The 51,780-nt window shown below is 44.6% G+C and overlaps 2 protein-coding genes across 2 annotated transcripts; both read right to left on the reverse strand.

Moving 5' to 3' along the window:
• Positions 1 to 3,643: 3,643 nt before the first annotated feature.
• B2M (beta-2-microglobulin) lies at positions 3,644 to 9,286 on the reverse strand. Its single transcript, XM_068964070.1, has 4 exons — positions 9,190 to 9,286; positions 5,681 to 5,956; positions 5,128 to 5,155; positions 3,644 to 4,133 (listed from the first exon to the last, which is right to left on the reverse strand). The coding sequence occupies exons 1-3, from the start codon at positions 9,254 to 9,256 to the stop codon at positions 5,142 to 5,144; spliced, it is 357 nt and encodes a 118-aa protein (XP_068820171.1). The 5' UTR covers positions 9,257 to 9,286; the 3' UTR covers positions 3,644 to 4,133; positions 5,128 to 5,141.
• Positions 9,287 to 24,375: 15,089 nt separating this feature from the next.
• On the reverse strand, positions 24,376 to 31,144 carry LOC138095650 (beta-2-microglobulin-like). The gene is made up of 4 exons (XM_068991614.1): positions 31,053 to 31,144; positions 27,542 to 27,817; positions 26,990 to 27,017; positions 24,376 to 26,024 (listed from the first exon to the last, which is right to left on the reverse strand). Exons 1-3 carry the CDS (start codon positions 31,117 to 31,119, stop codon positions 27,004 to 27,006), a joined length of 357 nt encoding a protein of 118 aa, XP_068847715.1. The 5' UTR covers positions 31,120 to 31,144; the 3' UTR covers positions 24,376 to 26,024; positions 26,990 to 27,003.
• Positions 31,145 to 51,780: the final 20,636 nt, after the last annotated feature.

Consider the following 51,780-nt stretch of genomic DNA (forward strand, 5'->3'; position numbering starts at 1 on the left):
ACCCTCAGCGACCCCATGGACTGCAGCCTCCTGGGCTCCTCTGTCCGTGGGAGTCTCCAGGCAAGAACACTGGAGCGGGCTGCCATTTCCTTCTCCATAAGAGAAATTACAAAGGTTTATAATACTTTCTTTATTTTCATTACTTGATGATGTGTGTGTTATGTGTGTTGTCGCTCAGTTGTGTCCGACCCTCAGCGACCCCATGGACTGCAGCCTCCTGGGCTCCTCTGTCCGTGGGAGTCTCCAGGCAAGAACACTGGAGCGGGCTGCCACGCCCACCTCCAGGGCGCCTCCCGACCCAGGGCTCGAGCTTGAGTCTCATGTCTCCCGCCCCCCAGTGCAGGCAGGCTCTTTACCACTAGCGCCACCTGATAGGGGGAAGTTTTAAAACAGTTATAAAATAAATTTCCTGAAAGAAAAAAATTTATATATCAATTAGCAAAACAATTCTTCAAATAATCAGTTTGCTCCAAACTGAGCGACAGCTTCCTTGGGCCCTTTCACCAGCATAGCCTGGAGTGAGACCAGTTCTCTGCTTGGGAGAATGTGGGCAATATTGATAGGTCCTACCCTCCTTCTATCTGGCCAGGCCATGGTAGGTGGTGGTTGGCTCAGCTGCCACATCTCCATGTTGAGAAGAGCAAGGCACAGGCCTCACTGTTGGCCACGGTAAACAGCAGGAGGGGAACACCACTGCTCAGAGTCTGAGCCTGCAGTTTCCCCTTCTAATCCCCAACTCCCATCCCTCCCCCAAATCCCTCCCCACTCCCCCCAGTACATATGGTTTCTGAAAAACACCAGCTGACACTAATGAAAATGACTTGCTTTCTCTTTATTTACCCTCATCCATACCTTGAATGGGCTTCCCTGGTGGCTCAGAGGTTAAAGCATCTGCCCGCAATGCGGGGGACCGGGGTTCGATCCCTGGGTCAGGAAGATCCCCTGGAGAAGGAAATGGCAACCCACTCCAGGATTCTTGCCTGGAGAATCCCATGGATGGAGGAGCCTGGTGGGCTACAGTCCACGGGGTCGCAGAGTCTGACACAACTGAGCAACTTCACTTTCACGTTCATGCCCTGAATAACAATTCAGAGCAGGGCATTACTTACCAGACCGGCTTTGGTTTATGATACAAATATAAAATGCATGTACTTGTATATAAAGGCTTACAATATATATTTTCTAGAAACTGCTTTTCTGCTTCAGCCATAGAACATGCGTATTCTTCCAAGTCAGAATATAAGATCTAATTCTTTATTACTTTTTAATTTGCAACTGCAGTTATATTTAATAAGCTTAATTAAGCTCCAGTATTTATCCTCTTTGATCAATCTCTTCTTCTGAAATGGGAGACTAAAGCATGCTCCAAAGTGTCATTACATTGAAACATCAGCCAGCAAAGCAGCTTTTCACAAAATAGTTGTTGAGTGACATGGAACAAAAAAGTCTTTATGATGTAACTCAATGGGTTTCAACCTTGGCTGTACATAAGAACTATGTAAAAATTTAAGCAAGTACTGTGAAAACTTACATCCACAATAACCTGCACATGCTGTTTATAGCAGCTTCATCCATAATTACCCAAATTTGGAACAAACCAAAATGTTCTTCAGTAGATGAGAGGATAGACTGTGGTGCATCCAGACAATGTAATATTACTCAAAGCTTCAAGATGAGCTATAAAGTCATTTTCAAAAGACATGGAGGAACTTTCAATGCATATAACTACATGGAAAAAGTCAGTATGAAAAAGCTGCATATTGCATGATTCTGGATATAACATTTTAGATAAGGATAAACTATGGAGACAGTGAAAAAAAGATCAGTGATTTCCAGGGGTGGCAGAAATTAATAGGTAGAGCACATAGTTTTGGGCAGTATAATGATTGATACATGTTATGATATTGGGTTGGCCAAAAAGTTCATTTGGGTTATACCTATGCAACAAAACACCAAGAACAACCTTAAATTATGAACCTTGTTGATTGTGATGTGTTACTGTAGGTTCATCAGTTTTAACAAATGTACCACTCTGGTGGGGGATGTTGATGGTGGGGGAGGCTATGCATGTGTGGGTGCGAGGTATATGGGAAATATCTGCACTTTCCCCTCAGTGCTGCTGAGATCCTAAAACTGCTGTAAAAAAATAAGGCTTTAACTAAAAAAAAAAAAAAACAACAATAATACTGGTATGTGGGCTCCATACGTACAGATTGTGATTTAGTTGGTCTGAATTGGTGCTTGGGAAGGTGGTGGGTTTTAATAGGCTTTAATTTCTAGAGCTGGTACTTTTTAAGTTCCATAGGTGATTCTTGAAGGAAAATTACATGGCTCAAAATAGCCAGGAATTAAAACTCCCCTCCAGGTCCTCCCCACCATCCTATGCAAAACAACTGTCTCACCCAAAGAAAAAAATGGACATTAAGGCTGATTACACCCAGCCTCTGGCCGATCTCCAAAATTCCTTGCCCCAGCCATTTAAGAGAAAACTACTCTGAACAACCTTGAGGAAGAACAGGCCCCCTAAGGGACAGTAGCTTTCCACATATATGCCTACATATACATACTTTTTTCTTGGGTTAAGGCAGCAGCTCACTAATCTGACTGCTGCCCCCTCTCGCCTCATTAAAGGTGATGTGTTCCTGTAAAGTGCCGCCCTTGTTCTTTTTCCAAACCCCACCTTCTCTAACTCCCTTACCCTACAACCCTCATGTGCATCCAGGGTGCACATTTCATCTCTGCACCACTGTTTGTCATACCTCTAGACATCTCACCATTTTACCTCCTTAACTCAGGCCCCATTTAACAACTGGAAGAACCACTACCCAGTAAAACTCAGCACAAACAAATGGCTTCTGTAACACTTACCTAAAGTTTGTGGTTTTGCATATTGAAAGTTAGTCAGTCAGTCAGATAGATAAATATTAGAGAAAAGGGAACCCTAGTACATAGTTGATAAGAATGTAAATTAGCGATCGCTATGGAAAACAATATGGGAGTTCCTTAAGAAATAAAAACAGAACTACTGTACAATCTACCTGAAGTTTTTATTCCCTGAACACATTCTCCTCTCACCCAGTTCTTCGGTTGTAACTGTGCTATCTGCTCATCAGGATGTATTTTAACTATTTAAGTGCATGTCTCCACCTCCACTAAGGCAATTTGAGAGCAGTGTTGAGTTTTATTCACCTTGTCAGAACCTAGCACTAACTCAAATTCACGGTCAAGTTTTTAAAAATGCACCAACCTGATCATCAAGTATAAACTATGCCTCATTTATGCCTTATGAGGTTTCTAAGTCTAGTATTTTTCATTGGGATATATCGCTTGCTAAAAACTCCTCCAGATACTTTTGCTCCTTCTGAGAGTCTGCACATTCCTCATTCCTTAGCCCAGGGAACAGAATTCTGGTTAAAAGACAGAAGCCAGATCTCCCAGACCACAGACCCTCTACTTATTTAACTTCTTAGGGAGGCTTTCCCTCATCTGTAAAATCCAAATTGCTGATGCTCCTTCCACTGTGAGCAGCCCTACACATCAGGAATTTATGTTCTTCTCCAAACAACATCTGAAGACCACTTCCCTGTCTGAATGAAGGCAGTAGAAGAGGAGCTAAAAATAAACACCATACACATCAAGTTTTACCACATTTTAATTAGTAAAACAAAATAAAATGAAAACAGGCATAGCCATGTCTCAACAGAAGAAGTAAATATCATTTTATATGACAAAATGCCATCCACCATAACACATTTCCAATAATTCTGACAAATATCTGTCACAACATTTTGCAAAATTCTAAGGAAAATTACAAATTGTGGATTTACTCTAAACATGCATAGCTAGCTGATTACAATTTGTGTGCAAAACACCCTGACCAAGATGTAGATGTTGAACATCAGAGTTCTTCCCTCCACACCTCTAAGATGCTGGCATAGCACCTCCACTGCAGCGTACTGCCAACACAGACCAAACTACAGGGAAAGGCAGGCACAATGAACAATTAAAAGATGTTTGTGGTAACATCAATGTAATTTCTAATTTATGTGCACAAAGCATAAAAGTGTATCAGTATTAAAAAGCAAGAAAACAGAATTTGGAATTAGTCCAACCCAGATGAGGCATCATCAGACCTGGGGGAAAAAAAAAAGAGTTATTACCAAATACATTTATTTAATTAGATTACAGATAGCACCACCAAACTTATCTAACTTGTGCTGTATATAAATCATTCTTGGTAACAGTAGTAGCTGCAGGAGATTTTCCAAATGAATTAAAAGAGCATAACCTACTAGCTTATCCCACTGGTCCACTAACAACATTAAAGAAAAGGATACTGGTATTAGAGTTCACATCCTAACTGCACCTCTTAGTAACTGTGTGACGCTGGGCAGGTCAGTCAAACTCTCTGATGCTCTCGCAAATTAACTTCCCTGTCCTACAGTGCAACAGGAAACGTGAATAGGTTTTCCATGCCAAGATACACTGAGTAATACAATTTCCCAGAAAAGCTGGATTATCTGCCTCTGGCCTCCACCTGAAGGGGCAGAGAAGTCCAATCCCTCCCTGTTCCATGCTGCTAGAGTTAGGTGTTAGAGCTGCAATACATCTGTTACAGTGTCTTTACACTGAGTTACAACAGTCTTGTTTCCACTTCTCTCCTCTATTGGACTGGGAGCTTTGAGACCCAACTACAGTGCCCAGACACTTAGGAATGGTGTCTCTGCAGAACCACGTCACTCTTCTCTTCGGGCTATTTAGCAAAGAGCTGCCACGCAAAGGGAGGGACAGTTCACCCTTGAAGGCCCAGAGGAGCCCAACATGGAAATGGCAGAAGAGCAAACACTTGCAGGTGCTGCCTCTGCCTGTAACCCCACACCTGCAGCTCCTCTGTCCTCCCTTTAGAGGGTTAGTGATGCTGGGAAAGTCACACCCAGGACCACGGCCTTCCTCATCTCCCCCGCTCCCAGGGGCAGGGAATGGGACCCCATGGGAATCTTCTCTGCCTGCTGAATTGTTACCCTGATTAATGTCTTCCAGACCGTGAGGCTTATCATATTAGAGGTGTCTGTAATGGTCCCCAGGATACTGATATTACAATAGGGTTTCTTAAGGTTAGAAACCCACCTTGATGGTGCTGCTTAGAGGTCTCGATCTGTGGAAAAGAACATGGAGAAAGAAAACAGTTAAGTTTGACTTCTGAAATGCTGCTTACTACAAAAGTCTAAAATTGTTATGAACAAAGATGGCAGAAGAGCCTGTGAGGAAAAACCTAGACGTTTCCTACCAGCCGGAGATCCCAAGCCATCCAGAGAGCTGGAGGAGGCCAGGGTTGGAGGGCCCTACCGTAGCAGGACTTGCACTCAAGGCCCGTGCCTTCCGGAGACCCTCTTTGGTCCTGGGTGTGCCCGAGGCTGCCAGGAGAGCCGAGGAGGCCACAGGGAAGAAGCCTTGGGAGTGCCTGCGCACGTGCCGCTGCTCCCTGCTCTCACTGCAGGGAAGCCACTGTCTCAGCGACCACACTGTGCCCAGCTCTCTCAGAGGGTGCCACTACGCAGAGCTTTAGTAACACTCCCTGATAATCCCAGGATGCAGATGTCTTTATATCAAAGCAGCTTTATGCCGTGGCTGTGCTCAAGATACAACTGTCAGTGGTTAACCAAAGAACTTGACAACTTACCCCACTTAACTATCTTGGGTTGTGTTAAAGTAACGTGATTCACTCGGCAGCTGTACTGATCCTTGCTGTTGGGAGTGAACTCAGCGTGGGACAGAAGGTAGAAAGACCAGTCCTTGCTGAAAGACAGGTCTGACTGCTCCGATTTAATCTTCTCCCCGTTCTTCAGCAAATCGATTTCAATCTGGGGTGGATGGAACCCATACACATAGCAGTTCAGGTAATTTGGCTTTCCATCTTCTGGCGGGTGTCTTGAGTATACCTGGACCTCTGGAATACCTGAGGAGTGGCCGGGAAAGACACATGAAATTGCAGAGTATTCCACTTGGGGCTCCTTTGGTCTGAAGCTAGATCAGGCACCAAATGTTTACATTGGATCCTCCATTTCTCCCAATTCCTCTTTCCCTCGGGCCAAATGACCTTCCATTTTTGCAAAAGGCCACCTCCAGGTTGTGGGAAACGCCATGACTTAGTATCTCTCCCACATAATCCCCTACACAGGCCTTTCAGGCTTTTCCTGGCAGATTTCTGGCAACATCTTTTTCTGTCAACGGACACTATGCTGTATCTTTTAAGAACTGTGTGTGGAGGCTCTCAAGAGGCTTCACGGCTCCTCAGCACATAGAATCTGTATCGCTCAAGAGTCTACATGATTTGGCCCCAGCCTACTGATCGGGCTTCATTTCTCACTTCACACACCCTCCAGAGTGGCCACATCAAAAGACTCCCATATTATACCCTGTTTCAGCCCCGCCAGTTATTTTCCTCACATTTGCTTCCTTCTTCCTGGTCTCCTGTCTAGATGCACACCCACCAGACTTCTCAGCAGGTGCCTAGTGCAGAGCCCTGCACAGCGCAGCTGCCTGGCAAACGGCAGGTGTAATCATCAGTACCTCCTCGCTCAGGTTCCTAACAGAGTCCACCCACAGTGTATTTCCACAGAACACAAGCTGTTCACCATGTCTAGAGTTTACGTGACAGACCTCTATCTGAACGTGTACCTGATTCATGAGCCAGATAAGAGAGAAGCAAAAGGGAAACACCGACAGGAGCTGGAAACACCTTAGATGAGCTGGGTGAGAACAACAGGGAAGAGTGAGGACTGCGGCAAATGGGAAAGATCAGACTCTCCATTAGGACCAAGAGGCGTAATGCATGTGACGGTGGGAGCTGCATTTTTAATGAGCACGGTCAAGTGACTTCCACATCTGCCAGGCTGAGAATATCACACATTGCTACAGGACAGGTGGATTCCAAAATGAGACGCACGTTTAGACCCTCCATGAGGATGTGGAAGAAAGTATTATAAGCTCTGTATCTACATTTTCTAAGTGAACTGTTAATGCTACTAAACGTACAGACTGATATAAATATATGTATATAATCCACTTAGATACAAATGCACTCAGGGGACATGATTACAAAGGTCAGTTCATCCTCTATGTCCAGGAGGCGCAGAGGAGGAGGAGTCCAGGCCACTGTGACTGGATATATCTCTGTAGAATCTTCCAATCATCAAAGAAAAGGTCCCTAGTCCCACTAAGAGCTAGACTGGAAATACTATGAAGCCCTGGTATTTTTCCAACGTTCAAAGTGAAGATAAATCAGAAACCTCTATTTACACCTCTATTTACCTCTATTTAAACCTTTATTTACATTTGAGCTTCTATTAAGTGACAGTTAAGTTGCTCAGTCATGTCCGACTCCTTGCGACCCCATGGACTATAGAGTCCATGGAATTCTCCAGGCCAGAATACTGGAGTGGGTAGCCTTTCTCTTCTCCAGGGGATCTTTCCAACCCAGGGATCGAACCCAGGTCTCCCCCATTGCAGGTGGATCTAATAACTAGACCCTAATACATCCAACAGCACAGGTTCATCCCACCTGGAATCCTCCCTTTGAGGGAGCTAGGCAGGTTTCTGCCGGGGGGTGGGTTTGCAAGGGTATCACAATAGTGATTTCCAAAAGAAGGAGGTGTACTCGACAGGTCTGGGTTTGAATCTGGCTTCGGCCACTTACTGCTTCTGCATTTTGGGGAAGAGTTATTTTCGCTTCTGTAGTTTAACTGAAAATTTATGCCCAGACTGAAATAAAACCTACACAGGGTAAGAGCAGAAAATAGATTCCCCCTCCCAAAGTGAATCACACAGGTTTTTTGTATGTCTTCTAGAAATCCCCTGTGTATTTTCCAGGCATGTATTCTCTCGGAAATTTTCTAATGAACATACTTTTTAATATCTGCTTGTTATTTTTTGAAAGAATTCTATGGCCACAACAAAATATCAATAGTGATAACACAGACATCATGTGTTTTTTTGGCAAATACATTTTAAATTCCATTCTCACATGAAAGAGAAATCTGAGCTTCAGTGTATTTAGAAGGTATCTGAACACAGTGTCCCTGACAACCTGGGTAAGTGTGTTGATTATTCAGCCCTAGTTTTACAACCTTTCCGACTGATAAACCTTCACTTACTCAAAACTGAAAGTAGAGACACTTAATATTGGAAAGAACCAGGCAAGGAGCCAAAGGAGGAAGCCCTTTGTGAACAAAGGTCACAGAGGCCCACGGCTGCCCAGCTTGCTCCCTAGAATCTCACCCCAGAAGACTGTGAAAAACGTACCAGTGGCTGCCCAAGGGGCGCACCACCGGGCCAAAGGCTCTACTGTCTGCCACTGATCCCCTGGCGGCATTAACTTGTTTCAGCTTGTCAGCCTCCATTTCCTCATTTGTGACACCCTGATGATAGGCACCGTATTTACATCGCAGACCCCTTTCACAATTAAATGTCACAGCACACGGAGCAGGACAGACAGCTGTCAACGGGGACCTCTATGATTGTTATTAAAAGCGAAGCGTAAGGAGAACAAGAGAATTAACGACCAGCACTGGTTTGTTAAACCTCAAGGCATTCCACGAAAGTCTCCGAAAATTCCTCGTTCTGGTTTGGTCCCTTATTTGGGGAAAAGGACAGAGGGGCAGAGGAACCTGCGCGGCTCCTGCTGGAAGCTCCAGGCCCTCAGGATGCCAGCTGGCCGACATACCCTGGCGGCGACTCCCCCAAAGCCCACGCGTTGTCTCCACCCGTTCGCAGCCCCCAACCCTGCCCTCTGGGGCCCGCCAGCCCGCCCGCAACACGAGATGCCCGGGGGCAGCCAGAGCCCCGCGAAGCAGCGGAAGAGAATCCCTCCCCCACCTCGCCCGCCCTGAACCACATCCGCACCCAGGAACTCCGTCCCGACCCGCGCGGTACCGTCCGGCCGAGCCAGGGGCTCCCTCCCCACATCCCGGGGAAGCTGGCGACCTGAGGTCGCACCCTCTCCCCACTCCCCACTCCCCGCGCACCCCGCCGCTTCCACTGCCCGAGACGAAGGCGGCTGCGCCTCCACCGAGCTGGGATGGAACACTTGGGAGCGGGAGCGGGGTGGACAGTTAGTGCCCAAGGTGCCAAGTGGGTGTGATCGGGACAGGACGGGCTGGCGGAAGAGGGGAGAGAGGAGAGGACACTCACGCTGGATGGCGTCCAGTCCAGACAGCGACAGCAGCCCGAGAAGGACCAAGGCCGCGAAGCCAGCCATCCTTGCGGCAGCTGCGCGGCTGGCGGAGTGAGCGGCCGGGTGCCGCGCTCGCCTTTATACTCCGCATTCAGGCAGCCAATCGGAAGCCTGCCCGCCGGGCCGTCACAAGTCTCCGAGCGAACTAGGCCAGGGCAGGTTAGAAACAGGCTTCCCCGTTTTCAGTTTCATTTTCTGGTAAGTCTCATGATGCTTAGGAAGGCAGGGTTGGGCTCGGTGCGTTCGCTGCCTGTACATCAGCGCCCTCTTATCTGGGGTGCGCGCCCAAGCTTGGGGCGCGACCCGCTCACCCTAGAACTTCAGTGTGGACGGACCCTCGCTTTTCGGAACAGCACCGGAAAGGCTAAGGGACTCGCGTACCTTGCATGCCACAGCCGGTGAGGAGCCTGGCACCTGGTTTTCAGTCGGGAAAACTGAAGCATAGAACTGTTCAGGCTAAGGACAGAGGCCGAACGGTACTGGGCAGAATCAGAACTCGGTTCGCAATTCCAGCCCAGAAATACATTGCACGTCCTCTGGATTCCCTGGGCAAGAAAAGTTTCCAGGAACCTCGAGGCGTCATGGTGCCAGCTCGGAGAACCATCTGGCAGGGAGGAGGACCTTCCTGCTTCCTGAATATTTTCCAAAATGGAAAGGCATTTCGGAACGTCTGTGCCAAGAAAGTCTGGTCCGTATCCTGCCGTTGTAATTTAAGTAATTGATGGTTTGTGGAGAAATGACCACTGATAGTAAAAACTCTTATAAAAGCAGTAACTGCCTAGAGCATTAGAGTATCTACCGCCTCGAGGAACTTTACTCCCTGCGACTTAGCACACTAGAATGGTGGTTGGCAGGGACTAGGTACTTGATGAACCGAATGAGTGAGTGTACAGATGAGTGGCTGCTTAAACTCTTGAAGGAAGGAACGGCTGAACATGTGAGGGAATACGTGAATAAACCCTAGGATGTAGAAATTACCTCGTTATATTTTTAGGGATAGGAAAACAAAGGCTGAGGTTACAGACTGGCCTGATAATGACGTCATTTGTGCTTCAGACACTCGGAAGATAGAGGACTGGACAATTTTAGTATGAATTTGGGTTGCTTCTTCTGTGGACTCAAAGAAGTTAGACCTATAGATTCTAAGAGGGTGTCAGTGTTACAAAGACTCGTTAAGAAAACTCCTTCACCATAGATAACATAAAAAGGAGCTGACGTTACCTGGTGTGAGTCCAAGGATCATTTCTGGAGTGGAATACCCGGAAGAGGAAGTGAACCTGGGGGCCGAGAGTGGCAGAGGTCTTGGAAAGCACCCTGGTGTGCAGTTGAAGGGAGTTTGGTGGTGCTTCCCCAGAGAGCCCAAGAAATGTCATCTGGATTCCTTTCCCCTACTTTTAGACCTTTCAGTAATCCCTGCTGTGGAGCTTGAGTCGACACTAAAGACAGCAGGTTACTCTCCACAGACCTAATGAAGGGGATGTGCACAGAGAGAGCCCCAGGGAGCACATAGTGGGTGTTCTGTGATGACTAAGAGTCTACTACGATTATTGATGCTCTTTACCTACTTTTTCTACCAGCTCTCTCTATGGCTCTCTTGAAATAAGAGAATAATTGTCAGATATAATGTCATGAGGAAAGACAGTCCTTCCCCTCCCGTTTGTTTGTTTGTTGTTAACTCATTTAAGGCTCTTAAGGCCTGTAAAGTTATGACCAATCTAGACAGCGTATTAAAAAGCAGACATTACTTTGCCAACAAAGGTCCATCTAGCCAAAGCTATGGTTTTTCCAATAGTCATGTATGCATGTGAAAGTTGGACTAGAAAGAAAGCTGAGCGCCAAAGAATTGATGCTTTTGAGCTGTGGTGTTGGAGAAGACTCTTAAGAGTCCCTTGGACAGCAAGGAGATCCAACGAGTCCATCCTAAAGGAAATCAGTGCTGAATATTCATTGGAAGAACTGATGCTGAAGCTGAAACTCCAATACTTTGGCCACCTGATGCAAAGAACTAACTCATTTGAAAAGACCCTGATGCTGGGAAAGATTGAAGGTGGGAGGAGCAGGGGACGACAGAGGGTGAGATGGTTGGATGGCATCACCGACTCAATGGGCATGTGTTTGAGTAAACTCTGGGAGTTGGTGATGGACAGGGAAGCCTGGCAAACTGCAGTCCATGGGGTGGCAAAGAGTCGGACAGGACTGAGCAACTGAACTGAACTGAAGGCCTGTAATGTTGGTGTTGAATTATTTTCTACTGCCCTGGGGATATAGGAAGAAGGAGAGCTAGTGGAAACTTCTATAGTCCTTGTTTACCACATCACAGACAAATACTGTACTACTTAAAATTCTTACAAGATAGAATCTGATCTATTCCCTAAGAAAGTCTGTTTTAAAAACGCTTTTTTAAAAAGCAATGAAGACAGAGAAAAGTGCATTTTTAAATTTCTTCCTTTATATTCTCTTACGAGAGCAAACTTCTGGAAATCTACACACATGGCCTTTTGATAGTGTTATCTCCCATGAGTAGGATGAATGATGGAAATGGTGTTTTTGGCCCTAATGACTTTCCTAAAAAACTTTTTCCAGTGTTTATTCACAGTTGTAAATATTTCCAGAATGTGGAATAAATGGAACTTCATACTCCTCTGTTGGTAATGTAAAATGGTGCATCTACTTTGAAAAATAGATTAAGTTTTTTAAACTTAATCATACACTGGCCATATGACCCAACCACTCCACTCTAGGTGTTTACCCAAGAGAAAATGAAAGTGTATGTTGATACAAGGACTTGTGCAAAACTGTTAAAAGCACCTACATTACTAACAATCAGAAATTGGAAAAAAGCCAAAGTTCCATCAACAGGCAAATGGATAAACAAATTATGGCAGCTATCGGAGAAGGCAATGGCAACCCACTCCAGTACTCTTGCCTGGAAAATCCCATGAACGGAGGAGCCTGGTGGGCTGCAGTCCATGGGGTCGCTAAGAGTCGGGCACGACTGAGCGACTTCACTTTCACTTTTCACTTTCATACATTGGAGAAGGAAATGGCAACCCACTCCAGTGTTCTTGCCTGGAGAATCCCAGGGACGGTGGAGCTGCCGTCTATGGGGTCACACAGAGTCGGACACGACTGAAGCGACTTAGCAGCAGCAGCAGCAGCATCCATACAATGAAACACTATCAGCAATAAACAACACATGAGTTACTGGCACACACCATACCACGGATGAAGTAATTAGGCTGCAAGAAAAAAGAGACAATAGATGAGGCTTCCCAGGTTTCATTAGTGGTAAGAACACCCCTGCCCGTGCAGGAGACATAAGAGACGTGGGTTTGATCACTGGGTTGGGAAGATTCCACTGGAGGAGGGCATGGCAACCCACTCCAGTATTCTTGCCTGGAGAACCCCATGGACAGAGGAGCCTGGGGGGCTATGATCCTTAGGGCTGAAATAATTAGGCTGAAAGAGGAAAAGTGAGATAGTGAAAGAGTAAATGTGCATGATTCTTTGCATTTAGATTCTAGGAAAGGCAGACTCGTCTGTGTAACAGAAGCAGATGGTTGGTGTCCAGGGTCGGAAGGTGCTTTGGGAGCTTAAGGACACTTTGGGTGGGTGATGGATATGTCATTATCTTGAGTATGATGATGGTTTCTCAGGTGTACACATACTGTTCAGTTCGGTTCAGTCACTCAGTCGTGTCTGACTCTTTGCAACCCCATGAATCACAGCACACCAGGCCTCCCTGTCCATCGCCAACTCCCGGAGTTTACTCAAATTCATGTCAATCGACTCGGTGATGCCATCCAGCCATTTCATCCTCTATCGTCCCCTTCTCCTCCTGTCCCCAATCCCTCCCAGCATTGAGTCTTTTGCAATGAGTCAACTCTTCGCATGAGGTAGCCAAAGTATTGGAGTTTCAGCTTTGGCATCAGTCCTTCCAATGAACACCCAGGACTGATCTCCTTTAGAATGGACAGGTTGGATCTCCTTGCAGCACATATTGTAGAACTTATTAAAGCATATACTCTAAGTCCAATTTATCATGTATCAATCATACCTCAATAATCTTTAAAATATAATCTGGACTTGCCTGGAGGACCAGCATTTTAAGAATCCTCCTGCCAACACAGGGGACACAGGTTCAATCCCTGGCCCAGGAAGATTGTGCAAGCTTCGGGTCACAACTACTGAAGTGGGCATGCTCTAGAGACCATGCTCCACAACAAGAGAAGCCACCGCAATGAGAAGCCCACTCCTCAGAACTGTAGAGTAATCCTGCTCACAGCAAGTAGAGAGAGCCTGCATGCAGCAGCTAAGACCCAGCAGAGCCGAAAATAGTTAATGAAGAATTATAACCTAAAAGCATAGGTGCCAGTATCTTTGTTAAGCCAAAGAAGAATGAAGTCCCTGAACAGAAGAAACAAAGGGTATTGACGTGGGGAGAAAATAGGGACAGGTTGAAGCTCAGGTGAGTCGGGTTGCACCTTAAGAGCTCTCAGTCAGCACTTCTCTGAAGCGGGCTCATCAAGCAGCCGGAACACCCAGGCCCCCTGGAAGGAGAGGAACAAGCGCAGGCAGGACTCTTGCGGGTGTCGTGTCGCTCACCAGAGTGCGGTTCACGCATCACAACATCAGCTCCGTTTCTAGGAGCTCGTAGGAATGCAGACCCTCGGGGCCATCCTAGACCTAGTAAGTCAGAGGTGATTCATCAACACGTTAAAGTTTGGGAGGCTGCTGATCCAACAACATGACAGTCCAGAAGGTAGGTCTTTCTTCCTGTTACAGAGGAAGAGACAGTTTCAGAGAATTAAGACGCTTGTCCATGTTCACTCTGAGCTATGATTCAAGTGCTGACTGACTGACTGACTGACTGAAGTCACTCAGTCGTGTCCGACTCTGCGACCCCATGGACTGTAGCCTACCAGGCTCCTCTGTCTTCGGGATTCTCCAGGCAATAGTACTGGAGTGGATTGCCATTTCCTTCTCCAGGGGATCTTCCCCACTCAGGGCTCAAACCCAGGTCTCCCGCATTGTAGACAGGCGCTTTACCATCTGAGCCACCAGTGCTAGCCCATGTGATTTGAAAGGCTTCATAATATCCACTTGAATACCACTTCTGAGAAAGGGTTCACAGGAAATGTTTCACTGGGTGGCTTGGATCGGGGCAAGAATTCAAAGCCTACGAGTGATGCAGGGAAGCAGGCACTATTAACACCATGTGCAGTGGTTTGGGGTCTTTTTTTAAATTCACATTTATTTTTTTCTGCCATAGAGAAAAAGTATTATATGCATATGATAGAAAATCGGAACAATCTAAAAACTATAAAGAAAAAACCACAGTGATTCTGCACATCAGAGTATCGTTAATCGGCTTAATGAGCTTGAAGATGGCTGCCTGCTCAAAAGAATATCTATACGTGTATAACTGAATCACTTTGCTGTACAGCAAAGGTTGGCACAACATTGTAAATAAACTCTACTTCAATATAAAAAAATAAAAGTCCATCCTGGTTAGATCTGTTTGGGGGCTGGAAATCCTCAGTCTTTTGTGTTAAATTCTCTTAGGTAGTTAGAATAGGAGACAGGAGTCCAAAATGGCGCTGGCTAAAAGACAAGGAAGGGGAAAGCCCTTGAAAATAGAACACAGGACGGTCACAGGAAGGTCAGGAGCCAGGCAGAACAAACGGCACCCCTGGCCGGCCCGAGTTACAGAGGGCGGGCCCGGGGCAGGGAAGGACGGATAAAAAGAGGAGCCAGAGCGGCTCTCTCTCCCTCCCGCACGCTGGCACCTTCCCGCACTCTCTTCCCTTCACGTCTCTGGGTCGGCATGCCCTCACGCCTCGAGGATGGATTCCCTTCCTATTTTCTAAATAAAATAGAGCTGTAACACTGATTTGCCTAAGAGCTATAACACGGTCTGTCCAAGACCCGACAGCTGTGACACGCGGAGGGCTTTAATGTCCATCACTCCAAATCTTTGTTGTGACAAGACAGAACCGAGGAGGATACACTCACCTGATAATTCCATTGAATGAGTGAGTGTTGCGTGAGTGTTGCGTGAGTGTTGCTGTGTCCGACCCCATGGACTGTAGCTCACCAGGGTCCTCTGTTCACGGAATTCTCCAGGCAAGAATACTGGAGTGTGTTGCTATGCCCTCCTGCAGGGGATCTTCCCAACCCAGGGATCGACCTGGGTCTCCCACATTGCAGGCAGAATCTTTACTTGTCTGAGCCATTAAATACAGGCTATGTCAGTTGAGTGCAGGCTTGTGGCAAATGTAAATACTGTAAGGATAAAGCAGAAGACTCTAGCCTGCCAGCCAGGAGATACCAACCTAGAGTTCCAGTCAGCACAGTAATTAACTTATTAGCAGCCACCTAAGGTGTTCATTCTGACTGAATTCTCAGGTTTGTGCTGTTATATAACAGGCAACAGATCCAAAGAAAATGGGACACAGAGGGGAGTGTTGTTTCCTGAGAGTTAGAAGCCATGCCAAGGACTGGAAAAACCTGGCAAGATCCCGGGAAGCCTAGGACTGTTATCACTAATTGAGGGAGAGTTACCTGGGCGGACTACAGTTGAGACAGAGGAAGGATCTGGTTGCTGAGGAATCTCTGCCCACAGGCTTGTGTGTAACCACCACACTCTTCCAAATGCCAATGTGATCTCATTGGAAAATCATACCGACTGGGTATAAAATAAATTAAGCAGTACAGAACTAAACTGTAGTAACCACAGTGTTGCAAGTACTGAATACTTCTTATTTTTAATTACAATTCCAATACACGATGGATGTCTGCTGCCAAAATGCAATCGCTCAGAGGTCTTCTGAATGAAAGTGAGAGTTGCCCTCCTGTGTCTGCTCCTCTCTCGCGCCTCCCCACAGGAGACAGTTTAGCTTCGTGCCTTCCCTTCATTTGCATGCATGCTGAGTTGTGTGTGACTCTTTGCAACCCTATGGACTGTGGCCCACCAGGCGTCTCTGTCCATGGGATTCTCCAGGCAAGAATACTGGCGTGGGTTGCCATTTCCTCCTCCAGGGGATCTTCCTGACCTAGGGATCTAACCCGTGTGTCTTACACCTCCTGCATTGCCAGGCAGGTTAGGGTTAGGGTTAGGGTTAGGGTTAGGGTTAGTCAACTAGGAAGCCCACCCCTTCCTAGATATATTGAAATATTGTATATAGTTTAGGAGGTGAGGAATTTTTAAGTTATAACTACAGAGTTTGCTCTTATTAGGTGTTCAGAACTCAGTGTCTACTAAAAGCATAAATGGAGTTAGAGTTAGCCTCAGTCCTCAACTTGGATGTAGAGTAAGGTTAGGTAAATGCTGAAGCCAAGACGCCCTGTCACCGTGGGGGCACGGGACAACCCCAGGAGCCAAGGCTTAGGCACCATCCCTGCGGACCACTGCACCAGTGACTAAGCTACTGGCACAGCCTCCTTTCTTGGGTGTTTTCCCTTCATAGGCCCTTGGGTCTGCATCTCAAAACCTACCCCAAACTGCAGAATCTCAACTTGGATTTTTTGATCCTGCCTGGGATTCCATGCAGCACTCTCAAAAATTAAGAATCTCCTGCAAATGTCCTTTTTCCCTTTCGGCAAATTCCTCTAAGCCCCACCTTTCCACTTCCAAGCTTGCTTGACTGACACCTGCCTCTGACAAATCAGAGTGTGTGGTCCTTTCTGGCCACCCCCTCCTATGCTGAACCTGCATCAGATTCTTTCCTCTCTACTTTCTGGTTTCTTGGACTTTTCTAAACCCTTCTCCTCAAACAGGACTGTGAAGAACCCAGGAAGAATTGTTTAGTAACCAATCAGAAATTTAAAACAAACAGGGAAAAAAATGCCAGAGATGTATACACAAGAGCCATCAAACACACAGTAGGGCCAGTGCAGGTGCGAGGGAGGGGCCGGTGGATAGGAGTTTGATGAGGCTGCAATCATTCCCCTTATTTCATTACTTATTTTCGTTGTTATCTATTATGGTTTAACTGTAGATCAATTTGCCACAAATGGTTTGCTAAAAGATAACTTTTCATTTATCAAATTAGCCAAAAATCTGTCTAATGACCAATGACTACAAAACTGAGGTGGGACTTCCCCCTCTGCCCTTCGTGGGGGGGTGGGTCAGAGAGAATTCATTCAGCATTTATTGGGAACAATGGAGATTCTGCAAAATTAGGACATTCTATAAATATTTACTGAACTTGCTGACTTCTAGTTCATAATATATCAGATATTTTCCAGATCTTTCTATAGAGAACTGCCTACTTGTCATGAACAATAATAGACATTTCTGTGGTTGGGAGAATAATGCCTCCCCCATACCCCAAAAAAGATGTTTATAGCCTAATTCCTGGAACCTCTCAATACGTTACCTTACATAGCATAAGGGGCTTTGCAGGTGTGATCAAGGTTAGGGACCTTGAGATGAGGAGACTATCAGAGATGGTTTGGATAGGCTCAGTGTAACCACAGAGGTCGTCAAGGCAGAGAAATGTATTCCCCTGACGGTGGTCAGAGGGAGTTGCGACTACAGAGGCATGCTCAGAGAGCTGCAGCATGCTGGCTTTGCAGGTGAAAAAGGGGCCATGTGTCAAGGAATGTGAGCAACCTCTAGAAGCGGTGAAAGGTAAGCACATGGAATGTTCTGTACTCTCCAGCAAGAAAAGCAGCCCTGCTGAATTTTAAGCCCAGGAGATTTGTGTTGGACTTCTGACTTAAAGAACTGTAGGATGACAGATTGTATTGTTTTAAGCCATCAGGTTTATGGTAGTTTATAACAGCAGCAAGGAAAAAAACACAAACAAAGAAACATTCATGTGGCTCCAGAATCATACAGTTTCGGGCATTTGTTGCCAAGAGCCTGTCTCAGTGTAAACATTTGCCTTTTCTGTGTTGTCTTTACGTGTTAGTTACCTAGATCTAGCCACACGGCGCATCTGGGGTCCTCTCCTTGTGAGGGAGGGCTTTCAGCAGCCCAGCAGCTGAGGGGAGGAGCTTTGCTGGGCCCCAGCTTGGTCAGGAGCCTTGGTCCTCTCCTCCTGCCATGGCCCCAGCTGAGCTGAGGCAGCCCCGGGGATGTGGGCCCAGCTGGCACTGCCATTTCTGTTCAGCTCCTCCAGCGTGCACCCACTGAGGCAAACCACTCCTGCTCTCCCAGTGGTTGCCGTGCTGAACAGGGACTGAGAGTAAGAGCAGCAGCCCTTTAGTCTCCGGGACGACGGTGCCCGAAGCTGTGGCTTCTCTCTTCTTGGCTCGGCCCCAGCCTGTCCATCAGGCCTCGGTGTTCACAGCAGCCAGTCAGGTGCTACCCGCCTCTACTGTCACCTTGCTAGGTGCTGGGTGCTGGGCTGGTCTGGGGAAAATTTCTTTCCTCAAAGAGTTCAGGCATTCTGGTTCATATACCTTTGATAGATTGTGAATTCCAGAAAAGCAACCTATTTCACATAGAGGGTTCAAAGAGCCTGTGAAGTACTTCGGTGCCAAGAAAAAGAATGTGGGCTTAACCTTTGGACCATGATGCCAGTGCCAGCAGAGCTGGGACTTTGTTTTTGTTTTTTCCTTGTGGTTTCTTTACAGCATTTTCTGTTTGGTATTTTAAGTAACTTTTCCACTTACCTTATTTTTTCAAATTATAAAGTTCATATCACTTATGAAAAGTTCACACAACATAGGTAAAAATAAAGATAAAAATGTAAATCACCTGTTAAAACTACCATCAAAAAATATCCACTTCTAATTAACTGATGTTTGTTCCCAAACTCTGTGTATTCATATACAGGTTCAGTTCAGTTCAGTCGCTCAGTCATGTCCGAATCTTCGTGACCCCATGAATCGCAGCACGCCTGGCCTCCCTGTCTATCACCAGTTCCCAGAGTCAACCCAAACCTATGTCGATCGAGTCAATGATGCCATACAGCCATCTCATCCTCTGTCGTCCCCTTCTCCTCCTGCCCCCAATCTTTCCCAGCATTAAGGTCTTTTCCAATGAGTCAACTCTTTGCATGAGGTGGCCAAAGTATTGGAGTTTCAGCTTCAACATCAGTCCTTCCAATGAACACCCAGGACTGATCTCCTTTAGAATGGACTGGTTGGATCTCCTTGCAGTTCAAGGGACTCTCAAGAGTCTTCTCCAACACCACAGTTCAAAAGCATCAGTTCTTCGGCACTCAGCTTTCTTCAGTCCAACTCTCACATCCATACATGACCACTGGAAAAACCAAAGCCTTGACTAGATGGACCTTTGTTGGCAAAGTAATGTCTCTGCTTTTCAATATGCTATCTAGGTTGGTCATAACTTTCCTTCCAAGGAGCAAGCATCTTTTAATTTCATGGCTGCAATCACCATCTGCAGTGATTTTGGAACCCAGAAAAATAAAGTCTGACACTGTTTCCACTGTTTCCCCATCTATTTGCCATGAAGTGATGGGGCCAGATGCCATGATCTTCCTTCTCTGAATGTTGAGCTTTAAGCCAACTTTTTCACTCTCCTCCTTCACTTTCATCAAGAGGCTTTTTAGTTCCTTTTCACTTTCTGCCATAAGGGTGGTGTCATCTGCATATCTGAGGTTATTGAGATTTCTCCCGGCAATCTTGATTCCAGCTTTTGCCTCTTCCAGCCCAGCGTTTCTCATGAAGTACTCTTCATATAAGTTAAATAAGCAGAGGGACAATATACAGCCGTGACGTACTCCTTTTCCTATTTGGAACCAGTCTGTTGTTCCATGTCCAGTTCTAACTGTTGCTTCCTGGTCTGCATATACAGGTTACAAAGGTGTAATTATTCTGCTCGTATTTCTTTGCAGTAGCTGTTTTATTTAATGATGTATCAGCTTCTCTGATGACTCAGTGGATGAAGAATCTGCCTGCAGTACGGGAGACACAGAAAGATGAGGGTTTGATCCTTGGGCCGGGAAGATCCCCTGGAGGAGGAAATGGCAACCCAGTCCAGTATTCTTGCTGGAAAAATCCCATGGACAGAGGAGCCTGGCAGGCTATAGTCCATGGGATTACAAAGAGTTGAACGTGACTGAGGTCACACACACACACATGCACACACACACACATGCACACACACACACACACACACATGCACAGCATGTCTGTAAGCTCTGTGTAGTTTTTTCATATTTTCATAGCATTTTATTACATGCATATTCCATATTTTTATCAAATCCTGTATTGGAACATTGCCAATTTTTCCCTATTTTAACTCATCCTGCACACTATGAAATTGCCTTTTGGAGTCCAGGCTACACCACATTACTAAATTAGAAAGGGTGTTCACCTCCCCACAGACTCCGACAAGCTGATTATTATCACTGAAACATTTCATCTCCTTGTTTTATTTTTAAAAAGCAGTTATGTTGAAGAGTTTTCACGTGTTTAGTTGTTATTTGCGTTTCTTGTTCTGTAAATTTCCTGTTCATAGTCTCCAGTCACTGGGGACAGATACTGCCTAATGTAGCAGAGAAGGAGTTTATTTAAGGAACACCGCTAGGCAAAATGTTATCAACTTCTGATGAAGGACACACAGAAGTTAATTCTATCATCCTCTCCACCTTTTGTGCTGAAACTTTTCAAAATAAAACGTGAGGAGGAAGGTGGTTCTGAGGAGGCGAAGGCCCACAAGGGTTCAGAAAGTGACTGCGACCCACCCTGCATCTCTCAACTTCTCAGACCATCCTCCCAGCTCTGAGGAAAACTGACACCACAGTCTGGAAATTCTCAGCCAACTTAGATGAGCTCCCCTTGTCCAGCTCAACAGGATGGGTGAGCCAAGCTCAGCCCTCCTGTAGAGTAATTGTCACCTCAGTAGAGGTCAACTACCACATTTCAGGTGAAGCGGGAAAGGATATTGACTTCCATCTTTCCTCACCCGGAAGAAAAACCTGAGTTTTTGAACAGAGAAAATCAAGTGGAGTACGCAGTGTAGACACTAAGGTTGGTACCTATACATTCAGCACCATTTCCGAAAGGTGACTTTCCCTGGACTAATTCAGATAATTAACCATAATAATTAACTCCAGTGACAAACCTAGACAGGGTGTTGAAAAGCAGAGACACTACTCTGCCGACGACGGTCTGTGTAGTCGAGGCTCTGGTCTTGCAGTGGTCATGGTACAGAAGTGAGGACTGGACCATGAAGAAGGCAGAGCACCATAGGGCTGATGCCTGGAGACTGGTGCTGGAGAAGACTCCTGAGAGCCCTTTGGACAGCAGGACCTTGTCAAACCAGTCAATCTCAAGGAAGATCAACCCTGAATATTGACTGGAAGGACTGATGCTGAAGCTGAAGCTCCAGTATTTTGGTCATCTGATGAGAACAGATGACTCATTGGAAAAGTCTCTGATGCTGGGAAAGATCAAGGGCAGAAGGAGAAGAGGGCATCAGGGGATGAGATGGCTGGACGGCATCACCAATGCAATGAACATGAATTTGGGCAAACTCTGGGAGACGGTGAAGGACAGGGAAGCCTGGCATGCTGCAGTCCGTGAGGTCGCAAAGTCAGACATGACTGGGCGACTGAACAACAGCAACAACCACCCTAATAACATCGGGGGGAAGGGCCAAGGAGGGGATTTACTGCAAGCGCAGATGAGTTACACACAAACCGAAAGACATCCTGGGACCATCACCAGGACCAAATCAGGGTTAAGCAAATATAGTCACATCCATATTCTGCTTACAGCATCTAAAGCTCATGATAGAAATACGATGATGGTCTAGTTGCTGAGTTATATCCAACTCTTTTCAACCCCATGGATTGTAGCCCACCAGGCTCCTCTGTCCATGGGATTTCTCAGGCAAGAATTCTGGAGTGGGTTGCCATTCCCTTCTCTATATTTCATTCTTTTTAATGGCTGAGTAATATTTCACTGTGTATATGTAATGTGTACTTAGTTGCTCAATCATGTTCAACTCTTTGAACCCCATGGACAGGCTCCGTTGTCCATGGGGGTTCTCCAGGCAAGAATACTGGAGTGGGTTGCCGTGCCCTCTTGCAGGGGATCTTCCCAACCCAAGGATCGAACCCAGGTCTCCCACATTGCAGGCGGATGGATTCTTTACCATCTGAGCCACCAGGGAAGCCCACATATGTACTATCTCTTCTTTATCCATTCATCTGCTGATGGACATTTAGGTCGCTTCCTTTTCTTAGCTATTGTAAATAACACTGCAACAATTATTTATCTTACTTGCTCCATGTAAACATATATATAAATAATGCTATTTGCTTTGGGGCACTGCTTAATTTTGTATACAATGGAATCACTATATATATTTTGGGGGACCTTGCTGGATTTTCTTCACTAACATTTTTTGTTGTGATCCATCCATGTTCATTTTTATAATGACATTTGGACAGTTCTTTCATTTTCAACCTGAATAGCATTCCATTGTCTGAATATACCTTTTGTATCCAGCTTTAGGTTGTTTCCCGTTGTTTGCCATTAGAAAGAGTGTTGCAGTAAACAGTTTTTTACACCTACTGCAGTGCCTGTGCGAGAGTTTCCGCATGTTGGTAGTAGAAATGCTGGGTCATAGGGCGTGTGCATATTTAATTCTACTACACAATACTCTCGTTTTCCAAAGTTGTTTTATCCATTTATGCTCTCACCAGCAACGTAGTGAGTTCTCTTTGGGGCATGTTTTTCCCAACACTTGGCATACCCGGTCTTAAAGCTTGTATCCTTCTGATGGTATGATGGGCTGTAATTTGCATTGTGCACACACTTACTCCGCTAATTGAGTATATATAACACTGTATTGTAGTGTGATATATTCCAGATACAAATCCTTTGCTTTAGGTATGGCAAATATATTCAAATCTGTGACTTGACTTTTTACTTTTTTATGGAGTCTAATTTTATTGTAGTTCTAAATCATGAGATTAATCAGTCTTTAGCTATATGCATGTAATTTGTGACTTCTATGTTGAGGTCTGAAAATGGTCTTTTTTTCCTGTTTAAAATTTTTGTTTGGCATTTAGCTCTTTTTCTGATGGGACTTACACTTGTGCACAGTGTGAGGTGGTGGTTGTTGAGTCATTAAGTCGTGTCTGACTCTTCGACGCCATTGGACTGTAGCCCGCCAGGTTCCGCCGTCCACGGAATTCTCCAGGAACGAATACTGGAGCGGGTTGCCATTTCCTTCTCCAGGGGATCTTCCCAACCCAGGAATCCAGCCCACGTCTCCTGCATTGACAGGCAGGCTCTTTACCGCTGAGCCATAGAGAAGCCCATAGTGTGAGGTAGGGACTTATTTTTCCGCCACATATTGATAGCCATTTGTCTCAGCACCCTATTTTTTCAAAACCCCTTCCTTTTACGATTGATCTGAAATGTCGTGTGTATCAAGTTTCCGTGTATTCACAAGTTTGTTTCTGGGCTCTATTCTGTTCGTTGGTCTTGATCCATCCCGAGTCATTTCCATTCTGTTTTAATTATAAATCTCTCACCTTATTATTCTTCAGGAGCGTCTTTATCTTTCTCCCTCCGTTAGCCCTCTTCCATATTTTAGGATCAACTTGTCAAGTGTCATGGAAACCTATTAAAATTTTTAAAATAACCACAGTAGATCTATATATCCGGTTGGGAAAAAATTATGTCTTTCGGGTATTTAATCTTCCTATCCATACCTTACTCTCTCATTTTTTGTCATTCTTTCAATAAAACATTATAACTTTTCCATTAAAAGCTTGACATCTTTTGTTAGCTTTATATTGGCATGTGCATTTAAACACTATTTGAATATATATAGCATTATCTATTTTATATATAGTTAAATGCTATGTCTGTTGCTATCATAAATTGCTCTTTTGTCCATGGGATTCTCCAGACAATACTGGAGTGGGTTGCTGTGCCCTGCTCCAGGGGATCTTCCTGACACGGGGATCGAACACATCTCTTAAGTCTCTTGCACTGGCAGGCAGGTTCTTTACCACTAGCGCCACCTGGGAAGCCCATTTATATATATTTAAGTACTATGTCTATTGCTATTATAAATTATATATTTTTAATTTACTTTGTTACCAGTACAAAGAAATGCATTATGTTTTTGTCCAGCAAATTTATTATTAGGATTAATAAGAGAATTTATCTTATTGACATTTCTATATAATCTATATATAGCATCAAAGTAATACAATCTTGTTTCTTCTCTTCAAATATTCTTTTTACTTTTTTTCATTGTCTTCATTTGCTGCTGGGACCTCTAGTATAACATCACTCGAAAGGCATGGTGGGCGTCTTAATTTTTTAAGGATTTACTTATTTGGCTGCTCTGGTACTTAGCTACAGCATGTGGGATCTTAGCTGAGGCATACAAATTCCCACTCGCAGCACTGAGAGCACAGAGCCTCAGCCACTGGGCCACGGTGGAACTTCAGGAAAGACCCTTATTTCTGATTTTACCTGTAAAATACCTATAATATCTTTCTATTAATGAGTGCATGTGTCTGCTTATGTATATTAAGAAAACTTCTATAAGTCTAAGTAAATTTGCCTTTTTCCCCAGCTATGAGTTTTTAATGATAAATTCACTGAGTATTGAAAATTAACTGAATGCTTATTGTGAATCTTTGAGATACTATAAATCTCCTTCAGTCTGTCATAAACCACATTAATTTTATTTTTATTGTGAAATATAAGATTTCTTTAAAATGAGCAGAATGTATGTACATTTAACAAAAAATTACAAAGCAAAATCTGTTGTAACTACCATCCATGTCAAACCTGAATCATCACTACCACTCCATAAGCTCCTATGCCATCTTCTAGCTGGGTATTAAATATTCAGCCTATGTTCTTTCTGAGGACAGCCCCAAAATATATTGTACATATTTAAATTACCAAAAATTTGTAACTTTACCCTTCAGGGTAAAAAGTCCATCAAATACTTTAACACTGTTTACTCTTTCTATACTTAGGTTATTGTTGTGTTTTATTTTTCTAACCACTTTAGAAACCACTACTATTTTATATTTAGATTACAAAATTGATACATTTCCATTACTCTCCCTTTTCTCTCACATTTTGGGCCTTCCCTCTGCCTCAAATGTATCATCTAGAATCTTAGTGAGGATCTGACAGGTGCTGCAATCTTCGTTATCTAATAATGTTTATCATGCGGTCATTTTCTTTAAAGATTTTTATTGAATACAGAATTTTAGATAGCAAGTCGTTTCATCACATTCATGACGACTTTCTGCTATGTTCTGGATCCCACTGGCATTGAGAAATCAGCTGTTGTTCCTTTGAGAAGCTGAACGCAATGTTTTACCATTGCTTTAAATAGCAAAACAAAATATATAGCGAAACGAGGCTCAGCCAAGTCTCTAACAGGAATAGGAGACACCACATAACTCTTAAATGGCAAAATGCTCCATCCACAAGCTCCAGAATTCTAACAATTAACAAATTTCCATATTTCTAAAAATTATCTTCCCAAAATTTTCCCAAAATTGTAAACAAAGTTACAAAATTGGAGGCTCACTTTAATGTGCATAAGTATCTATTGCCCAGTTTTGTATGAGAAGACACCCAGATGCTGATGTTAAATCTGCAATTGCCTTTCCCACCTCCACGATGCCAGCGCCTCCACCACAGACACCTGCCTAGACAGGTCAAACATGGACACGTGCACCCAAGGTAAGATTATAAAGAAAGTATTTCTGGTAACATGAATACGACTTCTTGTTATGTTCATAAAGCAGAAAAGCATAGCAGTATTAAAGAGCAAGGAAAGAGAATCTGGAATTAGACCAAATGAAGACTCTTCAATCTGAAAAAAAAAGAGAAAAGGAATAATAATAAATACATTTATTTTAGATCACAGATAGCACCACCAAACTTATCTAACTTTCCCTGTATAAATCTCTGTTGATAAAACTGCAGATGATTTTGCAAACCTTTTAGTTTACCCCGCTGGTTCTCCTACAACCATAGAGAAGAGAGTGCTGGTATTAGAATCATATCCTTGCTCTAACACTTAGTAACTGTGTGACGCTGGGCAGGTCAGTCAAACTCTCTGATGCTCTCGCAAATTAACTTCCCTGTCCTACAGTGCAACAGGAAACGTGAATAGGTTTTCCATGCCAAGATACACTGAGTAATACAATTTCCCAGAAAAGCTGGATTATCTGCCTCTGGCCTCCACCTGAAGGGGCAGAGAAGTCCAATCCCTCCCTGTTCCATGCTGCTAGAGTTAGGTGTTAGAGCTGCAATACATCTGTTACAGTGTCTTCACACTGGGTTACAACAATCTTGTTTCCACTTCTCTCCTCTATTGGACTGGGAGCTTTGAGACCCAACTACAGTGCCCAGACACTTAGGAATGGTGTCTCTGCAGAACCACGTCACTCTTCTCTTCGGGCTATTTAGCAAAGAGCTGCCACGCAAAGGGAGGGACAGTTCACCCTTGAAGGCCCAGAGGAGCCCAACATGGAAATGGCAGAAGAGCAAACACTTGCAGGTGCTGCCTCTGCCTGTAACCCCACACCTGCAGCTCCTCTGTCCTCCCTTTAGAGGGTTAGTGATGCTGGGAAAGTCACACCCAGGACCACGGCCTTCCTCATCTCCCCCGCTCCCAGGGGCAGGGAATGGGACCCCATGGGAATCTTCTCTGCCTGCTGAATTGTTACCCTGATTAATGTCTTCCAGACCGTGAGGCTTATCATATTAGAGGTGTCTGTAATGGTCCCCAGGATACTGATATTACAATAGGGTTTCTTAAGGTTAGAAACCCACCTTGATGGTGCTGCTTAGAGGTCTCGATCTGTGGAAAAGAACATGGAGAAAGAAAACAGTTAAGTTTGACTTCTGAAATGCTGCTTACTACAAAAGTCTAAAATTGTTATGAACAAAGATGGCAGAAGAGCCTGTGAGGAAAAACCTAGACGTTTCCTACCAGCCGGAGATCCCAAGCCATCCAGAGAGCTGGAGGAGGCCAGGGTTGGAGGGCCCTACCGTAGCAGGGCTTGCACTCAAGGCCCGTGCCTTCCGGAGACCCTCTTTGGTCCTGGGTGTGCCCGAGGCTGCCAGGAGAGCCGAGGAGGCCACAGGGAAGAAGCCTTGGGAGTGCCTGCACACGTGCCGCTGCTCCCTGCTCTCACTGCAGGGAAGCCACTGTCTCAGCGACCACACTGTGCCCAGCTCTCTCAGAGGGTGCCACTACGCAGAGCTTTAGTAACACTCCCTGATAATCCCAGGATGCAGATGTCTTTATATCAAAGCAGCTTTATGCCGTGGCTGTGCTCAGATACAACTGTCAGTGGTTAACCAAAGAACTTGACAACTTACCCCACTTAACTATCTTGGGTTGTGTTAAAGTAACGTGATTCACTCGGCAACTGTACTGATCCTTGCTGTTGGGAGTGAACTCAGCGTGGGACAGAAGGTAGAAAGACCAGTCCTTGCTGAAAGACAGGTCTGACTGCTCCGATTTAATCTTCTCCCCGTTCTTCAGCAAATCGATTTCAATCTGGGGTGGATGGAACCCATACACATAGCAGTTCAGGTAATTTGGCTTTCCATCTTCTGGCGGGTGTCTTGAGTATACCTGGACCTCTGGAATACCTGAGGAGTGGCCGGGAAAGACACATGAAATTGCAGAGTATTCCACTTGGGGCTCCTTTGGTCTGAAGCTAGATCAGGCACCAAATGTTTACATTGGATCCTCCATTTCTCCCAATTCCTCTTTCCCTCGGGCCAAATGACCTTCCATTTTTGCAAAAGGCCACCTCCAGGTTGTGGGAAACGCCATGACTTAGTATCTCTCCCACATAATCCCCTACACAGGCCTTTCAGGCTTTTCCTGGCAGATTTCTGGCAACATCTTTTTCTGTCAACGGACACTATGCTGTATCTTTTAAGAACTGTGTGTGGAGGCTCTCAAGAGGCTTCACGGCTCCTCAGCACATAGAATCTGTATCGCTCAAGAGTCTACATGATTTGGCCCCAGCCTACTGATCGGGCTTCATTTCTCACTTCACACACCCTCCAGAGTGGCCACATCAAAAGACTCCCATATTATACCCTGTTTCAGCCCCGCCAGTTATTTTCCTCACATTTGCTTCCTTCTTCCTGGTCTCCTGTCTAGATGCACACCCACCAGACTTCTCAGCAGGTGCCTAGTGCAGAGCCCTGCACAGCGCAGCTGCCTGGCAAACGGCAGGTGTAATCATCAGTACCTCCTCGCTCAGGTTCCTAACAGAGTCCACCCACAGTGTATTTCCACAGAACACAAGCTGTTCACCATGTCTAGAGTTTACGTGACAGACCTCTATCTGAACGTGTACCTGATTCATGAGCCAGACAAGAGAGAAGCAAAAGGGAAACACCGACAGGAGCTGGAAACACCTTAGATGAGCTGGGTGAGAACAACAGGGAAGAGTGAGGACTGCGGCAAATGGGAAAGATCAGACTCTCCATTAGGACCAAGAGGCGTAATGCATGTGACGGTGGGAGCTGCATTTTTAATGAGCACGGTCAAGTGACTTCCACATCTGCCAGGCTGAGAATATCACACATTGCTACAGGACAGGTGGATTCCAAAATGAGACGCACGTTTAGACCCTCCATGAGGATGTGGAAGAAAGTATTATAAGCTCTGTATCTACATTTTCTAAGTGAACTGTTAATGCTACTAAACGTACAGACTGATATAAATATATGTATATAATCCACTTAGATACAAATGCACTCAGGGGACATGATTACAAAGGTCAGTTCATCCTCTATGTCCAGGAGGCGCAGAGGAGGAGGAGTCCAGGCCACTGTGACTGGATATATCTCTGTAGAATCTTCCAATCATCAAAGAAAAGGTCCCTAGTCCCACTAAGAGCTAGACTGGAAATACTATGAAGCCCTGGTATTTTTCCAACGTTCAAAGTGAAGATAAATCAGAAACCTCTATTTACACCTCTATTTACCTCTATTTAAACCTTTATTTACATTTGAGCTTCTATTAAGTGACAGTTAAGTTGCTCAGTCATGTCCGACTCCTTGCGACCCCATGGACTATAGAGTCCATGGAATTCTCCAGGCCAGAATACTGGAGTGGGTAGCCTTTCTCTTCTCCAGGGGATCTTTCCAACCCAGGGATCGAACCCAGGTCTCCCCCATTGCAGGTGGATCTAATAACTAGACCCTAATACATCCAACAGCACAGGTTCATCCCACCTGGAATCCTCCCTTTGAGGGAGCTAGGCAGGTTTGTGCCGGGGGGTGGGTTTGCAAGGGTATCACAATAGTGATTTCCAAAAGAAGGAGGTGTACTCGACAGGTCTGGGTTTGAATCTGGCTTCGGCCACTTACTGCTTCTGCATTTTGGGGAAGAGTTATTTTCGCTTCTGTAGTTTAACTGAAAATTTATGCCCAGACTGAAATAAAACCTACACAGGGAAAGAGCAGAAAATAGATTCCCCCTCCCAAAGTGAATCACACAGGTTTTTTGTATGTCTTCTAGAAATCCCCTGTGTATTTTCCAGGCATGTATTCTCTCGGAAATTTTCTAATGAACATACTTTTTAATATCTGCTTGTTATTTTTTGAAAGAATTCTATGGCCACAACAAAATATCAATAGTGATAATACAGACATCATGTGGTTTTTTGGCAAATACATTTTAAATTCCATTCTCACATGAAAGAGAAATCTGAGCTTCAGTGTATTTAGAAGGTATCTGAACACAGTGTCCCTGACAACCTGGGTAAGTGTGTTGATTATTCAGCCCTAGTTTTACAACCTTTCTGACTGATAAACCTTCACTTACTCAAAACTGAAAGTAGAGAGACACTTCATATTGGAAAGAACCAGGCAAGAAGCCAAAGGAGGAAGCCCTTTGTGAACAAAGGTCACAGAGGCCCACGGCTGCCCAGCTTGCTCCCTAGAATCTCACCCCAGAAGACTGTGAAAAACGTACCAGTGACTGCCCAAGGGGCGCACCACCGGGCCAAAGGCTCTACTGTCTGCCACTGATCCCCTGGCGGCATTAACTTGTTTCAACTTGTCAGCCTCCATTTCCTCATTTGTGACACCCTGATGATAGGCACCGTATTTACATCGCAGACCCCTTTCACAATTAAATGTCACAGCACACGGAGCAGGACAGACAGCTGTCAACGGGGACCTCTATGATTGTTATTAAAAGCGAAGCGTAAGGAGAACAAGAGAATTAACGACCAGCACTGGTTTGTTAAACCTCAAGGCATTCCACGAAAGTCTCCGAAAATTCCTCGTTCTGGTTTGGTCCCTTATTTGGGGAAAAGGACAGAGGGGCAGATGAACCTGCCCGGCTCCTGCTGGAAGCTCCAGGCCCTCAGGATGCCAGCTGGCCGACATACCCTGGCGGCGACTCCCCCAAAGCCCACGCGTTGTCTCCACCCGTTCGCAGCCCCCAACCCTGCCCTCTGGGGCCCGCCAGCCCGCCCGCAACACGAGATGCCCGGGGGCAGCCAGAGCCCCGCGAAGCAGCGGAAGAGAATCCCTCCCCCACCTCGCCCGCCCTGAACCACATCCGCACCCAGGAACTCCGTCCCGACCCGCGCGGTACCGTCCGGCCGAGCCAGGGGCTCCCTCCCCACATCCCGGGGAAGCTGGCGACCTGAGGTCGCACCCTCTCCCCACTCCCCACTCCCCGCGCACCCCGCCGCTTCCACTGCCCGAGACGAAGGCGGCTGCGCCTCCACCGAGCTGGGATGGAACACTTGGGAGCGGGAGCGGGGTGGACAGTTAGTGCCCAAGGTGCCAAGTGGGTGTGATCGGGACAGGACGGGCTGGCGGAAGAGGGGAGAGAGGAGAGGACACTCACGCTGGATGGCGTCCAGTCCAGACAGCGACAGCAGCCCGAGAAGGACCAAGACCGCGAAGCCAGCCATCCTTGCGGCAGCTGCGCGGGTGGCGGAGTGAGCGGCCGGGTGCGGCGCTCGCCTTTATACTCCGCATTCAGGCAGCCAATCGGAAGCCTGCCCGCCGGGCCGTCACAAGTCTCCGAGCGAACTAGGCCAGGGCAGGTTAGAAACAGGCTTCCCCGTTTTCAGTTTCATTTTCTAGTAAGTCTCATGATGCTTAGGAAGGCAGGGTTGGGCTCGGTGCGTTCGCTGCCTGTACATCAGCGCCCTCTTATCTGGGGTGCGCGCCCAAGCTTGGGGCGCGACCCGCTCACCCTAGAACTTCAGTGTGGACGGACCCTCGCTTTTCGGAACAGCACCGGAAAGGCTAAGGGACTCGCGTACCTTGCATGCCACAGCCGGTGAGGAGCCTGGCACCTGGTTTTCAGTCGGGAAAACTGAAGCATAGAACTGTTCAGGCTAAGGACAGAGGCCGAACGGTACTGGGCAGAATCAGAACTCGGTTCGCAATTCCAGCCCAGAAATACATTGCACGTCCTCTGGATTCCCTGGGCAAGAAAAGTTTCCAGGAACCTCGAGGCGTCATGGTGCCAGCTCGGAGAACCATCTGGCAGGGAGGAGGACCTTCCTGCTTCCTGAATATTTTCCAAAATGGAAAGGCATTTCGGAACGTCTGTGCCAAGAAACTCTGGTCCGTATCCTGCCGTTGTAATTTAAGTAATCGATGGTTTGTGGAGAAATGACCACTGATAGTAAAAACTCTTATAAAAGCAGTAACTGCCTAGAGCATTAGAGTATCTACCGCCTCGAGGAACTTTACTCCCTGCGACTTAGCACACTAGAATGGTGGTTGGCAGGGACTAGGTACTTGATGAACCGAATGAGTGAGTGTACAGATGAGTGGCTGCTTAAACTCTTGAAGGAAGGAACGGCTGAACATGTGAGGGAATACGTGAATAAACCCTAGGATGTAGAAATTACCTCGTTATATTTTTAGGGATAGGAAAACAAAGGCTGAGGTTACAGACTGGCCTGATATTGACGTCATTTGTGCTTCAGACACTCGGAAGATAGAGGACTGGACAATTTTAGTATGAATTTGGGTTGCTTCTTCTGTGGACTCAAAGAAGTTAGACCTATAGATTCTAAGAGGGTGTCAGTGTTACAAAGACTCGTTAAGAAAACTCCTTCTCTATAGATAACAGAAAAAGGAGCTGACGTTACCTGGTGGCTGAGTCCAAGGATCATTTCTGGAGTGGAATACCCGGAAGAGGAAGTGAACCTGGGGGCCGAGAGTGGCAGAGGTCTTGGAAAGCACCCTGGTGTGCAGTTGAAGGGAGTTTGGTGGTGCTTCCCCAGAGAGCCCAAGAAATGTCATCTGGATTCCTTTCCCCTACTTTTAGACCTTTCAGTAATCCCTGCTGTGGAGCTTGAGTCGACACTAAAGAAAGCAGGTTACTCTCCACAGACCTAATGAAGGGGATGTGCACAGAGAGAGCCCCAGGGAGCACATAGTGGGTGTTCTGTGATGACTAAGAGTCTACTACGATTATTGATGCTCTTTGCCTACTTTTTCTACCAGCTCTCTCTATGGCTCTCTTGAAATAAGAGAATAATTGTCAGATATAATGTCATGAGGAAAGACAGTCCTTCCCCTCCCGTTTGTTTGTTTGTTGTTAACTCATTTAAGGCTCTTAAGGCCTGTAAAGTTATGACCAATCTAGACAGCATATTAAAAAGCAGACATTACTTTGCCAACAAAGGTCCATTTAGTCAAAGCTATGGTTTTTCCAATAGTCATGTATGGATGTGAAAGTTGGACTAGAAAGAAAGCTGAGCGCCAAAGAATTGATGCTTTTGAGCTGTGGTGTTGGAGAAGACTCTTAAGAGTCCCTTGGACAGCAAGGAGATCCAACGAGTCCATCCTAAAGGAAATCAGTGCTGAATATTCATTGGAAGAACTGATGCTGAAGCTGAAACTCCAATACTTTGGCCACCTGATGCAAAGAACTGACTCATTTGAAAAGACCCTGATGCTGGGAAAGATTGAAGGCGGGAGGAGAAGGTGGCGACAGAGGATGAGATGGTTGGATGGCATCACCGACTCAATGGGCATGAGTTTGAGTAAACTCTGTTAGTTGGTGATGGACAGGGAAGCCTGGCAAACTGCAGTCCATGGGGTGGCAAAGAGTCGGACAGGACTGAGCAACTGAACTGAACTGAAGGCCTGTAATGTTGGTGTTGAATTATTTTCTACTGCCCTGGGGGTATAGGAAGAAGGAGAGCTAGTGGAAACTTCTATAGTCCTTGTTTACCACATCACAGACAAATACTGTACTACTTAAAATTCTTACAAGATAGAATCTGATCTATTCCCTAAGAAAGTCTGTTTTAAAAACGCTTTTTTAAAAAGCAATGAAGACAGAGAAAAGTGCATTTTTAAATTTCTTCCTTTATATTCTCTTACGAGAGCAAACTTCTGGAAATCTACACACATGGCCTTTTGATAGTGTTATCTCCCATGAGTAGGATGAATGATGGAAATGGTGTTTTTGGCCCTAATGACTTTCCTAAAAAACTTTTTCCAGTGTTTATTCACAGTTGTAAATATTTCCAGAATGTGGAATAAATGGAACTTCATACTCCTCTGTTGGTAATGTAAAATGGTGCATCTACTTTGAAAAATAGATTAAGTTTTTTAAACTTAATCATACACTGGCCATATGACCCAACCACTCCACTCTAGGTGTTTACCCAAGAGAAAATGAAAGTGTATGTTGATACAAGGACTTGTGCAAAACTGTTAAAAGCACCTACATTACTAACAATCAGAAATTGGAAAAAAGCCAAAGTTCCATCAACAGGCAAATGGATAAACAAATTATGGCAGCTATCAGAGAAGGCAATGGCAACCCACTCCAGTACTCTTGCCTGGAAAATCCCATGGACAGAGGAGCCTTGTATTTTTGAGAGTCTAACATCTACTCTAGATTTTTAATCTTTGCTTTTGGGTTTTTGTTATCAATTTTGTACCTTTAAGAATCCAATCTTCAGTACCCATTTTTTACTTAGGAGTGTGATTATTCGCTTGATTGCTCTGTCCCCCTTTCTGACTCTCCTTTTTCTCCCCAGGCCACCTCTATCTCCTCCCTCCCCCTTCTCTTCTCTACCCAACTCTGTGAATCTTTCTGGGTGCTCCGGGCTGTGGAGAACACTTAGGGAACTGATTACTGGCTAGATCTGTCTCTCTGCTTTGACTCCGCCTCTTCTCCTCCTGGTCGCCTCCATCTCCTTCCTCCCTCTTCTCTTCTCTGTGTTACTCCATGAACCTCTCTGAGTGTTCCAGGCTGTGGAGAGCACATAGGGAAGTGATTACTTCCTAGATTGCTCTCTCCCCTTTTGATTCCCCCCTCTTTTCCTCCTGGTCGCCTCTATCTCCCTCCTCCCTCTTCTCTTCTCCATGTAACTCTGTGAACCTCTCTGGGTGTGGAGAATCTTTTCACCATTAACCTAGATGTTTTATCAGAAGTGCTGTATGGATAGAGAAGTCTTGAGACTACTGTAAGAATAAGACTGAAAGCCAGAGGCAGGAGGCTTAAATCCAAAACTTGGGAACTCCAGAGAACTCCTGACTCCAGGGAACATCAATGGACAAGAGCTCATCCAAAAGCCCCCACACCTACACTGAGCCGACTCCACCCAAGAGCCAACAAGTTCCACAGCAAGACATACCAAGATAATTCTTCAACAACGCAGGAACATAACCCTGAGCATTAAAATATGGGTACCCAAAAGTCACACCAAACCCACAGACACCTCAAAACTCACTACTGGACACCTAATTGCACTCCAGAGAGAGGAGATCCAGCTCCACCCACCAGAACACTGACGCAAGCTTCCCTAACCAGGAAACCTTGACAAGCCGCCCATCCAGCCCCACCCACAGCGAGGAACCTCCACAACAAAGAGGAACCACAAACTACCAGCATACCGAAAGGCTACCCCAAACACAGCAATCTAAACAAGATGAAAAGGCAGAGAAATATTCAGCAGGCAAAGGAACATGATAAATGCCCACCAAGCCAAACAAAAGAGGAGGAGATAGGGAGTCTACCTGAAAACGAATTCAGAATAATGACAGTAAAAATGATCCAAAATCTTGAAAACAAAATGGAGTTCCAGATAAATAGTCTAGAGACAAGGATTGAGAAGATGCAAGAAAAGTTTAACAAGACCTAGAAGAAATAAAAAAGAGCCAATCAATAATGAATAATGCAATAACTGAGATCAAAGACACTCTGGAGTGAACCGACAGTTGAATAACTGAGGCAGTTATAACTGAGGGAGAAGATAGGATAAGTGAGGTGGAAGATAGAACGGTGGAAATAAATGAAGCAGTTGTGGGGAGAGAAGTAAAAGAAATGAGGACAACCTCAGAGACTTCTGGAACAGTGTCAAATGCCCCAACATTCGAATCATAGGAGTTCCAGAAGGAGACAGAAAGAAAGGCCATGTGAAAATACTTGAGGAGATAATAGTTGAAAACGTCCCTAAAATGGGGAAGGAAATAGCCATCCAAGTCCAAGAAACCCAGAGAGTCCCAAACAGGATAAACCCAAGGTGAAACACTCCAAGATACATATTAATCAAATTAATGAAGATCAAACACAAAGAACAAATATTAAAAGCACCAAGAGAAAAACAACAAATAATACACAAGGGGATTCCCATAAGGATAACAGCTCATTCAAATATGAAGGAGAAATCAAAAGCTTTACAGACAAGCAAAAGATGAAAGAATTCAGCACCACCAAACCAGCTCTTCAACAAATGCTAAAGGATCTTCTCTAGGCAGGAAACATAGAAAATGTTTATAAACTTGAACCTAAAACAACAAAGTAAATGGCAATGGAATCATATTTATCAATAATTACCTTAAATGTAAATGGGTTGAATTCCCCAACCAAAAGATGAAGACTGGCTGAATGGATACAAAAACAGGACCCCTGTATATGCTTTCTACAAGAGACCCACCTCAAAACAAGGGACACATACAGACTGAAAGTGAAGGGCTGGAAAAAGATATTTCACACAAATGGAGACCAAAAGAAAGCAGGAGTAGAAATACTCATATCAGATAAAATGGACTTTGGAATAAAGGCCATGAAAAGAGACAAAGAAGGACACTGCATAATGATCAAGGGTCAATCCAAGAAGAAGATATAACAATTATAAATATATATGCACCCAACATAGGAGCACCACAATATGTAAGACAAATGCTAACAAGTATTAAAGGGGAAATTAACAATAACACAATAATAGTGGGCGACTTTAATACCCCACTCACACCTATGGATAGACCAACCAAACCGAAATTTAGCAAGGAAACACAAACTTTAAGTGATACAAGCACCAGTGAGACCTAATTGATTTCTATAGGACATTTCACCCCACCACAATGAAATTCACCTTTTTCTCAAATGCACACGGAACCTTCTCCAGGATAGACCACATCCTGGGCCATAAATCTAGCCTTGGTAAATTAAAAAAAATTGAAATCACTCCAAGCATCTTTTCTGATCACAATGCGGTAAGATTAGATGTCAACTACAGGAAAAAAAAATATTAAAAATATAAACATATGGAGGTTAAACAACACGCTTCTGAATAACCAACAAATCACAGAAGAAATCAAAAAAGAAATCAAAATTTGCCTAGAAATGAATGAAAATGAAAACACAACAACCCAAAACCTATGGGATTCAGTAAAAGCAGTGCTAAGGGGAAGGTTCATAGCAATGCAAGCTTACCTCAAGAAACAAGAGAAAATTCAAATAAGTAACATAACTCTACACCTAAAGCAACTTGAAAAAGAAGAAATGAAGAACCCCAGGGTTAGTAGAAGGAAAGAAATCATAAAAATTAGGGCAGAAATAAATGAAAGAGGAACAAAGGAGACCATAGCAAAAATCAACAAAACCAAAAGCTGGTTCTTTGAGAAGATAAATAAAATAGACAAGCCATTAGCCAAACTCATCAAGAAAAAAAGGGAGAAGAATCAAATCAACAAAATTAGAAAAGAAAATGGAGAAATCACAACAGACAACACAGAAATACAAAGGATCATAACAGACTACTATCAGAAACTATAAGCCAACAAAATGGACAACTTGGAAGAAATGGACAAATTCTTAGAAAAGCATAACTTTCCAAAACTGAACCAGGAAGAAATAGAAAATCTTAACAGACTCATCACAAGCACAGAAGTCGAAACTGTAATCAGAAATCTTCCAACAAACAAAAGCCTAGGTCCAGACAGCTTCACAGCTGAATTCTACCAAAAATTTAGAGAAAAGCTAACACCTATCCTACTCAAACTCTTCCGGAAAATTGCAGAGGAAGGTAAACTGCCAAACTCATTCTGAGACCACCATCACCCTAATACCAAAACCAGACAAAGATGCCACAAAAAAAGAAAACTACAGGCCAATATCACTGATGAACATAGATGCAAAAATCCTTAACAAAATTGTGGCATACAGAATCCAACAACATATTAAAAAGATCATGCATCATGACCAGGTGGGCTTTATCCCAGAGATGCAAGGATTCTTCAATATCCACAAATCAATCAATATGATACACCACATTAACAAATAGAAAGATAAAAACCGTATGATTATCTCAATAGATGCAGAGAAAGCCTTTGACAAGATTCAACATCCATTTATGATTAAAAACAAAAAAAAAAACCCTCCAGAAAGCAGGCATAGAAGGAACATACCTCAACATAATAAAAGCCATATATGATAAACCCACAGCAAACATCCTCAATGGTGAAAAACTGAAAGCATTTCCCCTAAAGTCAGGAGCAAGACAAGGGCACCCACTCTCACCACTACTCTTCAACATAGTTTTGGAAGTTTTAGCCACAGCAATCAGAGAAGAAAAATAAATAAAGGGAATCCAAATTGGAAAAGAAGAAGTAAAACTCTCACTGTTTGCAGATGACATGATCCTCTACATAAAAAAACGTAAAGACTCCACCAGAAAATTACTAGAGCTAATCAATGAATGTGAGAGTTGGACTGTGAAGAAAGCTGAGCGTCAAAGAACTGATGCTTTTGAACTGTGGTGTTGGAGAAGACTCTTGAGAGTCCCTTGGACTGCAAGGAGATCCAACCAGTCCACCCTAAAGGAAATCAGTCCTGGGTGTTCATTGGAGGGACTGATGCCGAAGCTGAAATTCCAGTACTTTGGCCACCTCATGCGAAGAATTGACTCATCGGAAAAGACCCTGATGCTGGGAGGGATCGGGGGCAGGAGGAGAAGGGGATGACAGAGGATGAGATGGCTGGATGGCATCACCGACTCAATGGATATGAGTTTGAGTAAACTCCAGGAGTTGGTGATGGACAGGGAGGCCTGGAGTGCTGTGATTCATGGGGTCACAAAGAGTTGGATATGACTGAGCGACTGAACTGAACTGAATCAATGAATACAGTAAAGTTGCAGGATACAAAATTAACACAGAGAATCCCTTGCATTCCTATACACTAACAATGAGAAAACAGAAAGAGAAACTAAGGAAACAATTCCATTCACCATTGCAATGAAAAGAATAAAATACTTAGGAATAAATCTACCTAAAGAAACAAAAGATCTATATATAGAAAACTATAAAACACTGATGAAAGAAATCAAAGATGACACAAATAGAGGGAGAAATAGACCATGTTCATGGATCAGATCAATATAGTGAAAATGAGTATGCTACCCAAAGCAATCTATAGATTCAATGCAATCCCTATCAAGCTACCAACAGTATTTTTCAGAGAATTAGAACAAATAATTTCACAATTTGTATGGAAATACAAAAAAAAAAAAATTCGAATAGCCAAAGCAATCTTGAGAAAGAAGAATAGAACTGGAGGAATCAACCTGCCTGACTTCAGGCTCCACTACAAAGCCACAGTCATCAAGACAGTATGGTACTGGCACAAAGACAGAAATATAGATCAATGGAACAAAATAGAAAGCCCAGAGATAATCCATACACCTACAGACACCTTATTTTTGACAAAGAAGGCAAGAATATACAATAGAGAAAAGACAATCTCTTTAACAAGTGGTGCTGGGAAAACTGGTCAACCACTTGTAAAAAATGAAACTGGAACACCTTCTAACACCATACACAAAAATAAACTCAAAATGGATTAAAGATCTAAACATAAGACCAGAAACTATAAAACTCCTGGAGGAAAACAGGCAAAACACTCTCTGACATAAATCACAGCAGGATCCTCTATGACCCACCTCCCAGAATATTGGAAATAAAAGCAAAAGTAAACAAATGGGACCTAATTAAACTTAAAAACTTTTGCACAACAAAGGATACTCTAAGCAAGGTGATAAGACAGCCTTCAGAATGGGAGAAAATAATAGCAAACAAAGCAACTGACAAAGAATTAATCTCAAAAATATACAAGCAGCTCCTGCACCTCAATTCCAGAAAAGTAAACAACCCAATAAAAAAAAAAAATGGGCCAAAGAACTAAACAGACATTTCTCCAAAGAAGACATACAGATGGCTAACAAACACATGAAAAGATGCTCAACATCACTCATTATCAGAGAAATGCAAATCAAAACCACAATGAGGTACCATCTCACGCTGGTCAGAAAGGCTGCTATCAAAAAGTCTACAAACAATAAATGCTGGAGAGGGTGCAGAGAAAAGGCACACTCTTACACTGTTGGTGGGAATGCAAACTAGTACAGCCACTATGGAGAACAGTGTGGAGATTCCTTAAAAAACTGGAAATAGAACTGTCATATGACCCAGCAATCCCACTCCTGGGCATACACACCTAGAGACCAGAATTGAAAGAGACATGTGTACCCCAATGTTCATCACAGCACTGTTTACTATAGCCAGGACATGGAAGCAACCTAGGTGTTCATCAGTAGACGAATGCATAAGAAAGCTGTGGTACATATACACAATGGAATATTACTCAGCTATTAAAAAGAGTGCATTTGAATCAGTTCTAATGAGGTGAACTGGAGACTAATGAAACTGGAGACTATTATAAAGAGTGAAGTAAGTCAGAAAGAAAAACATCAATACAGTATATTAACTCACATATATGGAATTTAGAAAGATGGTAATGATGACCCTATATGCGAGATAGCAAAAGAGACGCAGATGTAAAGAACAGACTTTTGGACTCTGTGGGAGAAGGCAAGGGTGGGATGATCTGAGAGAATAGCATTGAAATATGTATATTATCATATGTGAAATAGATCACCAGTCCAGGTTCGATGCATGAGACAGGGTCCTCAGGGCTGGTGCACTGGGATGACCCTGAGGGATGGGATGGGGAAGGAGGTGGGAGGGGGGTTCAGGATGGGGAATACATGTACACCCATGGCTGATTCATGTCAATGTATGGCAAAAACCACTACAATATTGTAAAGTAATTAGCCTCCAATTAAAATAAATAAATTTAAAATAAAATAAAATAATTTTAAAATTGTTTTTAAAAAAGGAGGAGGGGGCCTCTGGGAGATAGCTATGTCCTGAGGGTACAGCCCTCCTGAATTGGATTAGTACCCTTATGAAGGAAACCCCCGAGAGTTCCCTTGTCCGTCCCTTTTCACCTATGAACCAGAAAATGGGCTCCAGACACCAAATCTGCTGGCACTTTGATCCTGACTTCTAGCCTCCCAGACTTTGAGAAATAAGTTTCTGTTGTTTATAAGCTACTCAGCCTCTGGTATTTGCTTACAGCAGCTCAAATGGACACACACATTAATTAATTAAGACTATAAAGTCATACTTTTCTTATTTAAATTAGGATGAATTTTCCTTTTGAAGAAATAAAGAACATGATAAAGATTTTTCACTCTCCATAAGAATGCAAGGGCTTCCCAGGTGGCACTAGGGATAAAGATCCCGTCTCCAAAGCAGAAGACATAAGAGACTCAGATTCAATCCCTGGGTCAGGAAGATCTGCTAGAGGAAGGCATGGCGACCCACTCCAGTGCTCTTGCCTGGAGACTCCCCATGGACAGAGGAGCCTGGCGGGCTACAGTACACAGGGTCACAAAGAGTCAGACATGACTGAAGTGACTCAGCATGAATGCATTCAAGAATGCAAATGTTCTGTTTCAAGATAGTATTCAGCACTTAATAAAGGATAGGATTTTAAAAGTAAACGTGAAAGAAAATAGCAACCTTATTTTTATATTATCCATCAACAGTGTTATGTTAATTTTGATATGGGTGCTGATAGGATAATATTGATTACTAGCAGTTGTGAAGGAAATATGAATGAAAGAACCTGGGTTTAACATAAATATATCTTTTTCTGAGTCCCCAAAATTGAGAAACTTTACAGAGAATCTTCACCTAAAAGTTCTTTTAAATAATTTTTAAATGTAAATAAACCCTGGGATTTCTTTGGAAGGAATGATGCTAAAGCTGAAGCTCCAGTACTTTGGCCACCTCATGCGAAGAACTGACTCATTGGAAAAGACTCTGATACTGGGAGAGATTGGGGGCAGGAGGAGAAGGGGACGACCCAGGATGAGATGGCTGGATGGCATCACGGACTCGATGGACGTGAGTCTGAGTGAACTCCGGGAGATGGTGATGGACAGGAGGCCTGGCGTGCTGCAATTCATGGGGTCGCAAAGAGTTGGACATGACTGAGTGACTGAACTGAAATTTAAGGTGATCACATCAAAATGAAAGTCTTTTGACTTTGTTTATGGCTTTATTTTTTGCCACTCAGAAGCCGGACATTTTTATGTAGACAAATTTTGTCAGCCTTCATGGCTTGTGATTTGGGATCTTGTTTAGAAGGGCCTTCTCTACTAGCTCAACATTTTTAAAATGTTTTACACTTAGTTTCTTTGAATATTTTAAGGGCTTTTTTGGTAATATTTAGAACTTGGCCCCATAAGAATTTACTTTGGCATAAATATATCTTCAGTATGGAAGGTTTACAGTCAAGGCTGTATTTTGTTTGGTTTTTTTTGCCATGCAGTATGTGAGATCTTAGTTCCCAACCAGGGATCAAAATTGCACCCCCTATAGCGGAAGCAGGGAGTCTTAACCACTGGTCCACCAGGGAGTCCCCAGATCTGTATGGCCTTTTTTTTATGATTTCTGGCTTAGGTGCCATGAGGTTTGTTGTAGAATGGCATTTCTAGGGAACAATGTGGATGGTGGGCTGGAAAAGGACACACCCAGGGGACAGGCAAGAAACCCCATTGAAGAAGGCTTGGCAGGGAAGGAACATTATTTTTTATTTAAGTTCAGCTCATTTCACATTTACTGAGAATCTGCTCTGTGTTAAGTGCTGGAGGTACAAAGATGAAGAAGACACATCTCTGTTCTCAATTGGAGGTGACAGATACAGAAGCCGAATTACAATTCAGTGTAAAGGTTCACACTCTAGAGTGTGGTAGGGCCCCAAAGCACACATAGAAAGAGCAGCTTATCCAGCCTGGAAATCAGGCTGTGACATCACTTTCCAGTTAAAATACCTCCTCCTTCACCAGTCCTTTTTCTTTAATCACTCATTTTTTGCTGCTCGGGTCTTCACTGACGCAGGGCTTTTCTCTAGTTGTGGTGAGCAGGAGCTCCTCCCTGGCTGGGGTGCAGTGGCTTCTGTTGCTGAGGAGCTTAGGCTGTAGCGTCCAGGAGTCACAGCACGTGGGCTCAGTAACTGTGGCTCAATCGTTACGGTGCACGGGCTTAGTTTCTCTGTGGCTTGTGGTATCTTCCTGGACCAGGGATCAAACCCAAGTCTCCTGCATTGGCAGGCAGATTCTTTCTCCACTGAGCCACAAGAGAAGCCCCACAAACTCATTTTGCTTATGTGACATGGTAAACAACGTATTACCTACTAAGATATATAGGTAGCTGCTTTAATAGTAATTGAATACAACTCCCACACCAAGGGAGAGGGGTCCCCAGAGTAGAGAGAAACATCCCTGGTGCAGAGTGATAATGAGGGAGTTCCATCAGAGTCCTACTTTCCCCACATAGCTAAAAGCAGTTCACTATTTCTGAAACCCGAGCTGCAAATCAGGGAACTTGAAAACAGGAGGCTGGAGGGGCACTCAGGGTGTGACTTTAGAGAGACTTGTGCTCTTAGTTGAGGACAGGGGATGAAAGTCACCGAAGTGCTCTTAGTCGAGAGCTGTCAGATCTGCTGAAAGGACTTGGAAATCATCAGTGTGTAGGTGGAAACATGGGGAAATGTGAGTGGTTCTGGTTGCCCAGGGTTACCAAGTTGCAGAGGACTTGATGTTTAGAGGAATTCTTGATCTCTTTGAGAATGTGATGAAAGCTCTGGGCTGTCTCTCCAGAAAAATGCACATGTTAAAAATCACACAAACTTCTATACAGTTTCAGGGCCCTCTGATTAAGAGTATTTGACAGAGGAGAAAGGGAAGAGGCTTGAGGAAGAGGATATTTGAAACAAATGGAAAGAAGGCGAGCAGAGTAGAAAAGAGGCCAGAGAAAGGCAGGCAGAGAAGCCAGGAAGAGCCGGGAGACTGAGGCTGCAGGAAGCTGTGGGAGAGCAGAGACGCAAATAGGGCCGAGTCACATGCCGTTGGGGCTTCTGCTGAGGTAAGTCCTGAAACGTGTCTTTTGCACTTAGCTAAGGAGTCTCTGGTGGGAGATTTCCCTGGTGGTCCAGCGGCTAAGACTGTGTGCCCCAGGGCAGCAGGCCCAGGTTCCATCCCTGGTCAGGGAACTAGATCCCACGTTCCACAACTAAAGATCCAGCATGCCACAGCTAAGACTTGGCACACCAAATAAGTAAATAAATTAATTTGAAAAAAAATCAGTGGTGATTCAGAGTAGTATTGAGAATAGTTTCTGAGGAGTGATGGGTAACGATAGTTCCGGGTTCTTGTTGTTGTTGTTGTTGTTGTTGTTGTTGTTAATCCAAGAAGTGTTTAGGGGGGCATACGGGGAGAAAAGAAGGTAGGGGATTTGTCTTGATGATGTGTTTGCAGAGTACCAACATACGGTTGAAAAATTGTCAGTGTCCACAGAAAGGGCTGAGGGGCTTTTGGGACTAAGCCCATTCATCCCCTAGGCACTCTATATGATGGGATCAGAAGCCGAAAGATCAATGGTCAAAGGAATGACACATGTTGAGGAGATTAAGAAGCTTGGTGTGTCAGATAGGAGGGAGATAAGGGGCAGAAAGTGGAGAGGAGCTAAAGAGCCTCTTGATGAAAGTGAAAGAGGGGAGTGAAAAAGTTGGCTTAAAGCTCAGCATTCAGAAAATGAAGATCATAGCATCCGGTCCCATTACTTTATGGCAAATAGATGGGGAAATAGTGGAAACAGTGTCAGACTTTATTTTTTGGGCTCCAAAATCACTGCAGATGGTGACTGCAGCCATGAAATTAAAAGACGCTTACTCCTTGGAAGAACAGTTATGACCAACCTAGATAGCATATTGAGAAGCAGAGGCATTGCTTTGCCAACAAAGTTCCGTCTAGTCAAGGCTATGGTTTTTCCAGTGGTCATGTATGGATGTGAGAGTTGGACTGTGAAGAAAGCTGAGTGCCGAAGAATTGATGCTTTTGAACTGTGGTGTTGGAGAAGACTCTTGAGAGTCCCTCGGACTGCAAGGAGATCCAACCAGTCCATTCTAAAGGAGATCAGCCCTGGGATTTCTTTGGAAGGAATGATGCTAAAGCTGAAACTCCCTTACTTTGGCCACCTCATGCGAAGAGTTGACTCATTGGAAAAGACTCTGATGCTGGGAGAGATTGGGCGCAGGAGGAGACGGGGATGACAGAGGATGAGATGGCTGGATGGCATCACTGACTCAATGGACGCGAGTCTGAGTGAACTCCGGGAGACGGTGATGGACAGGGAGGCCTGGCGTGCTGCCATTCATGGGGTCGCAAAGAGTGGGACACGACTGAGTGACTGAACTGAACATTAGAAAGGAAAACAAGAAAGTAACTTTGTTTCTAAGAATGGACATCCCCTGATATTTCTCTGCTTTCCTATAAGAAGAACGAAGGGAAAGTGGAGAGGATAACGATATGGAGGAGAGAAGCAGGCCTGAAGTGCCAGAGGGCACAGGATCCCAGAAGAGAGGCTGGACTTGGAACGAAGGAGGGACACCCACCCCCTACACGCTAGGCACAACAAGGTGAGACGGTCTGTGACGTGTATACATTTTCTCCAAGTATAAAGTGAAAGTTGCTCAGTTGTGTCCGACTCTTTGCGACCCCATGGAGTACACACTCCAAGGAGTTCTCCAGGCCAGAATACTGGAGTCAGTAGCCTTTCCCTTCTCCAGGGGATCTTCCCAACCCACGGATCGAACCCAGGTCTCCCGCATCACAGGCGGATTCTTTACCCGCTGAGCCGGAGGGGAAGCCCGAATATGTGAGCGGATCAGCCCAAACGGCCTCTGTGTGGGCGCTAGGTCGCTTCCGGCGTGCCTGAGTCTCTGCAACCTGTGGACTGCAGCCTGCCATGCTCCGCTGTCCATGGGATTCTCCAGGTGAGAACACTGGAGCGGGCTGCCAGGCCCTTCTCCAGGGGATCTTCCCCACCCAGGGATCAAACCTGCGTCTCTTGCCTCTCCTGCATTGGCAGGCAGGTTCTTGACCACTGGCGCCACCTGCTGCTGCTGCTCAGTCGCTTCAGTCGTGTCCGCCTGTGTGACCCCATGGACCGCAGCCCACCAGGCTCCTCCGTCCCTGGGATTCTCCAGGCAAGAGCGCTGGAGTGGGGTGCCATCGCCTTCTCCACCTGGCAAGCTCAAAATGGCCTCTATTTTCTCACTAACGTAAGGGGTGAGGTTGACTGCTGAGAGTCAAGAGATGAGGTTGTCCGGGGGCCCTGACCCACGGTTATGTTTCAGAATCCTTGATGATTAACAGATGAGAGAGGAAGCCGAATAAGAGCGAGAAAAGAATGACTCAGCAGGCTGGTGAGCGACGGGTCCTGACAGAAAGCAGACAGCACACTCCAGTGGGGTCACTGAGGAGGTCCTGGGGAAGGGAGGATCTACCGAGCTGTGAGCAGGGCTGGGGGGAGGTATGAAGAGCAGTGAAGTCCACAGGGCCTCGCAAGAGAGGGAGCCTTGTGCGGTGAGAGGAGAGAGCGTTGCAGCAAAAGCAGAAGTGAATGAATGGTCTTTAGCACAGATCGGACAAGCAGGCCGCCAAGAGCTAAGCAATCCTGCTTATTCTTTGCCTGTCACTACTAACAGTGGTAGCTAGACTTGTCCTTCACAAGGTTGTCGTTGTTGTTGTTTAGCTGCTAAGTTGTGTCTGACTCTTTGCAAGTCCATGGACCTTAGCTTGCCAGGCTCCTCTGTTCATGAGATTTCACTGGAGTGAGTTGCCATTTCCTTCTCCAGGGGATCTTCCCAGCCCAGGGATCAAACCCAAGGATCCTCCACTGGCAGGCAGATTCTTTACCGCTGAGCCGCCAGGGAAGCCCTTCACAAAGCTAAACAAAGCTAGTCACTCTCTGACTCCATGTAAACGCGCACCCGGCACCCTTCTCCCCTGCGCTCTCTTGTAGCATTCTGCATTTCAAAAAAGCTATCCATCCTGTGACTTCAGGGACTGTAGACTCAGTTGCTGAGTTGCCTGATGCCAGCTGTGGCTTTTTTGAAAATTTCCCAAAGGAAAAAATATATAAGCAAGACCTTCATGAGGATATAAAGCCTCTCCCTGTTCCCAAGAGCATGGGACACAGTTCTTGAGGCCCTGGTCTGCTGTGCTTTCCTTTTGCCTGGTAAAAAGAGTATAGCTATTCTCCTCTGTTTCTTCCAGACTCTGTGACTTTATTTCTATTTGGCATCAGAGGACCGGAAGCCAAGATTTTGGCAACAAGAGCAGGTGCCAGATCCCAGAGAGAAGGGATGTTGGTTAGGAGAGGGCCATCCGATGGAGCCCACTGGACACAGGTGTTGAAGTTACCTGGCAGCCAGACAGCCTTCCTGTCTCTAGGTTCTGGTAACCCCTCTGTCCTCCTGCCTAAGCTATACTAGTCCCAGGGGACTGTACTATTCCTCATGACCACACTATATTCATTCTATACATTTTTAAAATTCTATCTTAAATATAATTTTATTATAATTATCCAATTTGAATGTACTATTTCCTGAAGAAACTCTCACTTATATATGGTGTTTTGAAAAGACAAACTCTGGAAAGAAGAAAAGAAGCAGGGTGTAATATATAAATAATATCAGACATTTAAAGGAGGACCAAGTACAGATATGGCATGCATTTGAAAAATGCTCCTGTACCAGGAAGGATTTTATGCCAATAAACTTGAAAACTTTTAAGAAATGGAAAAATTCCTAGAAGATATATGCTTGAACCAAAAAGCCTCAAGAAGAAATTGAAACCAGTATAGACCAACAACCATTAAAGAAACTGAAATAATGGATTAAAAATCTCCCCATAAAAGTGGGATGGTCCTTAGGTGTTTTATTTAGCAAATGTAAACACTTCTAATGTATCTTTTTAAAAAGTTGAAGTAACTGATTTACAATACTATGTTACTTTCTTTTGAATAGCAAAGTGATTGTTAAAAATCTATGTAAAAATACATATTCTTTTTTATATTTTTCCACTGGGAGACTGAATACTGTTCTGTACAGTTCTATTGTATCTTTTATCTGATCCAACTTTTCAAAGTGTGTTTTATTTTACTTGGCTGTGCTGAGTCTTAGTGGCAGCATTCAGGCCTTGAGTCGCGGCTTATGAACTCTTAGTTACAGCATGTGGGACCTAGTTCCCTGACCAGGGATCAAGTCGAGGCCCCTTTATTGGGAACTCAGAGTCTCAGCCACTGAATCACCAGGGAGGTACCCTGTCTGTACCTCTTATCTTATTTGCGAAGCTCCATGAAGGTCTAAGAAATTGTTTCATTCACTATTTATTCACATAATGCCACCGTTGGTAGCATTGTTTCATTCACTGTTTAACCCAGGCTTGGCTTAAACTTAGCATAAACTATAGCAGAAGCTAGAAAAATCGAAAGGATCCGTAGACATATAAGACTTCAGGCAAAGGGAGGAGACTTTCACAGAGCCTCTAGGTCCCAAGTGAAACGTCAAACAGCCAAGACAGGGCTGTGATCTCGCAGACTGAGCCGGAATCCCCCGCCGGTGCCAGTGACACAAGAAGTCCCTTCAGAATGGAGAACTGCATGCAGCGAGTGACTCTGCCCAACACCGGGTCACTACAGCAGCCTCATCAGCCACTTCTGGGACAGTGGAAGCCACCATCTGGCCCTTTCGATGACAATACCAGGGTTAATTATTAGGGAGTTATTGCGAGAAACAGCTGAATAACATTACCAAAAAGGCCTGAACCCAACTAGATATCGGAAAAGAGTTTCAGTAACTTCAGTTCAGTTCAGTTCAGTTGCTCAGTCGTGTCGGACTCTTTGCAACCCCATGAATTGCAGCACGCCAGGCCTCCCTGTCCATCACCAAATATCACAGTTTAGCCAAACTCATGTCTATCGAGTCGGTGATGCCATCCAGCCACCTCATCCTCTGTCGTCCCCTTCTCCTCCTGCCCCTAATCCTTCCCAGCATCAGAGTCTTTTCCAATGAGTCAACTCTTCGCATGAGGTGGCCAAAGTAAGGGAGTTTCAGCTTTAGCATCATTCCTTCCAAAGAACACCCAGGGCTGGTCTCCTTTAGGATGGACTGGTTGGATCTCCTTGCAGTCCAAGGGACTCTCAAGAGTCTTCTCCAACACCACAGTTCAAAAGCATCAATTTTTCGGCACTCAGCTTTCTTCACAGTCCAACTCTCACATCCATACACAACCACTGGAAAAACCATAGCCTTGACTAGACGGACCTTTGTTGGCAAAGTAATGTCTCTGCTTTTCAATATGCTATCTAGGTTGGTCATAACTGTTCTTCCAAGGAGCAAGCGTCTTTTGATTTCAAGGCTGCAATCACTATCTGCAGTGATTTTGGAACCCAGAAAAATAAAGTCTGACAGTGTTTCCACTGTTTCCCCATCTATTTGCCATGAAGTGATGGGACCAGATGGCATGGTCTTCATTTTCAGAATGCTGAGCTTTAAGCCAACTTTTTCACTCTCCTCTTTCACTTTCATCAAGAGGCTTTTTACTTCCTCTTCACTTTCTGCCATAAGGGTGGTGTCATCTGCATATCTGAGGTTATTGAGATTTCTCCCTGCAATCTTGATTCCAGCTTATGCTTCTTCCAGCCCAGCGTTTCTCATAATGAACTCTGCATAGAAGTTAAACAAGCAGGGTGACAATATACAGCCTTGACGTACTCCTCTTCCTATTTGGAACCAGTCTGTTGTTCCATGTCCAGTTCTAACTGTTGCTTCCTGACCTGCATACAGATTCCTCAAGAGGCAGGTCAGGTGGTCTGGTATTCCCATCTCTTTCAGAATTTTCCACAGTTTATTGTGATCCACACAGTCAAAGGCTTTGGTGTAGTCAATAAAACAGAAATAGATGTTTTTCTGGAGCTCTCTTGATTTTTCCATGATCCAGCGGATGTTGGCAATTTCATCTCTGGTTCCTCTGCCTTTTCTAAATCCAGCTTGAACATCAGGAAGTTCACGGTTCACGTATTGCTGAAGCCTGGCTTGGAGAATTTTGAGCATTACTTTACTAGCATGTGAGATGAGTGCAATTGTGCGGTAGTTTGAGCATTCTTTGGCATTGCCTTTCTTTGGGATTGGAATGAAAACTGACCTTTTCCAGTCCTGTGGCCACTGCTGAGTTTTCCAAATTTGCCGGCATATTAAGTGCAGCACTTTCACAGCATCATCTACCGGGATTTGAAACAGCTCCACTGGAATTCCATCACCTCCACTAACTTTGTTCATAGTGATGCTTTCTAAGGTCCACTTCATTTCACATTCCAGGACGTCTGGCTCTAGGTGAGTGATCACACCATCATGATTATCTGGGTCGTGAAGATCTTTTTTGTACAGTTCTTCTGTGTATTCCTGCCACCTCTTCTTAATATCTTCTGCTTCTGTTAGGTCCATACCATTTCTGTCCTTTATCGAGCCCATCTTTGCATGAAATGTTCCCTTGGTATCTCTAATTTTCTTGAAGAGATCTCTAGTCTTTCCCATTCTGTTGTTTTCCTCTTTTTCTTTGCATTGATCACTGAGGAAGGCTTTCTTATCTCTCCTTGCTTTTCTTTGGAACTCTGCATTCAGATGCTTATATCTTTCCTTTTCTCCTTTGCTTTTCACTTCTGTTCTTTTCACAGCTGTTTGTAAGGCCTCCTCAGACAGCCATTTTACTTTTTTGCATTTCTTTTCCATGGGGGATGGTCTTGATCCCTGCCTCCTGTACAATGTCACGAACCTCCATCCATAGTTCATCAGGCACTCTGTCTATCAGATCTAGTCCCTTAAATCTATTTCTCACTTCCACTGTATAATCATAAGGGATTTAGGTCATACCTGAATGGTCTAGTGGCTTTCCCCACTTTCTTCAATTTAAGTCTGAATTTGGCAATAAGGAGTTCATGATCTGAGCCACAGTCAGCTCCCAGTCTTGTTTTTGCTGACTGTATAGAGCTTCTCCATCTTTGGCTGCAAAGAATATAATCAATCTGATTTTGATTTTGACCATCTGGTGATGTCCATGTGTAGAGTCTTCTCTTGTGTTGTTGAAGAGGGTATTTGCTATGACCAGTGTGTTCTCTTGGCAAAACTCTATTTGCCTTTGCCCTGCTTCATTCCATACTCCTAGGCCAAATTTGCCTGTTACTCCAGGTGTTTCTTGACTTCCTACTTCTGCATTCCAGTCCCCTATAATGAAAAGGACATCTTTTTTGGGTGTTAGTTCTACAACGTCTTGTAGGTCTTCATAGAACCATTCAACTTTAACTTCTTCAGCGTTACCGGTTGGGGCATAGGCTTGGATTACTGTGATATTGAATGGTTTGCCTTGGAAACGAACAGAGATCATTCTGTCATTTTTGAGATTGCCTCAGTAACTTTCAAGCTACTTAAATTTGTCCCCTCACTCATGTAGTTCTAACCTACAGAGAAACTTTTGAAAAGAATATTTTTCTTTGGAGGCACCAGAATCATGGCTCTGTAACTGTGACAATAGGCCTCTCACTTGCATTTTTAATGTAGAGAGTTCCCTTCATTTCTTCAGTTTTTTCAGAGGTTTTCAGCTGAACACAAGACGTGGGCACAGACCCCAGAATCACTGAGGAGCTGGGTGAGGCCCAGGCGAGCCTCAGCATTTGCTACCAGCAATCCTAAGGTGTTGATTTGTATTGCTATTTCCTTTTCTTTTTACTCCTGAGCATCAGAACCAGGTTTCCATTTACAGCAGCCAAGAAGATAGGGGATTATCTGTGTAACTCATGCAGAAGTGTTTTCATCTGGAAGATCTGACTTCTGCATTCACTAAGAGTGGGTAACAGGCTCAAGCTCAAGCAGACACAAGTTCCCCAGGAAGGGCAAGTATCTCCAGGTGGCCTTTCAGGATCCGCAAGCATCCTGCCCTGAAGCACTGAGAACTTGGCTACTCCGTAGTAGCCTCATGATCTACCAGGGATTTCCTATCCAATTTAATGGAGCAAGTTTAGGGATTGAAGAGACCATAACCTGACAAAGTTCCTATTAAAAC

This window comes from Capricornis sumatraensis, chromosome 2 (assembly GCF_032405125.1).
Source record: "Capricornis sumatraensis isolate serow.1 chromosome 2, serow.2, whole genome shotgun sequence".
Lineage (NCBI taxonomy): Eukaryota > Metazoa > Chordata > Mammalia > Artiodactyla > Bovidae > Capricornis > Capricornis sumatraensis.

Bases quoted from the DNA above. Each gene is read 5' to 3' on its own strand.
- B2M (XM_068964070.1), bottom strand. From the start codon at position 9,256: ATGGCTGGCTTCGCGGCCTTGGTCCTTCTCGGGCTGCTGTCGCTGTCT. The intron at 5,957-9,189 runs GTGAGTGTCCTC...GCCACTCCTCAG, and splicing joins TGGACTGGACGCCATCCAGC to GTATTCCAGAGGTCCAGGTA.
- LOC138095650 (XM_068991614.1), bottom strand. From the start codon at position 31,119: ATGGCTGGCTTCGCGGTCTTGGTCCTTCTCGGGCTGCTGTCGCTGTCT. The intron at 27,818-31,052 runs GTGAGTGTCCTC...GCCACTCCTCAG, and splicing joins TGGACTGGACGCCATCCAGC to GTATTCCAGAGGTCCAGGTA.